The following is a 72,089-nucleotide window of genomic DNA, read 5'->3' as shown; positions in this document are numbered from 1 at the left end:
GTGACAGTGATGATGCCTGCCGTACCGAGGCGGGGTCTCCAGGTTCTTGGGACATAGGCCGAATAATGCCTTATCACGGATAACTACAGATTCTGCATCTCCCTCAGTTTATCATTCTTGTGAGCTTTTTTCAGTTTGTTCGCAGTTTGTCTATTTGTTTCAGCAACCGACTCCTAAGTATGTGCCCCTGCTCAGTCAGGTGATTATCACTCCACTGGCTCTATTACAGTACTGCGTTTAGTCCTGACATTTTGCTAATATTTTTTCTTTTTTTTCTTTTTTCCCTTCTATTTTTGGATGTAGCAGAAGAGCCTTGTCCCTTTCTGGCTAAGCGCCCTAAGACTACAGTTCCAAAATGCATCTTATGTTTCCGAGATGCTGCGGGTGGGGGGTTGCCGACCATAGCTGTTTTCGCATAATGTTGGTATCCTTGTTATTGCATTATGTTTTTTTTTTGTGTTTTGTGGTTGGGTTGGTCTATTATTGTATACGAGTGACCGGGCTGGTGGATGTGTTGGTGGGTGGCTGTACCTCTTGATGGTGTCCGGGTGGTCCCCGTGGACCCTGGAGGTGCGAGTTGGCCTCCCTCGGTGTGTTGGGACCGCATGCTGCTGCCTCTACACGTCCGTCATTATATTGACGTGACTACCTATTGCTCTAAAGGGGTCAGGGTATCCAGGGGGGTGGTTAATATGGCTAACTTTACAGTTATGTCCTGGAACGTCAGGGGCCTTAACTCAGCCATAAAATGGTCCCTAGTGCTTAAATATATACAGCAGCATGGCCCCAAGGTATGCATTCTGCAAGAAACCCACTTGGTGGGTGCAAGGATTCTGGGTTTGAAGAGAGCCTGGATTGGTGCCCATTACCATGCCTCTTACTCTAGTTATGCCTTTTACCTCTTACTCTAGTCTAGTTATGCCAGAGGGGTCAGTGTTCTGGTGCATAGGTCCCTGGTGTTCCAATTAATAGCAGATCCTGTTCTAGTACATGCGCTTATAGCAGGTTCTCCATTACTAATAGTCGGAATATATCTGCCTACCCCTGCTGATGTTACATTACTTCATACGCTGATGCAAATCGTTGTACAGTATGATGTGAGTAGGGTGCTGATTGTGGAGGATTTCAATTTAGTCATGTCTAATTAGATTGATAGATTAAGGCCCTCACCTGGTGCTGCCACCGGCCTCTCCCATTGGGCATCTTCCTTCCACCTGACGGATCTCTGGCTCCATTTCCACCCCTCGGATGCTCAGTTCACTTGCCTCTCCATCACCTATCAGACGATGTCCCGCATAGACATGGCATTTGCCTCCCCTGACCTGCTGCGAGAGACGGTCTCCATTGAGATTGTCTCCCGTGGTATATCAGCTCAAGCCCCATTATTGGTCACGGTTCAGGGGGTATTGCCTGGAGGGTTAAGGCTGTGGAGGTTAGCCAAATACTGGATTATGGATACAGAGATTCAGGGGGAGATGCCGGAGGCCTTGTGCAACTTTTGGGTGTGTAATGCGGATTCCTCTGGTCCATTGGTAACATGGGACACGTTCAAGGCCTGCTTGAGGGGCGAGTACATTAAGAAGATAGAACATAGGAAGAGGACATCTGAGGCAATTAGAGGAGCAGGCGTAGGAAAAAAGGAGGGGTTTTATGTCCACGACCCGAATAGGGAAAATTATGTCTTTTGGCAACACACCCTGAGGGAACTTTCACTGTTACGGGTAGATTTAACCAAGAAATCCATGTTAGCTAGCGCCCAAAGGGTATTCGAGTATGGGGATAAAAATGGAAAGCTCTTGGCATGGCTGGCCAAAGGACAATACCCAACGACTCATGTGGGCAGGTTGAGGGACGTGGATGGCATACTCCTGACCACTCCAGGGACAATCAGTAATAGATTTTTGCTATATTATACTGCCCAACCCTTATCTGCCTATTTAGATTCGATCTCGTTACCCAAACTAGATCCAGATCAGAGCAGGACACTGGAAGAGGACATATCCTTGGAGGAGATCCAGAAGGCTATGGGGTGTATGCAGACAGGAAAAGCACCTGGCCCAGACGGGATACCCATAGAATTTTACTCAGTGCATCAGGAGTTGATAGCCCCCAGGTTGACTTTGCTTCTCTCACAATTTGCCTCGCAAGATTCGCTCCCAGAATCTATGTCTGAAGAGGTGGTGGTATTGGTGCCCAAGCCCGGTAAGGACCTGAAAGAATGTGCCTCGTATATAAGCCCATATCACTGATAAATGCTGATGCTAAATTAATGGCCAAGATCCTGGCTATCAGACTGGCCACTGTGATTGAAGGCTTGGTACATCAAGATCAGATGGGGCTCATGCTGGGGAAGGGCACCGATATTAACATCCGTAGACTCTTTCTTAATCTAGACACCACCCATGACAACGGAGGCACTAGAGTCATAACTTCCCTTGATGCGGAGAAAGCTATTGACTCCATGGAGTGGGAGTACCTCTGGGAAATCCTGAAGCGCTTTGGGTTTGGTCCCAAATTCTTGCACTGGTTGGGGCTGCTTTATAAATCCCAGAAGGCCAGAATCCGACACCATCTCAGATTTTTTTCTCCTCCAGAGGGGCACTAGGCAGGGGTGCCCGTTGTCACCCAGCTTGTTTGCGTTGGCTCTCGAGCCACTGGCTATTCTGATATGGGAGTCGCGTAGAATTCAGGGGCTTAGAGTTGGCCCTCTGGATGAGAAAATTTCCGTTACTTTATTTACATGATGCGGGTCCATCTCTGCAGGCAGCACTGGAGAATTTCAGGGAATTTGGGCGTTTTTCAGGGGTTAGGATCAACTGGTCCAAATCAGTCATATTCCCAATAGACCCTCAGGCCCGAGTGGAGGTGGCATTGACTCCGCTGCTATGGGTGGAGGAATTTAAGTACCTTGGGATTACTGTAACAAGAGACCTCCAGGCTTTCCGTCACCTTAATCTCCAGCCCATTGCACAAAGCTGAGAGAACATTGCTCTAGGTGGCGGGATTTACCACTTAATCTACTAGGCCGAATCAACGTGCTTAAAATGCTAAATCTGCCTAGATTTAATTATGTTTTTAGGAATTGCCCGGTATGGCTTCCAGGTTCCTTTTTTAAGGAGTTGGAAGCGTGTATAGGCTCCTTTCTATGGAAGGGATCCTCCCCTAGATTGGCTAGATCAACGATACAGCTTCCGGTGCACTGCGGGGATATTGCTCTACCCAATCTATTGATATATTTATGGGCAGCGATACTTGTCACGGTGAGATGGTGGTTTGAACAGTCCAGGTCCAATGCAGCCACATGCCTGGAGGCCGCTATTTTGGACTCCTTTACTGAATTAGGAAACCTAGTGTATAGAGGACCCTATGCCTACCCCTCGCTTCCAGGACCCACTAGGGTGACCCTCAAAGTTTGGGCAACGGTCAGGAAAAGATGCCTGCACCAGTACTCTAAAGAATAGGAAAAAATGAACTACCGTCGCACAAGGAACGCACAGCACTCATAGCGCAACCCACGTTTCATACACTGCACCAGTACTCTCCCTTCTCCCCATTATGGGATAATCCTTCCCTGCCACATTTCAGGAGAATACCGGACCCGCAGTTATGGGCTCGATATGGGATTAAAATCCTTCAGGACATTATCCAGTCAGAGACACTTCTTTCATTCCAGGGGTTAGTAGAGAAATTTAGACTTCCAGATAACATGTTATTCAGATATTACCAGCTGAGGCAAGCGGCCAGGGATCAGTTTCCCCAGCCTATAAGTGTTAAAACGGATCCCATTGAAGCAACCTTAGCTCAGGAAACTCTCAAAAAGACTCTATCTACCTTGTATCTTGCCTTACTGGGAGTTGAGTTGCCCATAATAAACGCCCTGTGGGAAAAATGTCAGACAGCCCTAGTTTGGACAGGGAAATCTGGGAGGAGTGCTTTGAAGATGGGGCTAAACTGATGATCTCTTCTCGAGATAAGTTACTGCAAACCAAATTTATGCATCGAATATATTACACGACACAGAGACTGCACCAGATCTGCCAATTATAAATGATAGTGTCGCGCAGTATGAGCCAAGATAAAAATAGAAAAGGAGAAAAAGGGAAGAGAAAAGAAGGGACAGGGTGGGGGAGGGGAAGCGAACAGGGGGGTAGGTAATGGAGCTATAGATGGAAGGTAATGGAAGAGAACTATATAAATGGATATGGACTTAGTATAAAAGTACCTTTTAACTTATATGTTGCATAATGAGCTAGGTAAATAAATAGTAATAGCAATCATAAGCCAATATCTGGACAACAGAAATCTATATACGTTCACTCTAGTGATAGTAAACCCAACTGTGCAAAAATTGCAATATAGCATGCCAAGTGAATAAATAAATAAATAGTAATAGCAATCATAGGCCAATATCTAGACAACAGGAATCTATATACGTTCACTCTGGTGATAGTAAACACAACTGTGCAAAAATGCAATATAACATGCCAAGTGAATGTGCAAAATATAAAACAAATCTGAATAAATCAGATAAATTAACTAAAGAGAAGTAGTGACAAAAAAAAGGTTATATATATATATATATATATATATATATATATATATATATATATATATATATATATATATAAAGCTTGGACTACTAGTTCATACAGTGCTTTACCTTGTGCAAAAACTGCTGACTACTGACTACTTGATCTGGTTACTGGACTCTGGCTATGCTTTGACTATGCTTACTCTATTTACCTTTTTATTTTTTTTTATTAATAAACAAGTGTGATTTAATTGTACTTCTGTCTCGATCTAATTCATGGTTTCTGACAGACTACAACCCTATGCTGCTCTCCAACTTCTGGATAGGCCTTCAGACAGCCTAGCAGACAGATTTCCCCAGGATAGGACTAAGGCTTACGGCCTAGCAGACTGGAGCAACATAACACATGTCCACCCAGACAGCCATCCAGGTATCACAGAACCCCGATCACCTGACTCCACAGAAATAAATAGGCTCTCCCAGCAGGCCAATGGACCCAAGAAAATCCCTGCCTATTGGCTGAGACACCCCATTCATTTATAATCTGTCCTAGCTATGCCCTTGTCTTGTCCAATGTCACCAGCTACCAAGCCACCTCGTGACAGAAGAGAGAAGTGCAGCAATTCCAGCATTAGGGGGGAAATCAATTGATCTCCTAAAAATTGGCCAAGGCAATTAAACTAAATTGCCAACTAAATTTAATAGCAGCCCTGCCTAAACATCAGAGTGCTACAAGTGATTTAAGCTTAAAGGAGAAGTATGGCCAAAGCCTGCTATCAGTTGATGTCACAGAGCCAGTCCAGGCTCTGCAGAGATCCTATCAATTACAATAATGCCTGAATCTGCCCAGATGCCTGACAGGCATGCTGCTGAAAGCTTGAGCCAGCAGCTTCCACCTCTTCCACCGAGAGTGCTGGAGTTACAGAGAAAGGAGCGGTGATTGACAGAGGTCTTTGACATTGCCACTGACATTTACAAAGGAATAAAGTTTTTAAATTGCCAGAAAATTCCATGTTATTGCCGTCTTCTTCTTTGTTAAAAATAAAAGACTGCACACCTTTGGAGGGTGTGCTGGCAATGAAAGTCATTTGTCAGCAATTTAAACTTTATCATTTTTTTTCATTCTAAATGTAATTTTTGCTGTGGCATATCCTACAGCAAGAATGAAAACAATTGCATAGAGTACCCCCAAAATACATACTAGACTCTTTGAGTCTGGTATGGATTTTAAGTAGGTAAGTTACACAAAAAAAAGTGTGAGGTCCCACAGGAAATCCATACCAGACCCTTTATTGTTCAGATAAAGAGTCTGGTATGGATTTCCTGTGGGACCTCACACTTTTTTTTTATGCAGCCTGGCTGGAAGGAAAGCGGTGGGGACAAGTGTTCACCTTTCCCCTCCTGAAGCATACCAGGCCATATCTCCTCAACATGGGAGGGTGCAACGCACCTTAATCGCATTTAGACTAATTAAATTCTTGTTCTATTGCACTTAGAAGCGCCTTCTCTCTGTTCTATTCTACCAGAGTTGATTCTCTCTATTGGAGTGCTGCTGATTTGCACCTCAAGACCTCTGCCTGCCTACATCCAGTTTTCATTGTGCACCACACTTTAAACTTGTGAATTTATGAGGGTCTATTTGCCTAGAACGCCCTATACCCTGCCATATTTTGCCTAAATGTATGAAGAAATTAGATTTTTTTTTAAAACAAATATTGGATATGTTTTATAGCAGAAAAGTAAAAATGTAGCACACCCCCATAGGGACTGCTGAAGAACTTGGATCCCCCATTCCTGCACGGCCAGGCACACAGAATTTTCACAAGCACCTAGAGTCAGAGAACAGTCTGTGACTTTTTTTATTTTTTTATTTGAGGGTTAATAACTTGGATAGGGATAGGTTATGGGATGTACAATTGACTTCAGCAAAACTTCAACAAAACTTCAGGAACATCTTCCTATACACATCTATATACAGCCCCCTTCACTTTCCTCCTGTACCCTTCTTGCTTGCTCCAGTGGAATGATTTATCTGACAGACTCCCAGTTAAAATTACCAATAGCCTATTATAGGCTGGAACTCATAGCCCCCTTTTTGTGTAGCACAGTGTAGTGAAACAGCTTGTAACCTCTCCTCTGTGGTCACTGATCCCATCACCATCTCTTCAGGCGCACAGTGGAGAACCTGGCCAGAAGTGTTGGATAGCGGTGGGGCCTGGATCTCTGCTTGAGAGTGAGGAATGGATGTGACACCCCCAAATAAGTATTCAACATTTCCTTTTACAGATACTAACGCAAATTCTTCATACTAGCACAAATATGAAAGAATTAATGCAATTTAAATGAATGAAAAAGTTTTACTTGAATATCATTCAAGCAGCATGATATCATTCAGAACGACAGTGAAAGAACTTTAATAAAAATATAAAATCCCTTACATCAGGGTCCCCTTTACACGAATTCCTCCATCAGAGTCCCCCTTACATCAAAATCCCCATCAGACTCCCCGTTTACACTAGTGCCTCCATCAGTGACCCCCTTATATTAAGATCCCAGTCAGAGTCCCCCCAAATCAGGGTCCCCAGTACACTTCTTCCTTACATTAGGATCCCCATCAGAGTCCCCCCTTATATCATGGTTCCCATCAGACCTGTATCTGAGGATCTACCACTGACCCTAGCTAGCAGGCTGGACGGTGCCCATGTGCCACAATTTGGAGAGCCCTGTACTAGCAAAAGGGTTATTTTTAAAGCCTGCCATCCAACATTTGTATGCGGAAAATCTGACAACAATTGTCTGATGGAGCATACAAACGGTCAGATTTTCCACCAACAGCCTGTCGTCACACAATTCCCATCGGAAAATCCGATCATGTGTATGAGGCTTTAAAAGGGGTTGTAAAGGCTCATGTTTTTTCACCTTAATGCATCCTATGCATTAAGGTGAAAAAACACCTTGCAGTCACCGGCCTCCTAGCCCCCCCCCCCCCATTTTACTTACCTGAGCCCTGAATTTTCGTTGGCACATCACCGCCGTCCCTCTCTCCATGGGTTCCCGGCTCTTGATTGGATAAATTGATAGCAGTGCAGCCATTGGCTCCCATGCCGTCAATCAAATCCAATGACACGAGCGCCGGGGGATGGGGCCGAGTCCTGCATTCGGCCTCAATGGATGCCAAATGCTGGACTCGGGAGCACACCCGAAAGGAAATTCCCCTCGGGAGAGCGTTTCTCCAAGGAGGTTATCCAATGTGGGGAGGAGCCACAAAAATAAGCTGCACAGTGGAGGTAAGTATGACATGTTTGTTATTTATAAAAAATAAAAAACGATCCTTTAGTATCACTTTAACTTCACCAACTTCCAATCTCTTGTCCAATTGGAGTGCCTCTGTGAGCAGTAAAGGAAAGTTCTTTATATAGGGGAGAACAACTGGCAAGTTCTGAAGGGAAGTCGGGGAAAACTGATTCAATTCTAAACTAGTGTCCTTTAACCCTCATTCACTTTGAATGTGTCTTTGAAATTATGCAGCTTTATCTGAAACCGCATGATTTCAAAGCCGCATGTCAGTGCGACTTCATGTGCGACTTGGAAGACATCTGTGCGGCTTCATGCAAAGATGTCTATCCAAGTCACACCCGATATCGCCAAAATTAGTTCAGGGAATACTTTCTCAAATTGATGCATTGCACCAATTTAAACATTGCCATTGCCGACAAATAGGGTGTGGCTTGTCATGCCATTTGACCTGTCAAATGGCATGACAAGTCTCCAATGTGAACAAGGGCTTATGCCACATACACAGGACCGGACTTTCCAGCAGACTAGGTCCGACGGAATCAGTCTGTCTGACAATCCGATTGTGTGTGGGATAATCCGATCATTTTTCATTTAAAAAAATCAGATCGACCTAGAAGTAGAACATGTTTCAAATCTGTCCAATGGACTAAATTCCTATCGGGAAAACCGTTCGTCTGTATGCTGGTCCAACGGACCAAATATGACACAAGGGAAGCTATTGGCTACTGGCTATTGAACTTCCTTTTTTAGTCCGGTCTTACGTCATCACGTTTAAACTGAATGGACTTTCAAACAGACTTAGTTCATTCGTTCAGAAAGTCCGTCGGAAATTCGCTGAAAGTCCGTCAGGAAGACCGTCAGATCTAGTCTGACGGAAAGTCCGGTCGTGTGTATGCGGCATAAGACATACAGAGAAAGGTTTTCTTTGTTTTAAATATTGTTTATTTCGTTTTCCACATTTACAAAAAAACAGTAAAAAAATATTCCTTATACATACTATTAGAAATCACTTTGTTTAACATTCATGTTATTTCAGTATTTTCAACATTCACATAAAAACAGACAGTAAAAAAAAGTACACATTGGGTGCCCGACCGGATCGATCCTAAATATCCCGGAAAGGGAAGAAAAAAAAAACCCCCATCCTCCTCTCCTCGTGTGTTCAAAATTATCCTTTTGTGATTTTATCTTGCCCTTATTGTTACCCCTCCCACGTGACGCTTTTTCTTAATTCCAATTTGTGATTTGTGTAAGGTGGGGATTCCACCCCTAAAGGACCCTAAAACAAGGGGTCCCCCCATCTCCTCCCCCCACAAAAATAAATAAATAAATAAATAAGTAAATTAAAAAAAAAAATAAAAAAAAAATTTCTTTTTCTTTTCTTTCTTCCCCTCTTTCTTCTTCCTTCCTTTATAAAAAAAAAATATATAAGGGGTTATGAAGTATATGCATCCAACCTCCCTCCCCTAGACGCCCACTCCATCCCCCATAATTCCAAGATATATTGAGGATTTTCTAAATTCCATCCAGTTCCTCCAAGTCGCCTGGAATCTCATTTCGGCTCCCCTTTGAAGGTATATTAATTCTTCCATAATCCTCATTCTGTCTATTTCCCTAAACCAATCTCTTATCCCTGGGGTTTCCTTTACTTTCCAGTATCTCGGGATCAGTACTTTCGCTGCGTTCAGCAAAAATGGAGTTAATGCTCTTCTATATTTTTCCCTGGGGCCCTCGGTCGCGTGAAACAGACATTTCCAGGGATCCAGTTCTATTTCCTTCCCATCGATCTCTTTAATTAAGCCCACCACTTTTTCCCAAAATAACTGGATTGCACTGCATTGCCACCATATATGGGCGTGAGTTCCCTCCCTCCCACATTCTCTCCAGCAAAGGGGTGATAGGTCTTGGTTAATCTTATGCATTTTCGATGGAACATAATACCATCTAACCAATAATTTATAATTCATTTCTTGGATCTTTGTATCTATTGAAGTGGAGTGGGTATAGTCTATAACTTTCCCTTTCAGTTTTTCTGGGATTGATTGATTCAATTCCCCTTCCCATCTCCCAAAAGCAGGCATCGCCTCATCCTCCATTAAAGATATTAAGGTCCTATATATTTTAGAGATCCCCTGTCTGCCCGCTCCTCCTCGGTCAATCAATTTCTCCCAAGGATTTAAATTGTCACCAGAGCGGAGAGGTTTTGGAAGGGACTCAACAAAATGTTGGAGTTGTCTGTATCTCCATCCATCCCATAGTGTTCTACCATATTTCTCTCGTATCTCCACTAATGAGCATAAGCTATTTACTTTTATCACATCCCTTAATCTTAATATGTCCCTATGAGTCCACTTCAGGAACATTTTATTTTCTTTCCCCGGGGGAAAATAGTTATTTCCTGACAGGGGCATTAGAGGGCTATTATTATTTTGTCCTTCTGTACCTTTAAGTACCCCATCCCATGTTCTTAATGTTTCCATTGTAATCGGGGATATTCCTCTAGGGAGACCCCTAAACTTCATTGGGATCCAAATGGTCTGACTCAGGGCAACATTACTCATATTATCTTCCAGTGGTACCCACTTTTTATATGAGGCATTATAAACCCAATCCAGAATCCTCCTCATTACCGCTGCTGAATGGTATTTTTGAAAATCTGGGAGAGATACCCCTCCCTTATCCTGAGGTCTATTCATTATATTATAAGAGACACGACTTCCTCTTTTGTTCCATATAAATTTCTGAATCAGGGATTTAATAATTTTAAAGTAGGCCCCTGGGATATTTATCGGGAGGCTCTGAAAGATATATAGAGCCTTTGGAAGAATCATCATTTTAATTACGCTTATCCTGCCAAACCATGACAGTCTATGTGCAGGGTATCCTTTAAGATCTTGTTTAATTTTATTTAAAAGAGGGAGATAGTTATCTTGATATAAATCTGTAACTGATGTCGATAAGTATACTCCTAAGTATTTCAGGCCCCTCTCTTTCCGCACAAAGGGGAAAAGAGCTCTAAGTTCTCTTCTCTCCTTTGGGGAAGTATAGACATTTAATATCTCAGTTTTCTCTCTATTGATCTTAAAGTTCGAGACATTCCCGTATTCCTCCAGCTCCTGCAGAATCCTAGGAAGGGACTGTTTGGGGTTCGTTATATAGAGCATAATATCATCTGCAAATGCAGATATCTTATGCTCATTCTCCGAGACCTTTATTCCCTCAATGCCATGGTTCGCTCTTATAGATGCCAAAAGAGGTTCTAGAGAGAATACAAAAAGTAAGGGAGATAGTGGACATCCCTGACGTGTACCATTATAAAGCCCAAAAGAGTTTGATAGGGTCCCATTCACCTGAATCTGAGCTGTAGGGTTAGAGTATAAAGCCTCTATCCACCTCAGCATTCTTGGGCCTAAACCAAATTTATATAATGTCTGCAACATATATTCCCATTCTAACCTATCAAAGGCCTTTTCCGCATCGACCGATAGAAAAAGGGAAGACTGCTTCCTCTTCTTAACTTCCTGCATTAAGAGGGTTGTCCTCAGTATATTATCCCTCGCCTCCCTTCCAGGTACAAAACCTGCCTGATCTCCTTCTATACAATCTGGCATATGCTGTTTCAGCCTCTCGGCTAAAATCCTTGCATAAATTTTTACATCCTCATTAATCAGAGAAATAGGTCTAAAGCTAGAGCATAATGTTGGATCTTTCCCTTCCTTTGCTAATATAGTTATAAAGGCCCCCAGAGCTTCCTTCCGTATCTCCCTTCCTTCCCCAATTGAATTCATATACTGATGGAAATAAGGTGTCAATGGTCCCAGAAACTTTTTAAAGTATAATGACGTGTATCCATCGGGCCCTGGGCTCTTCCCATTCTTACTATCCTTAATTGCTCTCTCTATTTCCTCCTTAGAGATATCCCTATCGAGCATACCAGCATCCTCCTCTGCTATCCTCGGTAGATCTACCTTTCGGAGATATTGTTCAATTTTTTCCCTTCTCTTTTGTTTATCCTTGGGGTCCTGGTTGCCATTTACTTTATACAGTAGTTGGTAATATTCTGAGAAGATGTTACTGATGTCTCTTGTTGCATATTTCATTACTCCCTTCTTATCTTAAATTTTTGCAATATAATTAAAATTTCTTCTAGGTTTAATTACCCCTGCCAGGATTCTCCCCGGTTTATTACCAAATTCATATTGTCTTTTAGCGGACTTTAAAAAGGCCTGCCTGGTTTCCTGTTCCAGTATATCTCTCAGTGCCTCCCTTTTTCCCATAAGTTCATCCATTATTTTATGGTCATTTAACCCTTTATGTAACTGTTCCAACTCCTGGATTTCCTGTAAGATCAGTGATTTTCGCATTGACCTTATTTTCCTCCTCTTAGCTGCTTCTGCTATCAATCTCCCTCTCATATATACCTTGTGGGTCTCCCACAACAAAGTTGGTGTAATATTCTCTACATTATTTTCTTAAAAAAATAAGTTCATATCTCTTTCCAAAGCCTCAAGTATTTTATGGTCATGCAAGAGGGATTCATCCAGCCTCCATACTCTTTGCCTGATCGGTATATCCTCCAGGTCCAGAACAGCCATAACGGGGGCATGATCTGAGAGAGTTATTGGTTTTACTTCTACTTCCTTTAACCCCTCCAGAAGCTGATGGTCTAAGAGGATATAATCGATTCTTGAATAAGAGTGATGTACCTGGGAATAATAGGTAAAATCCTTTCCCCCTGGATGCGCAATTCTCCACACCTCCACTAGTTGCTGTCTATGTAATTTTTGTTTAATTATCTTTAGGTATTTACCTTCTGAGCGTAGGGATGGGGGTTGGGCATCCAGGGTTGGATCGAATACAAAGTTAAGGTCCCCTGCCATAATCACCCCTCCTTCCTTAAAACATTCTAATTTATTCAACACTTTCCCAAAGAAAGGGCAGGGGAGATAATTAGGGCAGTAGATACTAACCAACGTATACATTTTATTAAAAATTGAACCTTTGATAAATAGATACCTCCCTTCAGAATCCGATTCCATAGCCTTTAAAATAAAAGGGGTATTTCTGTCAAACCCAATAGCGATTCCTCTTGCCCTTTTACTAGAGGAGTATCCATGAAACCAAGTTGGATAATTTTTAGACTTCAGGCCGCTATTATGGGACCATTTAAGATGAGTTTCCTGTAGGAAAGCAATATTTGATGACCATTTTTTCAGTTCCTGCAGAATCTGATACCTCTTATTGGGACTATTTAACCCTCTAACATTATATGTAACAATCTTCAACGGGGCCATCTTTCATGGAGATCGGTTATAGTCCACCATAGACATTCCATCGTGAAATCAAAAACAGAATTAAACGTATATTTTTTACCTAGATCGATCCAGTCAGTACACCCTTCATTAATAAATGTGAAACAACATATTCTCCCCCCCCCCGATATTTTCCTCCCTCCCTTCCCACCCCCCCACCCTTTACACATTGAATATCAATGTTACCGTCCTCCAGGCTAGTGCCTATTTACCAGACCCCAGCCCTGGTTGGACCTTCCTTGAGGGAGTATAAGTGCCCGAGTGAGCCCCCGAGCCTCACCCCCTCTTGGAGGTGGTCTCGGGGGGCACGCGGGCACCGCCCCGCCCCCGGCGCATACCTCCCCTCCATGCGAGCCTACTCAAAATCATCCTTGCCTAGAACCTTTATTTTTCCCTATTTCTTTCTTTCTTCCTTCTCCTCTTTTCCCTTCTTTTCCCCCGCTCCCTTTCTTCCCTTCCCCTTTCCTTTCTCTTCCCCTATCCTTCCCCTTTACTTCCCCTATTCCTTCCTATCAGCCTGTTAATATTTATTTACCCCAATTTTTGCCTCTTCCCCCCCCTCGCCTCCCCCCTAATCCAGCAAAGGAGAAAGAAAGAGGAAAAAGAGGAGAAGAGGCCCTACACTCTGTTCCAAGGTTGTTCTCTTAATTTCGTCCAGTCTAGGGGTTTTTTCTCCCAGTTTTCTAGATTAACACATGGTATATTCAGTTTATTGCAAAATTCTTTCAAGTCCTCTGGGAATCTTAAGATGGCTGATATCCCTTGGTTTTTAGCTATCAGGCATGCGGGGAAGCCCCATCTATAAGTGATCTTCTTCTCTTGTAGTTGATTTATTAGGGGTTTCAGTGCCCTTCTCCGGCTCAGTGTCTCTTGTGAGAGGTCAGAAAAGAAAAGCAACGTAGCTCCCTCATATTTAATAGTTTCAGAACTTCTTGCATCTTGCTGAATTTGTTGTTTTATTTCGTATTGAGTAAACCTCACAATCACATCTCTCTCCGTCTCAGGTCTTGGCTTCTCTTTTGTTTGAATTCTGTGTATTCTATCAAAAGCTATATTAGATGTTACTTCTTTTTTCATTATTTTATTAAAGACTTCTCGAAGCACAGTCTCCAACTCAGTGTTTTTCACGGATTCTGGTAGACCACAGATTCTTAAATTATTACGCCTGTTCCTGTTTTCCTGGTCTTCTAATTTATATCTAATATTTCTCATTTCTATCCAGTCCATATCCGCCCTTTTTTGTAGTTCCGAAATAGCTTTTTTATGCTCTTCTAGTTGTATTTCCGATTCTTCTACCCTTTTTAATACGTTATGAATATCTGCACGGGTTGCCTTTAATTCTCCCTTAATCATCCCTTCCAAATGTGACATCATTTCTGCCATGTCCTGTTTAGTAGGGAGTGATTGGGGATTGATTCCATCTTTTTCTGGTTCCCACATCTTTCCTAATTCTTTTTGTTGATGTCGTTCTTTCAAGCTTTTCTGTGGAGTTATACCTTCCTCTATATTAGGTTTTTTACTTGTCTGTTCTTCACGGGCAGGTGATGTTCCTTCTCCCCTTTCAGCCTCCCTTTCTTCCCTCTGATCTACTCTGCCCTGGGCCATATAGGTTTTTATAGAGTTCCCTTTCCCACTTTCTGTTTGTCCCGCTTTGGCTCCCCTCCTTACCATTATCCTTTCTTCCCTCCTTCCCCTTCGGTTTAATCTTTCAAATTTACGTAACTAAGCGTTAATATTATTTAGCTCTATTACCAACCTAGTCTCCCCCAGATTATAGCTCCTCCTGGGGAGCAGACACTCTTTCTTTGTTTGTTCCCTTCTTCTTTTCCCCTTCCCTCTCCACTTCCCCCAATATATTTGTATACAAATCCGTTTTCAATTACAATACATCCTCAGTATTATGCAATTTTTATATAATTTTTCCAAAACTATATATTATATATATTGTGTATCCTCACTCTTAAAAGAAAAGGGTAGAGAAGGGTTTTCCTTCTTTTTTTGAGTTAAATGCAAAAAGTGCAAGAAAGATGCACAAAGTGCAAAAAGTGCTAGAGGTAATGAAATTGGCAAAAAGTGCAAAAAGCGCAAAAAGTGCCAAAGGTTAAAAGTGCTAAAAAAAAAAAAAAAAATGTGATGGATAAATAAGTGCAATTAATGCAACAGGTGCAGGGAAAAAAAAAAAAATTTAAAGAACCAATAATTTTATACAAAAAATAAATAAAAAATAAAGGGGGAGGGGGGGAGACTACAAAAAGTGCAGAGAGTGCAAAATTGCCAGAAAGTGCATAGAATGCCAAAATTGCAAAAGTATTCCAAAAAAAAAAAATTTTTTTAGGGGAAGGAAGGGGAGATGGAATGCTCCCAACAGCAGGGATGGGGGGGGGGTGCTTATTATTTCTTAGTTTGTCTAAGTTTTACTTTTTTTTTTTACCAAAACATTTTTTAGTCCGAACCCTGTATCCTTTTTATTTACCCCCACAAAAAAAAGAAGGGGGGGAGGGTGCAGGTGACAATGTGGGGAGGGGGAAAAGAGGCAAGTTGTTGTGTTAGGTATACAGATGTATGCTCTAATCCTAGTCTCTTAATCTCTACACAGGAGGAGAAGCGGTGTCCAATAACTTTTAACTTCAGCTGTATCAAAAAGAAAAAGGGGATTCCAGCACACACATCTTAATATCCATTCAACTCAATATCCGAAGTAAAATATCCGTAGTAAAAAAAAAAGAAAGGGGGGGGGGGAATACAAAAAAACAGTCCAATAACTCCTCCAAGGTCACACTTTCTCTGTTTATAGTGGATTTGATAGCATTATTTTTTATAGTTCATATAGAGTCCATATTTCAGGTACCCCCAAAACTCTATCGTGTTTTCTCAAAATATCATATCATCCAAAACCTTCGTTCAATCTGCTGAGATAAATGTTTTGTTTGGGGCAATCCACTCCGCTTCTACCGTCCGATCGAATTCACCTCTCAGCCGCAGTGCACCAACCACGCCATAGGTCTTTCATCCAGTTTGATATTTAAAGGGGTTAATTATATAAACCTAGGCATGAACTGGTTTCTATATCCACCAAAGACCCCAGGCAATTCCTGAAGGAATAATCCAATACAGCAGTCCTCTCAAAGCAGTTCGCGGGACATGGGGGGCATGGGGAGACAGGAGGGGAGAGTAATTTCAGTTTATCAGTCTATCAGTCTACACAGCCACAATATTACGGCCGTTCTCTCTTCCTTACCCCCTCCAGAACCCTCTCCCTCTGGATGTCTCGGAATCTCCACGCTCCGCTTTCTCACTAGGGGGAGGTCTCAGCAAGCGATCGCCTCCGCAGTCAGTAAACCACGTCCTGGGTCTGGAGCTCCGCAGCGGACCTCCGTCCGCTGATCTCCCTCGCTCCTTCTCCTCCGCTCGTCCGCGTCTAGCAAGCTCCTTAGCGTGAGGGGTAAGTAGGTTTCTATATCTGGTTCCACCGACGGCAGGATACTTGAGCTCCACACGATCGTTGCTTCAGTCACTTCAGTAGCTAAGCATAGGCATAGGCATAGACATAGGCATAGGCAGTGTCAGTAGTTAGCACAGCATGCTTTTCAGCTCGCCGGGGAGGTGCGCCTTTGGCTGCGGCGTTCAGCTGGTGTGTGGCGCCATCTTCTGTAGCTCCACCTCCCCCACCGATCACTGCAGTGATCTGCCCAGGTTTTCTTAATAGAAAAGGTAACAGGTATCTTGTGGTTCCTGCAATTGAGTAGTATTTTTCAAGGCTTTATCTGAATGGCAGATGCAGTTTAAGCTGCTGGGTACAATTCATAGTAACGGTCATAATGTCTATGAAACGTAATTATTTTTTTTAGTTCATGTTTTTTTTTTTTGTGATTTGTCATTTTTTATCCTCTAGAATGTTTTCTTTTTTTGCCCAATCTGATATTACAAATTCTGATTCAGAATGGGTTGCTGAGAAAATTGTCTGTAAATATGGGAGTTAAGAATGTTAACACGCTATAAACACCTAATGATCTCCAGAGATTAAATATAATTGTCTGCATTTTTTTATGAAGAAACTTGAGACTGCACATGATATCACCTATAAAGTTGTAATTCTTAAGTGACACTAAACAATATCCTTATTTTTCAAGAATAAACCATACACATCCACTACTTAAGCTGTATTAAACACAAAACCAAAAATGTATTATATTGCAGCTTACCAATCATTAGATGTGGTGGCTGTATTCGTTTTCTTTTCCTTGGCTTTTTCTTCTCTGTTTTCACCTGGTAATCTGGCCAGTAAAACACCTCCTGTATTAGTGATTCATCACTCTGGATGAAGGAGCACAGGGGGCACGTTTAGACAGCAGCATTGTCAGTTTGGGGGGAGGGGAGAGTTGTATTAACACATTTATTGTAGATAGACTAACAAATTGAAGCCAAACTCCAACTAACACTGCAGTTACACATGCAAATATGGCAACAGTTTTTTTTTTTTTTTTGAGATAAAGGTTCTACTTCAATAAATAAATGCTTATCATTGTACCACTCCTGTTAGTGCTAAATGGTTTGTCTCAACCCTCTATACTGCTGTATTTGCAGTAGAACTTGTTCTGTTGAAAAACAACTGATTTTCTGGCTGGATCACCAGGTAAAAATAAATGAAAGAAAGCCTAAAAAAAGAACTAATGCAGCCACCACATCTAAGAATTGGTAAGATGCAATATAATAAATGTTTGTAATCAGTCCGGAGCAGGTTCATACTCTTTGTTTAAGCGCATTCACATCACCGCTTGTCTTAATCCTATCTTACCACGGTGAAGGTATATGGGGTAATGGCGTTCCCGGACCCTCTTAGATACTTTCATGCAGTTTATCTCTCCAGGGCCAATGCCTGGTATGGGGACATTGGATCTAAGCACTGATATCCCACTGCAATGCTTACCATGGATAGAACCACAATTCTTGGGCTCCCTCAAGAATCACCCCTAAATTAATGCAACCCTTAAAGTGATCGACCAACATAACCCACTCCCTACCTCAAAAGCTGAACTTCCTAGGTAATTTCCTTTGAGTGGTAATCCAGCGTTCCCCCCTGACCTAATGGATGAAAGGTTCAGACAACTACTTGACCAAGGCACCTTTTGACTTCATGACTTCATTACTGGCCCAGGCCAGAAATCACACTCTGATTTGCAATCTGTGTTTGCTCCTCCACTAGATACCTGGCGGCTTCAATAACTCACTCACTGTCTAACCATTCTGTTCTGCTGTGGAATCTCAAAGTGTTTTGATACACCCTTTGAGGACTTTGGCTGTAACCCAGGTAGTGATGGACGAACTTCCGAGGGGAGGTTTCGTGAACGCGAACCGCGAACGCAGCCAAAAGGCGGACCACGTTGACTTTAATGGCAGGCGAACTTTAAAAACCTCTAGGTCATATTTTCAGCCACAAAATACTTACTAGCTGTGCACACAGAGTCCCACTACATGGACCGACAACGACAAGCATTCTTTTTTTATCTGTGAAATTTTGACAATTCAGAAGCGCATGAAGGCCATGGAGGAGAGGCAAGGTCAGGCCAGGCTATGGAGGGAGTGCAGGAGATGATCAGTGCCACAGTCAGAGCAGCGTAGTCCTGTGCCAGTGTCCCAGTGTGCCAACCTGTGCTTGAGCCCCTCCCTCTGCCTGGCCCTTACCCCCACCTATGCAGGGCTCCACTGCAGTGGTCCGGAGGTGCCAGTCCAGTGTTGATCCTCAGCCATGGTGCTGACACTGCCTGCTGATTGGCTTCTCCACTGCTATCTGCCTCACTGTCTGAAACCAGCACCGCAATAGAGACTGAGCACTGACACCAGCACAGTGTTAGAGAGCACTAAAACCAGCACCGAGATAGAGAGCACTGACACCAGCACTGAGATAGAGAGCACTGACACCAGCACCGTCATAGAGAGCACTGACACCAGCACCAAGATAGAGAGCACTGACACCAGCACCGAGATAGAGAGCACTGACACCAACACTGTGATAGAGAGCACTGACCCCAGCACCGTGAGAGCACTGACACCAGCACCATGATAGAGAGCACTGACACCACACCAGCACCGAGATAGAGAGGACTGACACCAGCACCGTGATAGAAAGCACTGACACCAGCACCGAGATAGAGAGCACTGACACCAGCACTGTGAGAGCACTGACACCAGCACCGTGATAGAGAGCATTGAGACCACACCAGCACCGAGATAGAGAGCACTGACACCAGCACCGTGATAGAGAGCACTGACACCAGCATCGAGATAGAGAGCACTGACACCAGCACCGAGATAGAGAGCACTGACACCAGCACCGAGATAGAGAGCACTGACACCAGCACCATGATAAGGAGCACTGACACCAGCACCGTGATGGAGAGCACTGACACCAGCACCAAGATAGAGAGCACTGACACAAGCACCGTGATAGAGAGCACTGACACCAGCACCGAGATAGAGAGCACTGACACCAGCACCGTGATAGAGAGCACTGACACCAGCACCGGGATAGAGAGCACTGACACCAGCACTGAGATAGAGAGAGAGCACTGATACCAGCACCGTGATAGAGAGCACTGACACCAGCACTGAGATAGAGAGAGAGCACTGACACCACACCAGCACCATGATAGAGAGAGCACTGACATCACACCAGCACCGAGATAGAGAGCACTGACACCAGCACTGTGATAGAGAGCACTGACACCAGCATCGAGATAGAGAGAGAGCACTGACACCAGCACCGTGACAGAGAGCACTAACATCACACCAGCACCGTGATAGAGAGAGCACTGACACCACACCAGCACCGAGACAGAGAGCACTGACACCAGCACCGAGATAGAGAGCGCTGACACCAGCACCGTGATAGAGAGCACTGACACCAGCACCATGATAGAGAGCACTGACACCAGCACCGAGATAGAGAGCACTGACAACAGCACCGAGATAGAGAGCACTGACACCAGCACCATGATAGAGAGCACTGACACCAGCACCGAGATAGAGAGCACTGACAACAGCACCGAGATAGAGAGCACTGACACCAGCACCGTGATAGAGAGCCCTGACACCAGCACCGAGATAGAGAGAGAGCACTGACACCACACCAGCACCGTGATAGAGAGAGCACTGACACCAGCACTGTGATAGAGAGCAATGACACCAGCACCGAGATAGAGAGAGAGCACTGACACCAGCACCGAGATAGAGAACACTGACACCAGCACTGATACCAGCAACTCGCTGCGGGACCCAAAAATATGACACCGCTCAACCTCTTCAAACAGGAGGGTACGGGCATATAGTACGGTGTGCTTTTTTTGTACAAGGAAGTGAGCCAAAGGTAGAAAAAAAGGTCCATGTGCTAGATTAAAGTAGATTAAATAGTTTATAGATTTATGCATATACATGGTCTACTGGTCAAATGTTCTTAATTCCTCCGAGATCCATGCCTCATTCATTTTTATAAATGTGAGGTAGTCAACACTGTCGTGAGCTAGGCGAGTGCGCTTATCGCTCATGATCCCCCCTGCTGCGCTGAACGTCCTTTCGGACAGGACACTGGATGAGGGGCAAGCCAACAGTTCCATTGCAAATCGGGCAAGCTCTGGCCAGAGGTCAAGCCTGACCACACAGTAGTCCAGGGGTTCATCACTTCTCAGAGCGTCATTAACCCTATGTAGTCGGACACCTATCGGTCTAGGCGTTCCCTGATGCTGGATCCGGATGAGACCTGTCGATTGGTCGGCTGAAAGAATGACCTCATATCAGAAGTCACCAACACATCTTCAAATCGCCCTCTTCTTGCAGGCGCTGTTGGATTGGTACCCGCAACTCTTTCTCTGGGAGTGGGAATTCCTCCTCTGCCAGCGCACGCAAAAGCAGAATGCAGCATTTCTCGAAGCAAGGCCTGGAAGTGCTCCATTCTGACAGCCCTCTGTGATGGTGGTAACATTTCTGCCATTTTGTGTTTGTACCGGGGGTCTAAGTACGTTGCCACCCAGTACTGGTCCTTGACCCTTATGCTTTTTATACGGGGGTCCCTGTTAAAACACTGGAGCATGAAGGCCCCCATTTGCACTAAACTGGAAGCGGTGTGGTGGCTCATCCAGGATAACGTTGTCCTCCTCGTTCTCCTCTCCCCATCCACGGACAACAACAGGGATCCCAGAAAGGTTTAAAGCATGCTCTTCTTGCTCCTCCTCATCCGCCCCGGAACCATCCTCCTCTGACTTCTCTTCAGACTCCTGTTGTTGACTTGTCTCAGATAGAGTAGCCCCCCTGGGAATTCATCCAGCATTGCGACTTCCTCATCTTCCTGCTCCTGCTCCTCCATGGCTTGATCAATGACACAACGCAATGCACGCTCCATAAAGAAGGCATAAGGTACGATGTCACTGATGGCGCCATGGCTGCGACTGACCAGTTTGGTGATCTCATCAAATTGCCGCAGAAGTCTGCATGCGTCGCGCATGAGCAGCCACTGGCGCAGTGAAAAAAAACCAAGCTCCCCAGAACCTGTTCTGCCACAGAGTTCGTACAGGTAGTCATTAACTGCACGTTTCTGCTGGAGCAGCCTATCAAGCATATAGAAGGTTGAGTTCCATCGCGTCGGACAATCCCAAATAAGACGTCTGAACGGCAGATTGTGTCGCCGCTGAATGTCAGCAAGGCGAGCCATGGCCGTGTAAGATCTTCTGATAGGGCCGAGATTTTCCTTGCCTGCTGCAAGATGTCCTGGACCCCAGGGTATTTGACAACGAATCGCTGCACGACCAAGTTTAAGACGTGTGCCATGCATGGCACGTGTGTAATTTTGCCCTGTTTTAATGCACTAAGCAAACTGGCACCATTGTCACACACCACTTTACCAACTGTTAAATTGAGCGGTGTTAGCCACTAATCTGCCTGTGAACGCAAAGCTGAAAGGAGTGCAGGGCCAGTGTGGCTCTTGGCTTCCAGGCACAACAGACACAGCACAGCATGACAACGTCTCACCTGGCATGTCGAACAGGTTCTGGAGATCTTGGGCGGCGCAGCGGAAGAGACGCTAGCAGCAGAAAAGGAGGAGTCAGCCAAGGAGGAGAGGGAGGATGGAGTAGGAGAAGGAGAAGAAGAGGCAGGCCTGCATGCAATTCGTGGCGGTAAAACCAAATCTACGCGGGTGCCACGGGTTAAATGCTTGACGGCCATCAGAAGGTTCACCCAGTGGGCAGTAAAAGTTATATACCTTCCCTGCACGTGTCTGTGGTCAGATGTATCTTGGCACCGACACTGTGTGCCAGAGATACATTAACTTGCCGCTGAACATGGCCATATAGCTCTGGGATGCCCTTCTCTGAGAAATACTTCCTTCCTGGGACCTTCCATTGTGGTGTTCCAATGGCCACAAATTTTCGAAAGGCCTCCGAGTCCACCAGTTTATATGGCAGTAGTTGGCGGGCTATGAGTTCTGACAAGCCAGCCGTCAACCGTTGGGCAAGAGGGTTATCCGGCGTCATAATTTTTTTACGCTCAAACATTTGGCCCACGGAAGCCTGCCTTTTTCCAGAAAAACGTGAGGACGGCAAGATGGAAGGTGGAGTGGAGGACAATTGTGAGGAGAGAGGAGAAGGAGAAGTAGAAGACGAGGCTGGACGGTGAGAGCCTGGAGTGTGGCTTTGTGAGTTCCGTTGCTCCCACTGGGCTCGGTGATGGCAGCCTTCTTAAGGCAGTCGTTCCCAGGTGAATGTTGGGCTTACCGCGACTTATGCGTTGACTGCAAAGGCTGCAGATGGCAACACTATTGTCAGCAGCGGACACGTTAAAAAAAGCCCACACTGCGGAGCCATGTGCCAGCGTCCTGGGAGCGACAGATGTGACCGTGCATGGTTGATGCCTCGCTCCTGATACATTAGCAGTCTGCTTTGTCCCTCCTGTGCAATTTAAGTTCCGCCTGCTTCACTTCCCTATCTGCTGGTCCATATCTCCCTCTGAACTCCCCTCCTCTTCCTCTCTTGTGGGCGCCCACGTGACATCACTAGACATGTCATTATCGACGTCACCTTCCCCACCGCTATAATTAGAGATCTCGGAGTAGGCAGCAATACCGGGAACCAACCTCCTCCTTGGGCTGATCTGGGTACTGTCGTCAGACTGCTGAGTGGCGGTTGTTGCTACCGCCTCTTCCTGATCCAATGCCAAGAGTGGCTGCGCATCGACAATGTCTTGTGATGGATCGGAAAATAATTCCTGTGACACTAGCGGAGGGTATATGGTGGTGGTGGTGGTGTTGGTGGTAGTGTCTTTGGGGGTGCACACAGCAGAGAGTGAAGAAGAGAGTGCAGATCGAGAGGATGAGGAGGGTGCAGAAGAGTAAGGCTGAGTGAGCCACTCAACCAAGTCTGGTGCTTCCTTTGACATAATCGAATGCACCTTCTGCAATTTGCCACTTTGACTCAAGCCTATTGCTCCTGCCCTACCCCTACCACCCCTGCGGAAGGGCCTGCCTCTTCCTCTGCCTGTGATTTTTTAAATGACACTGTGACAAATGTCTCTAGAGAAGTGCAGTATATGTGGAAGAAGGTATATAACACCCCGCTTCAATCTGTTGTTTTGGGGGGCCACTGGTCTAACACACCAGTTATAATACTTTTTTCTAATTGCGTTCTTTGTAGTATCTACAAAGAGTAGTAATTGCTCTTTGTAGTATCGCTGCAGAACCGCTCAGCAGTCACAATGCTGCACAGTGGAAATGCACTATACTATGCTTTCTATATGTGCAAGTATTTTATACGTGTATTACACCCCTATATACTGCACACCAAATAGTACACCTATACCAGTCCTTAAAAGGACCTTTGTGGACCTAATAGTAGCTAGCTAGTAGCTAGTGAATTGCAGACTGTCCCTGCTCCAAACACCAAACTGTCCCTCCCTACACTGAGAAACGACAGCTGCAGAATCGGTCAGCTGCAGTGCACTATAATATGCTTTCTATATTTGAAAGAAAGTATATTATACGTGTACAACCCTATATACTGTATACCTCTGAAAGGACCTTTGTGGACCTAGTAGCTAGTGATTTGCAGACTGTCCCTGCTCCAAACACCAAACTGTCCCTCAGTCCCTACACTGATAAAAGACAGCTGCAGAATCGTTCAGCACTCAGCAGCACAGCAGTGAAGTATAATAGGCTTTCTATATTTGAAAGAAAGTATATTATACGTGTACAACCCTATATACTGTACACCTATACCAGTCCTTAAAAGGACCTTTGTGAACCTAGTAGCTAGTGATTTGCAGACTGTCCCTGCTCCAAACACCAAATTGTCCCTCCCTACACTGATAAAAGACAGCTGCAGAATCGGTCAGCACTCAGCAGCACAGCAGTGCACCATAATATACTTTCTATATTTGAAAGAAAGTATATTATAAGTGTATTACAACCCTATATACTGTACACCTATACCAGTCCTTAAAAGGACTTTTGTGGACCTAATAGTAATAGCTAATTAGCTAGTTAGTGATTAGACTGACTATCCCTGCTCCACACAGCGTCCTTTCCCTACACTGACAAAAGACAGAATGTAAAATGCCCGCCAGATCAGGTCTATTTATAAGGTAGGGGGTATGTCCATGTGCTGAAATGTCTCAATTGGCCGCCGGTTTGGCGTATCACAAACGAGCAAAGTTCACCGTGAACCGACCGCCGGGCGAACCGCAAGGCCATTTTTAAACCCAGGACTTCCTCTCATATGGTTTCAGATGCCAACAAACTGCTTATCCAGCCTCCTGAAGCCTTTGTGCCCCCCTTCTTACTGAAGTGGGAAAGAGACTTAGGGTGTAGATTCTATCTTAAACAGAGGGAACAAGTTCTGTACTTTGCACATTACTCAAACATAGCAAGTAGGTACTAGGAATTTGGGTACAAGATTCTCACTCGTTAGTCCCTACATTTGTTTGAAAAAATCTTTCCTGAGTACTCGTTGGAGACTAAGGAGACGGAGGGCTCCATTTTCCATATTTTCTGTACCTGGAAGAAATTAGAAAGCTTCTGGTCACAAATCAGGGAGACTATAAAACAGCTCAATAATTTTGACTAATGCCCCGTACACACGATCGGAAATTCGGCCAGCAAAAGTCAGATGAGAGCTTTTGGTCGGAAAATGCTACCGTGTGTATGCTCCATCAGACTTTTGCTGGCGGAATTCCCGCCAGCAAAAGATTGAGAGCAGGTTCTCTATTTTTCGGTCAGAAAAAGTTCAGATCGGAAATTGCGATCGTCTGTAGCAATTCCGATGCGCAAAATTCCTACGCATGCTTGGAAACAATTCTACGCATGCTCGGAAGCATTGAACTTCACTTTCTGGGCTCATCGTACTGTTGCACGTCAACGCGTTCTTGACGATCGAATGTTCAGAGAACTTTTGTGTGAACGTGTGTATGCAAGCCAAGCTTGAGCGGAATTCCGTCGGAAAAAACATCCAAGATTTTTCAGACGGAAATTCCACTCATGTGTACGGGGCATGTGATTCAGCCAGGTATCTGCTGCATCTCTTCAATCTCACAGGTGCAAACACTCAATGCTAAAAAATGTTTTAAACGCTGCCAAGGCCTGTATAGTAGCATTGTGGAAACAGGAATCCTCCCCTCACTATGATTTACCAAAATAGCCGATATTCACTCTATAGAGAACATTACAGCCACTTTGAAAGGTAAGGGTGTTCCACTGGTCTCTCTTCACATGTTCAAAAGAATATGGCGAGGTTCTTGTGGCCGAGGAGTATGGTATATTCTTTTTTTTATTCCCCTTCCTCCTCTTCTGCTCTTTTCTCTTTCCAGTTCTGTGCCCAATTTGTTCTCTGCTATTTCATGCAATATCTTTCTAGAAGGGCGCCAGTCTGTACATGGCTAGATCTAGGGGGTGCTGGGGAGGGCTGTGCCTCCCCAGATTTCAGTTGTGCCCCCCCCCAGGCGGGCACCCCTATGAACATTGTATCCATGCCCACTGCAAGTCTGAGCAGGAGAATTGTCAGAAAGAAGATAGCTGGGAGGAGTGGGCTTTTCTGTGCTCTCCCTGCTCCTATCAGTGGAGTGTTCCTCCATACAGTGGTATACACAATAATCAAGCCATGTACTATCCAATCTAAGAGGAACCTGTGTTCCCATTGCAGATCTGATGGTCTTCACCAGCACATAGGAGCTCGTTAATTGTATCCATATAGGTGTAATAGCAGTGTTCAGGATAGATTCAGTAAAGTATTTCCCAGATAAAGATGTCTGTGCAAAGTGTCCCAGTGAAACCGTAAGAAAGGATTTGTAAAAGTGGGCAACCAGGCCCACGCCTTTCGGAAATGGACACACGTGCAGAGGATCCGTCGTTCCAACCTTCCGATGCGAATCGTAGGACACAGGTTGTCAGGTGACTGAAGTGGTGCTGGATGGATGTCTGATGAAGACAGCAAGCAGTGCCAGTCATAATGCAATAAATAGTGCTGCTATTTTCAATAATAAGGTGCCAAGTGTCTAATATATCAAAAAACAATAAATTAAATCAAGGAATATTAAATTATATTATATTATATTATATTAAATTATCCCATATGTTGTGCTTTCCGCAATCTGGCCACAACAACCAAAGGTGCAGAGTGCTAATTGAAAAGTGCTAAATAAAAGTGGCAAGTGCTAAAAAAGGACTGAAGATCCTTAGTATTAATCTTATTAAGGAGTGACTGAACAAAACCTTCTCAAAGTAATTCACTGCTATTATCCCTGTGATCACAATGGGATACAAGGTACAGGTAAATAAATTAATTAATTGTGAATTAGATCACTCCACAACCTAGCACCAACATAAATGAATAAATAATGATATCCCAAAATATTACGGGCAATAAGTGAATAAAATAAATCGTGATAAGGATCATACACACACAAGGAATTAAAAAAGGAAAAATATTAGGATTAATAAATTATATAAATAAATATTGCCGAGCAACACAACCAGTGTGCCCAATAGGTGATCAGATATATAAAATATATATATATTTTAAATTCATTATAATAATAAAGTAATAATTATAATAATTAATCATCCAAGAAAACAGCCATGAATTCCAGCTTATTATTAGTAATGACACATATCCTCAATAGTAATATATATGTAGAAAATACAAGACCATAATACTATATATAAATACCAAGTACAAAGTAGCAATTTATATCTAATCATTAAAAAATAAAAATTACAAATTTATAAAAAATATATAATGAATATAAAAATATATATATATTATAATCTGCAAAAAAACGACAGAGTAGGGGGGAGAAACGAAAAACAGGAAGAAAAAAGAGAGGGAGGGGCTGAATAGAGATCAGCAAATCCTAAATTGATCATATGACCATCAAAAAGCCCAAACTCATAAATATTATTATTATTATTAGCACAAAGAAATACTAATAAATAAGATAAAAAATAAAATAAAAAATGGAAGATTAAAAATATATATAGACGAATATAAAAATATTATATATATATATATATATATATATATATATATATATATATATATATATATATATATATATATATATATATATATATATATATATGTAAAGACCTATAGCGAAAAAGATCCAGCAAAGTGAACATATAATCTGATATGTATGTATGCCTCATATTTAAAAATCTGAAATAAAACCGTTCAAGTCAAACTCAATGTTCAAGCCCCTGGGTGCCAAAGTGCCCATTTCAAAAATCCACCGAGATTCACTCTTACTCAGGTCTCGGATTTTATTACTTCCTCTCCAGTGGGGGTCAAACCTATCAATAGCCCAAAACCTAAGTTGGGAGGGGTCTTTGTTGTGAACCTCTGAGAAATGGCGTGAATGTTTTGGGAAGCCGCTACGGATATTTTGTACGTGTTCACGTAAGCACTTCCATAAGGATCTTTTGGTCCTGCCCACATATTGCAGTGAGCATGGACACTGTAAAACTTAGACCACTCCTTCGGTTTTACACAAGATAATCTTTCTATCTCATATTCCCTGTGTGTGGCTGTAGTATGTATACAGGCGTAGCATCTACGGCATGGAAAAAAACCTTTTTCATTAAAAGATGAGAAAAAACTTGATTTCTTAGGAGGATCCGGTATATTCTTAGCAACCAAGTCTCTCAATGTAGGGACTGTTCTGTATGTAAATCGAGGTTTGGCTGGTAAAATCTTCTGTAATTGAGCATCTGCTAGCAGTAATGACCAGTGTTTATTTATAATTCGGTCCACTTGTTTATGTTGAATACTATAATTCATAAAAAGGGGTATCTGTTCCGATTGGTTAGAGGTTTTCACTTTATCCTTTATAAGATCAGTTCTTGAGATGTTGTAGACTTCCTGTATTTTGTCCTGTATAAAATGTTCATTATAGCCTTTTTTGACAAATTTCTTACCTATCCATTCTGCTTGTTCCAAAAAGGTTTCAATGGTAGTACAATTAAGTTCAAATTAACTGTCCCTTAGGGATGTTAATCAGCCAAGGATCATGATGACAGCTGTTGGTGGGAATATAACTATTCCGTTCAAATGGTTTGAAATATGTTTTGGTTATTAGTTTTCCATTTTCTTGTTGGATTGTAAGATCCACAAAGTGGGCCTCAGTATCTCCAATTTCATAAGTAAATTTAATGTTCTGTTGATTCGTATTCAGTTTGTCCAAAAACTGTATTAGACTACTTTCCTCTCCCCTCCAAACTATGATACAGTCATCAATGTATCATTTGTAGAGCATAAGCTCATCAGGAGTATTTTCATATATTGCTTGTTCTTCCCATTTGCAACGCTCGGTGCATATTTGGCCCCCATAGAGATGCCATTAAGCTGTCTAAAATATTCATTGTTGAACCAGAAATAATTATGTTGTAAACCGAATGCCAAACATCTAAGGACAAATCTTCTTTGTTTTGATATCAAATTAGAGAACTTCTCAAGTGCCCACTCCGTGGATTCAATTGCTCCATCATGACTAATATTTGTGTAGAGTGATGCTACATCAGCTGTTGCAATCAAATATCTATGTTGTGGGTCCAGTTTCAAGGAATTAAATATCTGGATCAGATGTTTCGTATCTCGTAGAAATGATGGTGTGCGTGGGACTAATGGCTGTATAAATTTGTCTACATATTCACCAAGTCTTGAGTTGAGAGACTGGATCCCATTTACTATGGGTCTCCATGGAGGTCTTATAGAATTTTTATGTATTTTAGGGAGTGTATATATAATGGGCAGTGCCAGTCCCCTCTCAACCAGGTTGGAATGCTTACACCATGTGGTAGGCCGAGACCTCTCTCTCTCCATGCACGGAGAGGTCCGTCTCACGTCAGGCCCATGAGGAAGAGAGTGCAGGGCAGGGCTTTGGCTTCTTATATAGTTCCTCTCAGCGATCTCTCAGATGGCAGCAAAGATCCCTGGAATGTGTAGTCCAGGCACAGGGTCATGCAAAGCAATTATCAGTCTGTAGAACTATTCATCCCACAATCCCTTTAGCTTGGCTCACTAATATGATGTCAATTGAAAACACTGAGCGCTAGAGGGACTTGCAATGCATAGAAATACTGGAGGAACACTGTACTTCATAACTGTAGTCCACATTGATACAGCAATATAGTATAAAGTTCAAATCAGTATATAAGGGCACTTAGGTTGAACACAACTATAAAGACGACATGTCCATGCACTATTCTTATATTGTTATGTAAAGAGATCGAAGGTGTTAAATAATTGGAATGGTTTAATTATTACATGACCCATTAAAATCCCTCATAATTCTCCCACTATATTATATTTTACACACTATCACCTTTATTGTGATGGGCTAGATGTCACTTTGGTGGTTCATCTAGCTCTTCCAGTTTTTATTGCTGAAGCTTGTCAAGCCTTCTGCTCCTCATCTTGAGTTTTTACATCCTCTATAAAAAAAAAAAAAAAAAAAAAAAAACGAAAAACAACCATGGTGACATTAATGGTTGTTCGCATGTACTTAGATGTCTGCAGGTTCCATGGAAGGAGAGTAATCAGCTGTGACTACCCATCATAATGATTATGATTAATACCTAGTCCATAAACCAAATAGAGACCTGTAATTTTTAGGTGTGGATCTTTTAGTTAATGCCTGTAAGTGTCCTTTTTCTTCAAGGAAAATGATGGAAGGAGAGGGTGGGGACACTGACACAAGGGCTGCCTCTGTGTAATACTAAACCTATAAAGACACAGAGGATTGCAATTTGGAGGGAACTGTATAGTGTAGAGGTGGACTGTCAATTGGCAATATCCGGAGTGACTTTCTTGGATGAGGATGGTGGACCCTAAAACATTGGTGGCTTTTTTCCTGGTGGCTTGCCTTCACCTTCAGCTCAGCAGTGAGTATATGCAAATAGGAACCCAACACATGTTGTAAGATGATGTCTATTGAAATGACAGCAACCTTGTCTTCTCCTGGGGTAAACAGTTTCATTTTTTTTTTTAGGATTTTTTAGGATTTATATAGTAGGGCTGGTTCAAACTAGCCATAACATAGCATTCAAATTAGAAAAAGCATAAACATTATTTCCAGCATAAGTAGTTCATAGCAAAGTAAATTATAATATAGAACCTAGTCTGTCTAGTACTAACTACATTTTGTAGGGAAATAGACCTTTTGTCAGCATCCCAAAAATCAATTGGTTTTACTTGTCAAAGCTGCCATCACAGGCTCCGGCTTTCCAAAGTTTTGAAAAACGTTCAAAATTGTCAGGCTTCATGCACACGAGCATAAAAAACACAGTTCTTACTGGTGTCCAGCATAAATGCAGTTTAATTTTAGCCTATGTCGCCATGCACATTAGGCATTTAGGCATTCCGTATTTTAAGAGCAGAATTTGGAGCATGGGTGCTCAACCTGTGGCCCTCCAGCTATTTGTGAACTACAAGTCCCATCATACCTCTGCCTTTGGGAGTCAGCCTTGTAACTGTCAGCATTGCAATGCCTCATGGGATTTGTAGTTCCGAAACTGGAGCTGGAGGGCCACAGGTTGAACACCCATAATAGTGGCCTAAAAAAATGTTCCAAAGGTGGGTTTAGAGAGGAGTTTATGAGCATAATCTAAGCACGGACATGCCTAAACGCGTATAAGCGCACGCATTTTCACCTAAATGTATTCTAATGGCTGGAGTAAACATATATTTTGGCCAGTAGAATGATTTTACACTCTTTTGCCCTGTACACGTAGTCGGACATTCCGGCGACAAAATGCAGATTTTTTCCGACAGATTTTGTCCGAAACTTGTCTTGCATACACACGGCCGAACAAAGTTGTCGGAAAATCCGATCGCTCAGAACGAGGTGACGTAAACCACGTATGACGGGACTATTAAGAGGCCAGTAGCCAATAGCTTTCATCTCGTAATTTATTCTGAGCATGCGTGGCACTTTGTCCGTCGGAATTGTCTACACACGATCGGAATTGAAATGATTGGATTTTGTTGTCGGAAAATTTTATATTCAGCTCTCAAACTTTGTTTGTCAGAAATTCCGACGGAAAAAGTCAGAAGGAGCCCACACACGATTGGATTTTCCGACAACATGATCCGATCGCACATTTTCCGTCGGAAAGTCAGATTGTGTGTACACAGCATTACTCTTAAGGCCCGTACAATCAAATTGTTTTGAGGCAACATCCGACCACATGTACGCTCCATACTTTTTCAGTTTTCATCAGACTTTTGTTGGCTGTGCGAACTTTTTTACAACATAAGTCTGATGGAGCAAAGTCCGATCATGTGTACACAAAACCATCAGACTTTTGTACAAAGTACAAACACGCATGCTCACAACCAATGCAAAAGATCAGACAACAATACAGAAGTTGACCAAAGGTGGCGCTGGAGTAATTGAACGTCCTCTTTTGAAGTGTCGTTAGTACCTTGAAATGTCACTGCGTTCGTGTTTGTTGCCTAAAAAGTCTGATCGTGTGTATGCAATACAAACTTACGGCCAACGCCCTTTGTACAAAAGTCCACAGGAAAGTTTGTACAAAGTCCGATCGTGTGTATGGGGCTTTACAGGGATAGCCCTGTAAATGTGAAAAATGACACACCAAAGTAAAAAAAAAATCTGAATAGTAGAAAGATCCAGCACACATAGGAGTATGTTATTATGCTCCTGTGCATGAAGCCTAATGCCCCATACACACGATCAGACTTTCCGACAACAAAACCGTGGAATTTTGTTTGAAGGTTGTTGGCTCCAACTTGTCTTGCATACAAACAGTCACACAAATGTTGGACAACAATTACGAACGTGGGAACGTGGTGACGTTCAAGACGTACGACGAGCCAATAAAAAGGAAGTTCAATAGCCAGTGCAGCTCCTTCAGCTTGATTCTGAGTATGCGTGAACCTTTGTGCATCGGACTTGTGTACACACAATCATAAATTCCGACAACAACGTTTTGTTGGCAGAAAATTTGAGAACCTGCTAGCCAACATTTGTTGGCGGAAAGTCCGACAACATATTTTCGATGGAGCATACACATGATTGGACTTTAAGCCAACAAGCTCACATCCAACATTTGTTGGGGGAAAATGCGATCGTGTGTACGGGCCATAAGAGGGGCAGCCTTGTAAAAGCAGTTGCCATCTGTAAAAATTGTTACCAATTTTTGGGTAACAATCAGTACCCTTGAGTTCTCCAATGGAACTGAACTGAAGTGAAGATGTGCTAGGTTATCAGGAACACCTAGAAATGTTAATTGTGACTCATGCTGGCCATATATGTTTTGATAAAAGATCAAGTTCCTTTCTGATCGAGCTGTTCCGATAGGAATAATTGATCTATAGTCAACAACTTATTTGATTGCTATGACACACACAAGGAATTGAATTTCAAATGATAGTTACAATCATAACTTTCGATCATAAGTTATTGATCACATCTCTGTTGCCATCATGTATCTCATAATCTGATCGATCAAACTACAATCATATTCATGAACAAAGTATCTCAGTGCCTCAGATTGCAGCAAAATGCTGGGCAATATTTTGCCCTGCTCATTAATTAGGTTTGACTGAATTTGATTGAAAAAAATCTATTGAAGGGAAGTCATGGCTATTTGATTGTTTGTGGATTTGATCATTTTAATTGAATCACACATTGATCACATAAGAAAAATGAAAGCATGTGTAGCCGTCATAAGTATTTTTTCTTAAAGAGGAATTGCAGTCTGCTCACATAATTTGTAATAAAATCATCGTTGCCATTCTGAAGCTTCCCTCCAACCACTTTGCATAATTTTTTATATATACTGTGATTCTGTACTTGCCAAATATGCTGCAGAAATCTCCCTCTACTGAGTCTGGCTGCAACCATTTTAAGTGTGGTCAGCTGAAGTTGCTGCCTGTTCACTTCCTGGATATACACATACACAGAGTCACACCTCCAGCTCTGCAGCTCTCATTGGCCCTCTTATGACTCCACCCCCCCCCCCCCCCTCACGAGAGTGAGAGCTGTGCATGATGTCATAAGCCTAGGCTAATGACCAGACAAGAAAGAGGAAGTGGGCTGTATAAGGCATTTACTGTCAGAAAAATAATGTTTTACTATGCAAAGTTAAAACAACAAGGGCAGAAGATTTAATAGATGGAAAGTTGAAAAACAAAGTTCCACTTTAAATTCCTTCTGAAAAATAGCAGTGCACTTCCTGGTATGTGAGGGTGCCTAGGCACTCCTGTGCCCAGATCCTCATAGCTGTATATTTGTAGTTTGAGATCTAAGGCTCTGCTCCCTTTGATTGCTTGTCTTGTGAGATTTGGAGATGTTAATAATATGCTGCTCACAGTCCTCCTTGCTGGAGGCTATGTCACAAGGAAGCAAAGCCCTGCCTCTTCCAAGACCTCCACACAGAGACACAGTGCAGGACAAAGCATAATAAGTCAGTAATGGGGGAAAGATCAGCTGCAAATTTCCCAGAGGGAAAACTGGTGAGTGGTCCATTGTCCTCTTTATAAATGTAAAAATTTACAAGGAAAAAGGGGAATTGGGGAGAAAAATAAAAAAATTTAAAGAACCTTCACATAAAAGACCTCGAAAAAAGGTGGGTTCAGTTGGACTTTTTAGGCATAAAAGAAGTTGTAAACACAACCAATATATTCAAAAAGAGTTATTTCTATTTATTAAAACAGAAGTAAAAACAGAAAATAAATAAAAGATTCAATTTCCTTTTTACAAAAAAGAGAAATGTTTTCTCCTTATAACTACACATTTAAGACCTAATTGACATCCTATCAAAGGTAGTAAAGTCCATTTCAAATTTCCAAAAGGGAAAAAAAAACAAAGTACATATCTATATAAATATAGGATCAAGGATATCAACCATACAATCAACAATTACATATATTTTTGGTGCTCTACATGTTTCGCGTCTGTAATGACGCTTCTTCCGGAGCTGATAACAGTGTTCTAAATTGTAAGGAGAAAAAAATGAATGAAAAAAGGGAAAAAAACATATATATATATATATATATATATATATATATATATATATATATATATATATATATATGAAATACTAAAAAACACATATATAAGCATACATATAAAATACATATATCCAAATATACATAACATATTTCATTATATCACCTATCAAAATGCTGAGGTGTTCACAAAAACATGTAGAGCACCAAAAATATATGTAATTGTTGACTGTTTTTTTTTCCTTTTTGGAAATTTGAAATGGACTTTACTACCTTTGATAGGATGTCAATTAGGTCTTAAATGTGTAGTTATAAGGAGAAAACATTTCTCTTTTTTGTAAAAAGGAAATTGAATCTTTTATTTATTTTCTGTTTTTACTTCTGTTTTAATAAATAGAAATAACTCTTTTTGAATATATTGGTTGTGTTTACAACTTCTTTTATGCCTAAAAAGTCCAACTGAACCCACATTTTTTCGAGGTCTTTTATGTGAAGGTTCTTTTAATTTTTTTATTTTTCTCCCCAATTCCCCTTTTTCCTTATCAATGTTTACATTTATAAAGTGATAACCAGGACGTGGCATTTTGTTTATCAGTGTATCCACAGACACCACCCTGTGACAGATACACACTTTTCTTATTCAAATGTCCATTGTCCTCTATCCACTGATGTCGGCATCTACACTAAAACCTGATGTGTAGGAATGAAAGTTTCATGTATCAAGAGAAATGAAAAAAAGGTCATCACAGCTACTTTAAATAATGTTTATCTGCATAGAAATGACATAAACATAAATAAATATAAAAATACACTGCAGTTTTCCTTGAACAAATTTAATACTAATTAAATCTAATTTTATTTGACACAATTATAATTGTCATCATCATCTGAAACAACTATACACCTTTAATTGGTTTGATGGGTGGAGGACAGAAGCAGTTTACGATAATTATGTTAAATGGATGACCTTTCCTGAGAATGACTTTGGTAGCCATTGTGAATCATAATAATCTTCCTTAAAATATATCCAAAGCAAACCTTTATTTAGCTTTGGAAATAGTAGTAAAGTGTTTAAACATCTGTCAGGTTTTTATTGCTTTCTGTTGCCCACTGAGGTGATTCACCCCCCTCTGTTTTTCCTGGTAACCAAGCTCAAAACAGACAGAAACTCCAAAGTTTGACACCTATGCGCAAATTCTCCATGCACATGGACAATATACAGTAAATAGGCAAACCTGCCTTTCAGTGCACCACCGCTTGCCTAGGTGTGTGCACTGAGTATTGTGAGGTGTTTTAGCCATACAATGCAGGTACTTCATGGATTGCAGCAACACTTCCTGCATTGCTTCAGGGTGCTCTGGACAAGGGTCCCCGAGTTCTAGCTGGAGCTAGAACCCCAAAAACAATGTCTTCTGCCCTGAAGCTGACAGCCCAGGGCACCTCACACCCCAGGCTAGGTCTTCTATCCCCAGGAACAAGAGACATACAGTATGTTCTAGGCCCCAGGCAATTTATACACCCCTCAGCCTCCTGTTGGTCACCCTCCTGACCAGGAATTGACTGTGGCTGTATGAATATTCAAGTCAGGGACTGGCTCTCCCACCCACTCTATTCCATAACTCAGTGGAATGCAGGGGGAAGTAGTAGAGCCTGTACCAGCAGAACCCAGAACAGCCTAAAGCAATTGAGTACTGCTCCCCTGCTATAGGGAAGCCCAAAACTAAATTTACCTCAACTATAGCAGCCTAACTAGGAGGGTGCTACACATTAAAAGTATATACATACCTAGAATTTACTTTTCAATATGTTTATCAGCATGTTAGTTTTCTAAATAAAATCATTTTTGTGAATTTCTTGCATGGAGATCCTGATCGTAGCAGCACTTCCTGTTACAGGCTGACAACAACTGCTTTGTAATTAGTAAAGAGCTCTGGTGTGTCCCGGTGTCTTGTCAAATAGCGTCCTCCATCAGATAGTGTCCCCTGCGTACTGTGCATGCGCAGTACACAGGAACACAGATTCCGAAAATTGCCGAGGATGAACGGCGCCTGCGCCGTGAGTCCAGGTTCTATCCCCACTATCCAAGTGGACATAGAGTTAGAATAAAAAAGAGCCGAGCGCAGCGAGGCCGAGCCCGAAGCGTGGCGATGTCCGCTTGGATGGTGGGGCTACCACCTCCACTCCCGTTCAGCTTCGGAGATTTTCCGAAGCTTCGTCTGCTCCGTACTGCGCATGCGCAGTACGGAGTGCACACTATGTGATGCCCGGACTCTATACGCCAGAACACCGGCTAGGATCTGAACCCAGTGTACAAAAGTTCCAAAGAGTAAAGTCTATGCTGCTCACTGCTACACTAGAGTTCATTGATTCAAAAAAACACAAAGCAACTTTAACATATTTTGCACATAAAGTGCTTAGTCATAAGCACATTCCAGACTTTCCTACACACAGGAGTTTTGAAATCTGTAACAATTAGTACATATTGTATTTTATTTGCATCTCATTTACAAATGATTCCATTTATAGACACAAAACATGACAGCCTTTCACCACTACCGGCCTATGGCCCTCAGGAGGCCAGCTCTAGTTAAGATTTAATGCCCACCTCCACCAAAAAATAACATTTCAGTTGTGGTTAAAGGGTAACTCCACTTTCATGGGGGGGAAAAAATAGCAAACAAAGAAAAAATATAGCACATATAATTGTGACGCTAATCATATAGTAAAATTACCTTTCTTTTTCAATCTGCAGCCACTGCAATGTTCTGAGAATTCATTGCAATATAGCTACCTGGAGCTGTTCTGTACACAGAATGTGTACTGACTACTCCCCAGAAACATTATTTCCTGCTTGTGTGATTCGCAGCGCTCACCATTTTTTTCAGAAGTCTGCCTAAAGCCCCATACACACTATTAGATTGTCTGCTATTTTTTGTCTTCAGATTCACCAAAACCATATAGTGCAAGGGCCTGCCTGATTGTATACAAATTGAAACTCCTAAGTTTGACCTCATATTATATGGTTTTGGTAAATCTGAAGGAAAAAATAAGCAGAAAATCTGATAGTGTGTATGGGGCTTAAGATACAAGTCAGATTTCAGGCATCCCCTGGAACAAAAATGTAATTTTTGGAGAGATACAATGAGAGCATGTCTAAAGGGATGCAGGCCCAGCGGATTTCCTCATTAGTGCCCTGCATCTGCACACCTGACAGTTAATTATGAAACCACTCCCATTAGACCCACTCACCACAGAGGCACAGACAAACACACATGGATTACTTCACAATAACAAAAGGTAGGAATCTGCAACAAAGGTTGCTATAATCCTTGCAATGTACACAGATCACCTAGACGGGAATGTTTTTTCCCACAAAAGTGGACACCTGTGGCTCAGGATCTCTAGTGGAAAGATTTCCTTGGTTTTATCTTGCAAACAAATGTTAGGAATGTGTAACACTCCTGTTCCATGGCAGCTGCTAATCTCATTCCAGCATCCTGGTTTTAGTCAAGCTACACTCTCCTTGTCCACCTGCAAGGTGATTGGTGTAGACACAGCCTCTGGGTGTAGTCCAAACCTGCTTTAAGCCTGCCAATCCCTTAGTGCCGTGCTTGTGATAGTGTTTGTAACACATGATTCAAGCTTACAGTTTAACTGCCTTGTTCCCGTGCCTTAACCTTTACCTTTGCCCGATCCATGCCACGCCATATAGTTTGGATTTCCTTGTTAACAACCTCGGTTTGGACCACTCTTTGAACTCTGCCTGCCTTTGGACCACGGATTTGACCCTCACTACTATCTGAATGCTACCTGCTTTGAACCCCAACTTCCCTTAGACCACCCTGCCTGTCTGCCAACTGCAAGTACCTGTTTGCTGTACTCAGCTCGTGCCTGCCCTGGAGTAGTGGCTAGACACTATGGCATTGTGTATAAGACCTAGGGGCATCCGAGTACCAATAGTACCTGCTTACTTTATGGGAAAGGGGGCTGCTATAGGTGTAGATCACAGAGCCAGTTATAGTGCCTGACCACCTACACTATGGGTAAGCGTGACAGCAAACACCCATAACCCATAACCCTTCTCCATAGAAGTCAGGTTATTGTATTGAGACAGTGGGAAAATATTTTTGTGCCTAATTCTGTTAAAACACCAACCTTTTACCGATGATGGTGGGTTGCTGTTAATTGAAATAAGGGGCAGAGAGGGGGGGTGTTACACATTCACTGGCCACCTTGGTCTTTTCCACCCACCTCTCCAAAAGATATCAATTGCATGGGCTAATATTTTCCCAGAGAGGTGGGGCCATTTGTTTGTACAGTTGGGGCAAACCATTCGCAATCACCATACTGACTGATGGCATTTGGCAGATTTGTCGGGTACATCAACTGATATTTTTACATATCCAGTATCCTATGTTATCCTATATACCTTACCCCTGTAATCTACACTATAATGATGTGTTTTCATGTTTGCCCTGTTTTTGCAGAATTATGACTTTGATTACAACCTTATTCATTTTTTCATTTTTAACAGATGCTGCTCCACTTGATGTAAACTCTTCTCCGCTGCCGCCTTTTAATGTAAATGCCAGCAAGATAGATGGTTAGTAACTTATGTCTTCATTCTTTGAAGGGTTCAATTATAGCTTCATATTGAATATACAAACTGATGGTGCTAAAATAATAAATGCACATGGCAGGTAAAAAAAAGTGCATTTCCCTTCCCACCCTGACGCACGATCAATTAGATATCCTCAACTCTCCTATCACCGAACCTGAGATCCGACGGGTCACTAAGACCCTTCCAAATGGAAAATCCCCGGGCCCTGATGGCCTACCTAATTGTTATTACAAAGCTTTCTCTCAAATCTTATCCCCAGCCTTGAAGGAGGTTTATTCTGCAGCAGTGTCCTCTGCCTCGTTTCCTTCGGAGATGCTCAAGGCATATATAGTGACTATTCCGAAACCTGGAAAGGAACCCTCTACCCCGGCCAATTTCCGGCCTATTTCATTACTAAATACCGATGTGAAATTATATGCCAAGATTCTGTCCTCTAGGCTTCTCCCTATCCTCCCGTCCCTGATTGGACCGGAACAGACGGGCTTTACGAAGGGACGACAAGCGTCCGATGCCACCAGGAGGGTTGTGAATGTTTTACAGTTTGCCGGATCCTGTCGGATGCCTTCTCTGCTGTTATCTTTGGATGCGGAGAAGGCATTCGACAGGATACACTGGGGTTATATGTCCCACACACTTGGTAGATTTGGGTTTTCGGGACCTATTTTGTCTTCGGTTTTAGCCCTATATTCCTCCCCCTGTGCCCAGGTATACACATCCAATATGCTTTCTTCCTCTTTCCATATTTCCAATGGGACTAGACAGGGGTGCCCCCTTTCTCCCTCCATTTTCAACCTTCTTATAGAACCCCTCGCAGAAAAAATCAGAACCCACCCTGACATACCGGGCTTCCTATTTGCAGGCAAATCCCATAACATAAGCCTTTTTGCAGATGACATCATCCTTTTCCTGTCCTCCCCTCAATCCTCCCTCCCACAGGCCCACTCTATACTCAATCATTTTAGTCACATATCTTACTATAAGGTTAATTTTACAAAATCCCTTATTTTAGGCTTAAACCTTACCCCTCAACTTAAGCTTAGCTTACAAGATAATTTTCCCTACTCATGGGCGAAGTCTAGTCTCCCCTACTTAGGGCTACAAATTACGGATGATCCACTCAAATTAGCGGATGCTAATTATGCACCTTTAATTGCTAAATTAGAAAAAGAAATACATAGACTTGCTAAAACGGAGCTTACCTGGTCGGGAAGACTTGCATCTTTCAAAATGTTGCTCCTCCCTCAGATACTATATATATTCCGCACGCTACCCATTCCACTCAAAAATGCCCACTTAAAAGCGCTAGATGCCATACTTAGACAATATATCTGGGGGGCCAAACGTCCCAGATGCTCCAGACATTTATTGATTAAACATAGATCAGCGGGAGGAATGGGACTGATTGACCTCAAGGACTACCACAGAGCGGCCATACTTACCTCACTTAAACACTGGCTCTCCCCTTCGCCAGATATTCTCTGGTGCGGCATAGAGCAAGCCCTTAGCCCGACAAAAGATTTACGATTGTTCCTACTATCAGACATATGGAGACCTTTCTCTTTACACCATCTTCCACTTACCCTACAGGCCTCGCTGCTAGCATGGAGGGACTTGCACAAACTGTCGGATACATCCTCTGGCACTACTAAGGTCCCTGTACCCATAGAAATTCTATCCCAACTGATTCCCAATACAAACTATACGAAGTGGAAAGCTAGGGGTATTTCCTACATCTCTGATCTATACCAGGATGATCATCTTAAAACTTTCGCAGTATTGCGAGATGAATATGCGTTGCTTTCTAAGGATCACTATGGTCATTTGCAGGCAACTCATTTTCTCAAATCACTAGAACCTTCAAGTGTTCATATTTGTATCCCTGACAAATTATGGAAATATTATGCTCTACCCTCCCCTAATACTAAAGGGATCTCCCTTTTTTACTCAGCATTTCAAGATAAACTTACGTTTGTTAACTCCCGCCCTTATGTTAAATGGGCATCTGATTTTAACAAAGTTTTTGCCCCCTCTGAGTGGCACAATGCATTTCAGGCTATTTACAGATCCACGAGGTGCGTAAACCACTGGGAGCTCTCCCAGAAAATAGCTTTACGTTGGTATTTGACGCCATACCTTATGGCGAAAATTTCTCCATCTAACTCTCCCCTGTGTTGGCGAGGATGTGGCGAGATTGCCAACATCTCACATATGTTTTGGTTTTGCAAACATCTCTCCAGTTTCTGGGGGAGCATATTCCGGTATATATCGCGCATCTCGGGTATCTTAACACCAATGAGTCCTGAACTAGCGGTTTTGAACTTGGGTATTGGCAACTTCCCCCCTCAGTGTCGCACAGTGATCACACACCTGCTACTAGCGGCCAGGTTGGTGATCACCAGACACTGGAAGTCTAACCGCTCTCCCAACACCTCAGAAGCTCTCGATATCATCAGACAAAACTACAAACTAGAATCTTTATTAGCTGCTAAAAATGGGTCTAGAATAAGTTTTGACAACCAATGGAAGACGTGGGTGGATTGGTCTAACCTGAACTGATTAAAAGACAGATCCTTTTCCTCTCTTTGCTGTTCCTCTTCCTGATTGCGAATATTTTCAATCTTATTAGTTTCTACTACAACGAATATAGGTATGGTATTATCCATGGGTCCTTTTCTTGCCTATCCAATTCTAGCTTATTAACTCTACACTATTGTTCTCCTCCATCTCCTACCCCTCCACTACCACCTACCCCCTCTTATCTCCTCTCTCCTCTTTTCCACCTTCTTTTCCTTTTACCCTTTCCCCCTGCCCTCGCTGATCTCATGGAATTACACACTGCAAGCTCATTTTTCTTACTCTTACAGTACACGATCGGTACTTTGCTGTTGTTCTTCTTGTGTACAATGTGTTGAATTACTTACTATTAGACTCCTCCCAATATATGATCATTGTATACTCTGTATTCATGCGTTTGTTGTAATCATATTTCTGTTAAAATTATAATAAAAATTATTTGAAAAAAAAAAAAAAAAAAGTGCATTGATCAGCAGATCCTGGGTGTAATGCAGGGCTCTTGCAGTCTGTCTGTGTAATGTGTCTGCTCGTATCTAGTACAATCAGGCAGTTAGACACTGACAGGAAGCATCAGCAGTGGCGGCCCGTAAGTTGAGTTTTTGTTTTACCTCCCTCCAACTTCCCACCTAAAAAAGAACATACAGCCCTGAGTACACACTGCGGCTGTGGCAAAATATTCTTCTGTTGCATTCGGTGGGCAATACCACCACGCAACACAACCACCCTGCAACAGCATGTAGTGCAGACTTTTGAGGATTAAAACAGCTAGCAAGAAGGCAACATATTCCTTACCAGCCAACTGTCAAACACCTTCTAAAAAAAATCTGCCCACCGTCAGTGGAAAGAGGAAGCCCTATGTGAGCAACTTGGCCATTACACAGGGTTGAAGACTCTCTTCCCACTTCCATATGATAGTTTTGGGTGCCTGAGGAGCCTATTGCTAAGCACCAACACAGGAGGTTCCCATACCTGGAAGTACCACATATTTTTCTTCACTGCCAGTGATCATTTAATTAGATCATTGGAAGGGTGAGCATGTGAAAATACTGGAGGTGGGGGCACACAGGGCAGGACTTAGAGTGGTGGGGGCCCCTGGGCTTGAGTCACTTTCAGGCCCTACCGTCTATACATTACCGTATTTATCAGCGTATAACATGCCCCAGCGTATAACACGCACACAAAGTTTAGGAGGGAATTTTAAGGAAAAAAACTTTTAGGAGGGACGTTTAAGGGGAAAAAAAACTTACATTTAAATGCCCATCAATGCAGCCTTATCAGTGTCCATATGCAGCCTTGCCCATCCATCTGCAGCCTTGTCCAGTGTCATTGCAGCCTTGTCAGTGTCATTTACAGCCTTGTCAGTGTAGCCTTGTCATTTGCAGCCTTGTCATTGCAGTCTTGAAGTTTAAAAATGAGTCCTGTGTATCTTGGCGGTTCTCTGGTCCTCTCGGCGGCTCTCGGCGGCTCTCAGGTCCTCACGGCGGCTCTCGGGTCCTCTCGGCGGCACTCGGGTCCTCTCGCAGTCCCGAGCAGAGCAGAGAGTAGCCGAGAGTACTCGGCTCGGCTCTCCATCACGCCCAGTCCCTGTGTTATGTCCATCATAGAGCGGGACTGTGAGAGGAGCCGAGCCAAGTACACTTGGCTATGTATCTTAGCGGGGCCTGCTGGGCCCCCTATTGGGTGGGGCCCATGGGCTTGAGCCCAGTCAAGCCCAATGGTAAGTCCTGCCCTGGGGGCACAGGTTTCCTTTAAACTGGATCTGGCAACAAGATATCTTATATCTTGTTGCCTATGCTACTTAAAAGTTAGAAATTGAAAATACCTTTGTTAAAGAAAGGGCTGCTCTGGCTTCCAATGAAGAACAGTTATGTGATCTCTGCTGCAGGTAAAAATCTGAGCTCAGCCTGCTTGATCCTTTCATAAAAGAAAGACTTGAGGCTGCCATTGCTGATCTTGCCTTCTGAAAATGTCAGTTGCCTGGCTCTAATGCTGGGCTTTAAACTTCAGTAATTTCAGTCACTGAACCAGAACGAGTTTGCAGTTGCAGATTGCTGACTTTGTTCTGACCAGAATATAGAAATATTAAATCCAGTGGATCAAAACGAAATCCAAGCATGAGGTCAGCAATTGCACTCTCCAAGTTTCTCTCATGATATGCATAATTAAGCAGAGATCATGGGATTTAATACACAGGGACTCCAATCCAAAGCTGTGATTTTTAAAGCAAAGGTATTTCAGAACGTTTATACTTACTTTTCTGGAGGCACCTTGTCTTCTATCTTGCCTCCGTTCCTGCACTACATCCTGCCTGACTCTGGCATTCAATGCTTTTAAGAGTGTCGGATGCCTTTGGCACCCGTAACACACCATGGTTTCATCCTCCAATCTCTTTATCACAATAGGACCCAACAGTGGTGTAGTGGTTAAAGGATGGAATCAGGAAGCATGGCAGGGTATATAGGTATTTGACACTTCCAAAACTGTTGAATGCCAAAGCATCTCAGAGAGGCTGCAGCCCTGAAATGGAGAGAAGGTAGGAGATGTGGGCTTCCAGATAATACATGTTCTTCTATTGCTTTGGATATTTTTGTTTTTTAACCTGGCAGGGTCTCTTTAAAATAAACTTGTGAGGTCAACAGTATGGGGCAGCTATTGTTGTCTCATCTTTTAGAGGTGCCGGTTCTAGTATTTATGTTGAGTCGCACATTCCTGAAAAAAAGAGATCCTGGACAGATTTTAGATTTCACTAACCGAATGCTTGTTCTCCGTCACTGACTCACTAAGGTCTCATGCACACTAGGCGTTTAGCCCCAGTGCACAAGGCTCTGACATTTAGGTGTGGGAGGAATATACAGGAGCACTGTCCAGTCCCACTGATGGCAGCCTATAAAATTCTATGATAGGCTAACAGTTGTTGTTGCTGGATGGGGTGAATGGTGCACCAAGCGGTTCTAACATTTAGAGCAGTATGCACCCAGGGCCAAATGCCCAGAATGCAAGCAGTCTGTGTTCTGAGCATTTGTCCCTGGGCACATACCATCCTAAATGTTAATAATGCTCTGGGTACTGTCCAGCCCCAGCCAGCCACAGCAGCTGTTAGCCTATTGTAAAGTTGTGTGCCTTTTCTCTGTACCTAAACACCGGAGTCCCATGCTCCTGGGCTAAAAGCTATGATTAAGACCCTTTTTTTAGGGTTGAAACATGTTGCAGGCTTTTAGCTGTATGCTTTTGTATGGATAAGTAAAATATTTTGGAACCTTGGAGTGTGTGCCGGATCATCCATACACTGTAATTCTGCAGCTTAGGTCATGGAAACCTTCCCCAACACCAGTGTTCTCCTCAGAACAGAACAGGGTTCTCCTCAGAACAGAGGACAATGGAGGTGGAGCAGGTATACATTTTGTAGCTAAAAGCCAATGAGTCCTTCTTTAATAGTGAAGCCAAGATCTGGGTGACAGAGTCAGAGTCTCCATCTTTAAAAACCCAAGTTGAGATTGGCAGTTCCTGTATTTTTTTTTCTCATTCATCACATGGCCCTCTCAAATAAGTTCATGTATGTCAGCATTTGTCAGATATTCTGCAAACCTTCCACAATTTTATATCTTGCAACACTATAATTAAAGACTATAGAGCTATTAGCTAATTTGCAGCGTTGGTTTGGTGGCTTGTGCTTGTGGCTTTGCAGTACTGGAGTCCTAGGCTCAGTTCCCAGAGAAATTGCATGAGGTATGATGTTCCTTAATCCAGTTAGTTAACTGACCTAATAAATAAACCTGGAGCATGAATATTGGTGTGGGTGCTCACATGAGAGCAGGGCAGAGGATGTTGTTAGTGGTTTTGTGCATCTGTTTCCACTGACGTTTCTTTTTTATTTATCTCCAGTACATTTATCTATTCCTACAACAAAACAGCCATCCTCAGTTGCTGCAGGTATGTTTCCATTATATATGGTATTACTATGCTGTATTAATGCTATCAATCTCTGAGTTCCAGAGGCATTCCCAGACTTTAATGGACTGTCAATGAATTCCTATACCCATCATCCCCAGAAATGTGTGTCAGCTAATCAACGTAACCATAAATTCTTAAAACTTTTAAAAGTACCCCTACCCACAAAGCAGATATCCAGCCACAGATAAGATACAAATGTCTAGCCCATGAAAAGATAAAATAACAAACCAGCATGCAGCAAAAGTCATCTTTAATTCTGATAATTTCCCCTAAGTACTTTTTCTTCCACTAGATATCCTCAGTCTGATGGCCGGCATCATTCAATCTTCTTTCTCTGAGCCCAGGTCATCCTGAAACACCCCCTCCCTTAGCCTGATACTTGACAGGAAACTTAGCAGTACCGTAATTAACAAATTTCTCTGTCAATCTGCTTTCTCTTCCTATCAGCGTGCTGCTTGTTAGCACATGAACTGATTGGCTATTTGTTCTGTTTCTTCCTCTAATGCCCTGTGCACACGGTCAGACTTTCCGACAGAAAATGTGCGATCGGATCGTGTTGTTGGAAAATCCGATGGGCTCCATCGGACTTTTTCCGTCGGAAATTCCAACACATAAAGTTTGAGAGCTGGATCTAAAATAGAGGCAGGCAAAACTCTCTCTGATAGCTACAGCTGCGGCAGCTCTGTGATGTGTCTTTTCTCCCATGCAGACAATTTGTCTGGGCAGGGCCCTCCCCCTTTTATTAACAGCAGAGGAGAGAGTCAGAACTCAGTAGAAATTGTGGGAAAGAGTAGAACTGTTTCCCTCCCAACTCGGGCAGCAGCTGTCTCACTAACCAGAAAAGAAGAAAAATATAATTCTGATATAGCTAGAAAATATTAAGTCACATGGCAAATTTGTAATGTGAATTAAATGTCAATCTGTTTCCAGGATCAGTTAATGGCAACAATATCACTGCAACTGATGGAAATCCATCTGTTACTCCTTCAAATGCAGTTATCGGAACAAACTGTGAGTTTTACAACATTTAATAGTACATTCCGTTTTTTTATTGTATTTTTTATTTCCTTCATTGTACCATTGAGGATAGTTGTAGCCAAATCAAGCATACTTGTTGAACATTGAATTTAGATTTTATAAAGTATGTTGGGCGGTTCAGGGAGTGTGGGCTTCTCCCTTTTCTCTACAGAAATAATGACAGCAGTGATAAAGCTGTGTGGCATTCTGATACCTGGTGACCAATGCTATACTATCTACCATGTTCCTTTACTTCTAGATGGATAAATCCAGTGGTTACGTGTTTCTTGTTTAAACTTTTTTATCGATTTGATAAAAAATAACACAGATAATTCTCCAATATAAGGTGTACATAATTCTCCAATATAATGTACACATTTGTTAAGTGGTACAAAGAAGAATCATTAGTACAAAGCGTTCACAATGAGTATATAACATAAATCGTGAAACTGGAGGCACAAGGCCTCTGGGGTATATAGAAAACACAATACCAAACTTTTGCTGGTGACGTTGTGGCAGATTTTAGATTTCACTGACCGAATGCTTGTTTTCAGACACTGACTCACTAAGGTCTCATACACATGGGCGTTTATCCTCTGTGCATGAGACTCTAGCATTTAGGTGTGGGTAAAAGACACAGGAGCATTGCCCAGCCCCATTGCTGGCACCCTATGAAATTCTATGATAGGCTCACAGTGATGGGGTGAACGGTGCAACAAATGGTACTAACATTTAGGGCAGTATGCACCCAGGGACAAAAGCCCAGAACGTAAGCAGTCGGTGCTCCAAGCATTTGTCCCTGGGGGCATATAATCCCAAATGCTAGTACTGCTCTGTGCACCATCCAATCCAATCCAGCTGCAGCAGCTTTAAGCCTATGATAAAGTTTCATAGGCTGCCAGCAGTAGGGCTGAACATTGTGCCTGTGCCTTCTGCCCCATTTACCCGAGCTAAAAGTATAATTAAAACCCTTTTTTAGGGTTGAAACATGTTAGCAGATGCAGGCTCTTAGCTGTATGCCTTTGTATGGATAAACAACTTTTTTTGGAACCTTGGTCTGTTCCGGATCCATACAGTATACTGTGCACTCTGCCACTTAGGTCACGGAAACTATTCCCAGCACCTTTGTTCCCTCAGAACAGAGGACAATGGAGGTGGGACAGGTATACTTTTTGTATATCCACAGGAGCTAATAGCCTGTTAATGAGTCCTTAGTAGTGAAGCCAAGATCTGGGTGACAGAGTCAGAGCCTCCATCTTTAAACCTCAAGTTGAGACAGGCAGTTCCTCTATTTATAACTTTTTTTTTTTTAAAGGGTGCCTTCAAATGAGTTCATGCATGTCAGCATTTTTTAGATATTTGACAGACATTCCATAATACTATTCTGTGCATAACTATAATACAACACTATAGAGCTATCATCCAATGGGTAGCATTGTGGTTTGGTGGCTGGTGTGTGTGGCCTTGTAGTACTGGAGTCCTAGGCTCAGTTCCTAGAGAGATTGCATGAGGTATGATGTAGGCACTCTCCAAGTGCTCAAGATTCCTTAATCCAGTTGATTGACCTAAAAAATAGAGCCACGTGAGTGTCTATTACTATGACCAGGATATTGGCATGTGACCTCACATGAGGATTTGGGATGCTGTTTTCACTGATATTTATTTTCTTGTTTATCTCCAGTGCTTTTATCTGTTCATACAACACAACAGCCGTCCTCGGGTACTGCAGGTATGTTTTCATTAATATATGGTATTACTATACTTTATAATTACTATCAATCTCTCAGTTTCAGAGGCATTCCCAGACTTTGATGGAATGACAATGAAGCTGAAATGTGTGTCAGATGATCAGCTTTGCCATTAAGACCTAAAACATTTAAACTTACCCCTACCCCTAAAGCAGATCTCCAGTTAAAGATAGGATAACCTTGCCCATTAAAAGATAAAATAACAAACAAGCTTGCAGCAATAGTCATCTTTAATTCTGAGAATTTCCCACTAGATATCCTCAGTCTGATGGCTGCCATCATTCAACGCTCTTCCTCTGAGCCCAGGTCATCCTAAACCCACCCCCAGCCTGACACATAACAGTGAAAGGAGAAGCAGTGATCAGCTTATGTCTCTGCATTCTCTTGCTATCAGAATGCTTCTTCTTAGCACATGAACTGAGTGGCTCTTTGTTCTGTTTCTTCTTACACTCCAGTCTTGCTGTATAGGGAATGCAAATAGCTGATATCCGATTTCAATTTGGGGATGTATTAACTACTACAGAGCTGCATTAATTAGCATATTTTGTACCTGCTTAGAACTCAGCTTTTACCTATAAAAATCAGGGCTTACTTTACCTGTGTGCTGAATCCTCCTAGCCCTACCCCAGACGCAACATTGTAGAAAATATAGGCATTGTGGAGGAACTCATCTTCACAGCTCAAAACAGATGCACAGAAATCTAAACTTTATTCTATTGACAGAAAAATCTTGACACCTGGCTGCCTTCTAAACACACAGCAGATGTTTGTAAGATATTAGAATCCAACAGAAAATGACTTTAGTCTCTTTGTTGTGATCTTTGAGGATCTTTGAGAGTGAATTACTTTACAGTGCATCCAGCTAGAGAGGTCAGGGATGGTTTATTGTTAAAGCTCCTTTACTGCTCATTAAAAATATGTAAATGTCTATAGTCTGGACACAGGTGCACCTTAAGACAAATAATTGGCCAGGCAATATAAGGGTTTGTATTTTTCAGTACATAAGCTGGGAGTTTTGAAGGTTTGAAAGCTTTGCTGGGAATTAATAGCAAACCATCTCCATTGTTATCCAAAAACAGGTGTCGCCTCCAATGCCACTGTAGCTTCTGGAATTACTGCAAGCAATGTGTCTGGGAGCCCCATACCAGGTATTTCACCTAACTGATCTGTTTGCAGATTTGCTGGTCTGTAAGAAAGTTTGCTATTCCCCACCACCATGACGTGACTTATAGACCATGCATTCTACAATGTAAATCTGTGGCATCAAGATGGTGTCAATACTATTATCTGATAAGCATCTCGACAGGGTGGTGGCTTTAGTGTACAAAATTCAAGAATGTATTTGAGCTGTAGCATTAGTTTTTATTCTTTTATTGCTGTAATGTTTTTGGCATGAGAAGTTAATGAGCAGTTAGCAGCTTGATGACGGGTGAGGGACAGAAGACCACCTGAGGAGGCAGGATAAGATACAATTCTGTAATAATTGTTTTGAAGCATGCGTTACATACTTGACTGATTGCATGCTGTTCTTGCAGGGTCTGTGCCCACTGTAAAGAATATGATTGTACCAGCACTGGTCAATATGTCCAGCCAGCCATCCAACTCCAGCAGTGGTGAGTCTATAATAGCAGAGAGTGTGTTTATCATAGTAAGAGGTATGCACAGACATTGTATGAGTAATGAAGCAATACATTTTTTTTTTTTGTAGAAACATGTTTCATACTTAATAGACTTTAGGTAAATTCAAGCCAAGTTTTTGGACCTGTTCATTTGCCAAGTTACCCAGAACACCAGAGAATGTCTTTCATCTCACCAGTTAGCTCTTGCTTTATTATCGTGTTCTGTCACGACAAGTTTACCATTAAAGCAATCATTTGTCGAGTAAAATTAAATATTCAAACTAACAAAATGCTTTATTGTGAATTATATAATAACCACCTTGTTTTTCATTTCTTTTTATTACTCTACAGGGGCAGCAAGCTCTGTCACAGCACCCAACAACAGCTCTGGTAAGCTATAATACAGTAACTGGTTGGGATAAATTAAGCCCGTAGATTAGGCAAATGTTCCAAATTGGACTTTACAATTGCTTTACATTACAATGTACATTCCTACATACATTTCTTTTTGTAATCTTGTAGGTTCTTCTACAGTATCAGGAGCATCTTCCAACCACTCCAGCAACTCCAACAACACTTCAGGTAAAATATATTTAGTGATATGATGACAGGCCTACTCATGCTACAAGCAATTTTGGTAAACCCAATCCAGAGTCAAGATGGTATGCATACAACACAATGTAATATGATGCTAAAATTAAACATATAATTATTTACGCCCAGTCTTCCTGAACAGCAATCATAATTTAAACCCTAATGCCGCGTACACACGATCAAACAAGCGGGTGGAAAAGTCCGGCGAACTCAAGTCCGCCAAACAATCCCCCCGTGTGTACCTCCGGCATACTTTTTTGACCCGAAAGTACGGCGGACTTAGAATGCCGTGTTATACTTCATAATTGGACTCATAATGAAAAATAGGACATGTGATACCTTCTCCACAGTCTCAGTACTTAGTATTGCCATGTTTAGACAGACCACATAGCATAGAAAATTGGACACATGAAGCCCCGTCCCTGGACCAAGTCTGTCCCCTGTTTTGTCCCCGGATTGTATTTGAACAGGGGCTGGGGCAATTTCAAAGACAGTCAGTGAAGTGAATTAAATAATAAAATCTGAATTACACACCCCCCCTCTCTGCCACTCCTACTAGCTTAGGACGTGTATTTTTTTCCATTATTCGTGCCCCTTTCTGATGATCATGTGGTGGTTGGAGCGGAGGGAATATTTCTTCAGTTTCAGGTGCATGCCCATCTAGCTACACTCACATGTTCTTCTGCCTTGGCTCAAGTCCCAGCCAGCTGCCTGCCTGCTTATATCCTTGCCTTCCCTGGTGGAGTGATCTTCCTCCACTCTCCACCCAGTAGTACCTGGGGCCTGAAGAGTAAGCCTTGACAGGCTGTGAGGCAGGCAGCAAGCGGCGATGGGCAGAAAGTCACCGATTGCCGCCATTGTTAGTAAAAAAAAAAAATATGTGCCCGGATTTCATTTTAAAAATCTGGTCATGTTAACCTAAAGGCACTAGAGTGGTAGGAGGTATTTTCTCAAAATGAAAGTGCTCCACATTATAGCAGTTGGGCTCCCCAATGTTGCAGCTCAAAGTTTTCATTTGGTTTGGCTAAAGTTATAGTTTTACAGTTCCTTGAAATTTTCCACATTTTGTCATGTTACAACCAAAAAAGTAAATGTATTTTATTGGGATTTTATGTGATAAACCAACACAAAGTGCACTCCACAAATCTGGCCTTTACGGAAGAGTGGCAAGAAGCCATTGTAGAAAGAAAGCCATAAGAAGTCTTGTTTGCAGTTTGCAAGAAGCGGTGGGGGACACAGCAAACATGTGGAAGAAAATGCTCTGGTCAGATGAGATCAAAACTGAACTTTTTGGCCTAAATGTAAATCACTATGTGTGGTGGAAAATGAACACTGCACATCACCATGAACACACCATTCCCACCGTGAAACATGGTGGTGGCAACATCATGTTGTGGGGGTGCCTTTCTTCAGCAGGGACAGGGAAGCTGGTCAGAGTTAATGGGAAGATGGATGGAGCCAAATAAAGAGCAATCTTAGAAGAAAACCTGTTATGCCGCGTACACAAGGTTAGAATTTCCGACAACAAACGTTCGATGTGAGCTTGTTGTCGGAAAATCTGACCGTGTGTATGCTCCATCGGACATTTGCTGTTGGAATTTCCGACAACAAATGTTTGAGAGCTGGTTCTCAAATTTTTACGACAGCAAGTTTTGTTTCTGAGCATGTGTACACAATTCCGATGCACCAAATTCCACGCATGCTTGGAATCAAGCAGAAGAATCGCACTGGCTATTAAACTTAATTTTTCTCGGCTCGTCGTAAGTCTTGTATATCACCGCATTCTTGACGTTCGGAAATTCCGACAACATTTGTGTGATCGTGTGTATGCAAGACAAGTTTGAGCCAACATCCGTCGTTAAAAAAATCCACGGTTTTGTTGTCAAAATGTCCGATTATCTGTACGCGGCATTAGAGTCTGCAAAAGACTTGAGACTGGGGTGGAGGTTCACCTTCCAGGAGGACAACGACCCTAAACATACAGCCAGAGCTACAATGGAATGGTTTAGATCAAAGCATATTCATGTGTTAGAATGGCCCAGTCAAAGTCCAGACCTAAATCCAATTGAGAATCTGTGGAAAGACAAGAAAATTTCTGTTCAGAGACGCTCTCCATCCAATCTGACAGAGCATGAGCTAATTTGCAAAGAAGAATGGGCAAAAATGTCACTCTCTAGATGTGCAAAGCTGGTAGAGACATCCCCAAAAAGACTTGCAGTTGTAATTGCAGTGGAAGGTGTTTCTACAAAGTATTGACTCAGGGGGGCTGAATACAAATGCACGCCACACTTTTCACATATTTATTTGTAAAAAGATTTGGAAAACTATTTATAATTTTCCTTCAACTTCACAAATATGTTCCACTTTGTGTTGGTCTATTACATAAAATCCCAATAAAATACATTCATGTTTTTGGTTTTAACATGACAAAATGTGGAAAATTTCAAGGGGTATGAATACTTTTTCAAGGCACTGTAAGCACAGATATCAAGATTTTTCTTTTACCGTTTCTCAATGTAAAAAGGGTCAAACATGTGGGGGAGTTCATTTAGATCATAGGTCCACCGTGAGATATAAGTGGCATAGAACAGTGGGTATCTTGTCCTCTTTGGATTATTAATAGGGTGCAGACAATAAAAAGTGATGTAGGCATATGACAATTAAAGGGGTGGCCCACTAAAAAGTGAAATAAGTTTTGGGCAAGATTATTTGTACACCATTATATATTTTTCAGGCATGTTATTCATTCCACTTCGATTCCTAGGTCCACATATCAGCTGTGATCATTGCTTACTGTGATGCGTACTCTCCATGTTGAACAGTCATGAATTTTACATTGAAGAACATGCAATAGAAGAAGTAAGAAGGAACAGAGCCCAGAATTCCAGCAAGAACTCAATAGAGTCCTGAAATAATATAGTCAAGAGTCTACTGTAACTGTAATATCTGCTTTGTCTGGACTGACTCTTTTTTGTTTACCCCATAAAAATAATTTAACAAAAATATGATTCTGATAAAACTTGAAAATATTAAGTTGCATGGCAAATCTGTAATGTGAATTAAATGTCGATCTGTCTTCCAGGATCCGGTAATGGCAACAACATTACTGCAAATGGTGGAATTCCATCTGCTACTCCTTCAAACGCAGTTAACGGAACCAACTGTGAGTTTTACAGCATTTACTAATGCATTTGATTTTTTTAAATTGCCTTTATTATACCATTGGGTCTATTTGTAGCCAAATTAAGGATGCTTGTGGAACATTGAACTCAGTTTTGATAAAGTATGTTGGGCAGTACAGTGCATGTGGGCTTCTTCCTTTACTGTACAGAAATGATGACAGCAATGATAAACCAGAAGCAGGGCCAAGTTTATCCTCCCACGCTGTGCAGCATTCTGATACCTGGTGAGCAGTGACATAATCACATAATGAGGTTGATTTACTAGAACTGGAGAGTGCAAAATCTGGTGCAGCTGTGCATGGTAGCCAATCAGCTTCTAATTTCAGCTTGTTCATTTAAAGGGATTGTAAAGCTTTGCTGTTTAAAAAAAAAAAAAAAAAACATGTCATACTTACCTCCACTGTGCAGTTCGTTTTGCACAGAGTGGCCCCAAACATCCTCTTCTGGGCAGAGACGTAGCTTGAAGCTTGTGGGCCCCGATGCAAAAGTTGACCTGCCCCCCCCCCCCCCCCACTACTTCCAACGTGCGTGCAGATACATCCACTGCACGCCAAGATACTCAAATGGCTTAAGAGTTTTGAGTTCCCAGAGATCCTCTTTACATCAGAGGACATGGATTGCCGCCGGAGAAACAGAGGACAGGGATCACTGCTGGAGAATCAGAGGACAGGGATCACTGCTGGAGAATCAGAGGACAGGGATCACTGCTGGAGGACCAGAGGACAGGGATCACTGCTGGAGAATCAGAGGACAGGGACCCCTGTTAGGCCAATTGGCAGAGCTCCTTCCCCATCCCAACACTGTATACAGCCCCCCCCCCCATACCCATTAAACAGGGCTGAAATCACATTCCTTTACACATGGTCTGTCAGTCTTCACAGGGTGTATCTGGCTTTTATGTTGCCCTTCTGGCCTGTGAAATTCTCTGGTCAGAACAATTCTCTGGTCGGAACGGCAGTGGAGTTCCAGTAGGCAGATACACCCTGTGCAGATCATGGCTAACTGGCTGTGTTGTAAAGGAATGTGATTTCAGCCCTGCGGAGGAGGAACACTATAGAGTGCTGTAATGGCAAAGGAGCTCAGCAGCCGGGTATAGCATGCAGGGTGGAGGGGGTGGTCTGGGGGATTTGGGGGGCAACTTAGATCTGGGAGAGCAAAGCCATGTGACACAAAATCTGGAGCCTGAAGCCCTTCAGGGGCCCCCAGAGGAGGTGTTAAGGGATTTGTTTTAGAAATTTATGAAGGTTTCTCTGTCAGTGTTGGCAGGTGTTGGGGGAAGGTCACCTTCCGGAGGTGTGTGTCTTTTCCCCAATTGTCAGAGAAGTGGGGTAAGTAGACATCCCCGGGTGGGGGGTACAGAGAATCCCAGCTGGTGACTAGGAGAAACGGAGCAGTTTCATACCTCACCAGTGACATTGGTCCCATCGTGGCTACAGGACGGCACTCTCCTCCTATTGCCTCACTCAGCTCGGTTACCATTCCATGTTGCCAGCACACAGCACAGACACTTCCCCATCCTGGGCTGTTCTCACTCCATGCTCCTCTCCATTCAGGAAATGGCTCACAGCTTCTCCCCAGCCAATGGGAACAGAGGGGTGTCGACTGTGGAAGCAAAGTAGAAGCCCAGTACTGGAGCATGGCTGTGGGGCCCTAGGGCAGATGGAGATGGATTTTGTGGAGGATATGATAATATGACAGGGAGGCTGCAGGGCCCCCTGGAGCTAGGGTCGGGTTGCGATTGTGACCCCTGCAACCCCTTATGCTACACCCATGCTTCTGGGGTCCCTTGGCAATGCTCCTGGCTCCTTCCCGCATTGAGTATCCATGTTGGAGAAGCTCTCCCCTACGGTGGACACCCGTGCGTGTGTGCTCCCGAGTCCTGCATCTGTGTCCATTCACAAAATGCAGGACTCAGCCCCGCCCCCGGTGCCACATCATTGGATTTGATTGACAGCAGAGAGATCCAATAACTGTGCTGCTATCAATCTATCCATTCAAAACACCAGACACCAGCTAGAGCTGGTCCGCTCGTTCCCGGACGGCGAACGATCGAGGTCAGGTAAGTAAAACGGGGGCTCGGGAGACTGCAGCACCACAGGAGGTTTTTTCTTCTTAATGCATAGAATTCATTAAGGTGAAAAACCATGAGGGTTTACAACCCCTTTAAGCTTTGACAAAAAAAAAGATTTTGCACTCCCCAGTTTTAGTAAATCAACCCCAATATATACTATGTTTGTTCACACTTAAATGGATAAAAACAGTGATGCAGTTTTTACACAAAGATACAGTATCTCACAAAACTGAGTACACCCTCACATTTTTGTAAATATTGTAATATATCTTTTCATGTGACAACACTGAAGAAATTGATGATGTACCAGGGAACATTGGCAGTGCGGTCAGCAGGTCCCAATGTGATATCTTAAAATATACAAAATATATATATGGATAAACGGGGCTGACTATATGTACACACCCCTGTACACTAGATAGATTGCCTCAAATACTTACATTAATGGGAAATAGACAGCCTAAAGAGACCAAGGATATTGTATGTGAGCAGCTGTGGAATGAGAAAATGAGAAAACCACCACGGATCAACAGAGGTCATCTAAACTTAGATCCACACTCAGTTTTATTGGGCTGCACAGCCCATATACAATAAACAAAAGGTGTCACGATACAATGAAGCCGCCCTAATAGTCTCATATTTAATAGACACATACATCAAACAAGGGATAAAAACATGCTTACCACACCAAGTCTCCCTGCATGCCTGCCCGCCGCCATTAAAAGCCGTTCACTGAGCACTGGCTTCTGTCGCACCATATCACATTATGTGTACAGAACACCTCCAGGTAACCATGTTGCAATGCATTTTACAGAAAATGACAGAGCTGCAGATTGAAAAATAATGTTTTTTCAATAACGTTTATTAGCATTTTTTAGCATATTTTTGCATTTTTTTTCTTTTCAATGGATCAAAAACGTTTAAAAAAAATGCTGGTGAGCCATGTTTTTGAGGGTTTATCTATGTTTATCAGCGTTTATAAGCGTTTGGCATTTTTGTGGTCAGAAAAAACGACTCCTGAATGCGATTTTATGTCGTTCTGAAAACAACCCATAAACTCCACTGCCGATAAATGTTCAAAAACTTCCATGTTGCATGGACACATAGAATAACATAGAGTGGAGTTTGTGGTCTTTTAAAAAAAAAACTCCCAAACGCCAAAAAACGTCCGTTTATGAGCTCCAGTGTGCATGGAGCCTAATAGTGGTAAAAAAGCACTTGTGGTTGTGGACTGCTGCCTATGGGTGCTCTGCAGGATGCAGCATGTAACTAACTCAGTCCAACTGGTAGTGTAATTAGTGGTGCAGCACAGCACTGGAGCCAGCGCTAAAGGAAGCAAAACCAATGCTTCCTGTATAGTGGCACCTTCTGTCACATGTGCAGGGCAAAGGGGGTGGAGCCAAAGGGGCAGCAAAATGAGGTTGCACCTAGGGTGTTAAAAAACCTTGCACCAGCCCTGCCTACAGTACCTCCTCTCCAATGGTCCAGAATCTGCAAGATGTCCCCCATCTTCTTCCGGACTCTTTCAGGGTGCCGGTCTTTGGGTGTCTTGATTGGCTGGTGCTGGATGGCTTTACTTCTGAGCATGAGATGTGATGTAAACTGAGCTGTACATGCCTAACTCAGTCTACATGCCACAGAAGACCGCAGCCATTTGGGTAGGTTTGTTTTATTGCAGAAGAGGCATTGCATGTTATTTCTGCTATCAACAGCCTACCTGTTTGTAAACTTTTTAATGTTGCCTTTAGATCTGCTTTCTCATTAAAATTGTCTCTATTTATATAACATCTGGGTGCATTTCATAAGAAATTGTCTATAATAGAAGGAACCTGATGTTTGGTGAAAGTAAAGGGTAAAGTAAAGTAAAGCTAAACCAAAATAAATACCAAGTGCAGATATAATCCCCTTTATTAAAAAATTGATGGAAAATAGATACATTGGACTTGGTCAGAGTTAAAATCAGATGAATCCACTCTTGTCCGATGTCAGATACAAAAAACTATCACTTCCAGAAAACAGGCTAAAGAGGGATAGATGGAACACAATTGTATAGGACACACAATCAGCCGAGATGGAAATATTTGTCCAGAATGTATTGTCCTAAATGGTGACTGAACTGCCAACATGGAGCAAAGTACCTCTACTTACTTATTTTAAGGCTTCGCTCCTTCATCAATGCTCCCAAATGCCCCTTCATCTCCTTTTCTTAATTAGCTGTTCCTTGGGATATAAAGGCGTTATGTAAAGATCTGATTACAAAATCTACTGTTAGGGTTCAAACACAAATGTGGCACGCACTCCTGCTCCTCTGAAAAGTTATCCATGCTCAGACTACTTTTCAGAGGTGCTTGACAGGTGGTGAGGAGGCTATATGTTGCCTCCCCACTGCCTCATTTAACCAGATATTTTCTGTACTACTGTGCTGAAATATAGTAAATTGCATGCGGTTGTTGTGCAGTTCCAGCGTGGCCCTATAGAACTGCATCAGTGGGTAGAGACATTGGCATGTGAGCGGCTGTATGTTAGTGGGTGGGCAGTGGGCAGCAAAACTGTGGCTCAACCACCTAGTTTTACCGTAGCCCCCCCCCCCCATCCTCATGTGTGAATAAGCCTTAAAACTGCCAATATGTTTATATTGCTTTAAAAGGCACATTTGAGCCCCATATACACTATCAGTTTTTCTGCTGATTTTTTCCTTCAGATTTACCAAAACCATATAATATGAGGTCAAACCTTAGGAGTTTCAATTTGTATGTAATCAGGCAGGCCCTTGCACTACATGGTTTTGGTAAATCTGAAGGAAAAAAACAGCAGAAGATCTGATCTGTGCGTGTACGGGGCTTTAGAGGTGCTTTTAGATACCATGGATGCCCATTAATGCGTTATGCACCTATAATGCGTTATGCACCTATTGCATTTAAGATGTGTTATTGGCTCACTTTTGCACACATTTTTGCACACATTTTTGCACAGTTTGCTTCAAATTAAATAACACTTTCCACATACCTCCTCTGTGTAGTTTTTCTATTGCATTTGTTCTTTTACTGTCATCTTAGCTAGTAACGCTTTCTAAGCGCTTATCAAACATGTTGTAAATGCATAAAAAATGTTTATATGTTATTAAATGATTTAATTTTGTATGCTTCAGCACATTTCAGCATAAATCCTGGGAACATGAGTTCTAATTCCATTGGTAAGAAATGTTTAAATGTTATATTTTTTTGAATGCTGTTGGATAAATAACGAAATGGTAACTAACTTCTTGCAATATGATTAGCGACCACAAGATGTCAGTATATTAATGTCTAGCAATGTGTTGCATAATGCAGAACGTTTATACATCAGGAGGGTTAGGCTGTGTTGCTCCATCCAGGCTTAAAGTGACACTAAATTCAACTTTGTTTTTACATCAGTCATTCTAAAAAAAAAAAAAAATTTTTATTTTTTTTATAAAGTCTCTTACTATTGTTTCCAGGCTTTTTTTTTATTTATTTTTTATTGCTGCCTATCCTCCACTGATGCATTTTTTCTGGTCACATCCTCTGCTCTGTGTGTACTACAATTCCCATACAGCTGGGTGTACCTGCAGGTAGATGTGCATTCCATCTCGGGGGGTGAGAAGGAATGGGTGGCTACGTTCACATATACAAGGGGGAGGGGGGCATGAAGAACAATTGTAGCCACCCTAGAACAAGAGCAGAAAAAAAGCTTGAGAGATGAAATGAAGGAAAAGAGAGATAGAAGGTACCTTCTACTTATAGTCAAACATATTGCATTTATTTTATTTAGAAAAAATGAGTTCAGTGTCACTATAATACACTGACAAACTAAAATTAATGTTAGTTTAGCCAGTTCAACCAATCAAAAAATAAGAAAAATATATAGAAAATAGAAAGCCTCCATATACAGAACCCAATACCCACAGTTGATTCAGAGGATGGGAAAAAAAAAACACAAAACATACAGCAATTTACATGGCTCAAAGTGCACAAGATTTACATGACTCTGTGATCTCTGAGCTGGCATCTCAGTCTAGAAATTAGATGTTTCCCCTGGGTGATGCCTGAGCAAAAATGGGTCTGTCCTTCTGGAAAGGAAAGCAAATGAAGTTATTGTCGGGGGAAAAAGTGTGATCTCTGTGGGAGGTAATCAATACTAGGAAGTGTTATAGTTACACATAACATAGCATGCACGCTGAACACATGTATCTGATAATAGTTCTACTTTAACATGAAAACATTATGTTTTGTGCTTTACGTTTAGCCTTATCGCTTCCTCCTTTTGTGTCAGTCCCACCTAGAATCGGAGTATTGAACCCCACCGAGGTCAACCCGTGCCCTGAAGACTGCCCCAACGGTGAGATCATCATTCTGATTAAAGGCATTAGGGAGGAATTTTCAAGATATTACTAGAAGCCTGAGAGGTGTCAATCTGTGGTCAGGATATTGTACCCGTGTCTATAAAATTGAATCAAACTATACATGAAATGATTGGCGGCTTTCACCAACCAAAAAAATAGAAAGAGTTGGCTGGACACCACTTAAATGAAGATGCTCAACTTATTCCATGTATCACACAGGGACAGCACAGGTAACTCCGGATCTGCAATTGTTAACATGTTTCACACGTCTCAGTGCTTATTCATGATGAGTTTGTCATGAATAAGCACTGAGACATGTGTGAAATGTGTTAACGATTTCAGTTCCGGTGTCACTTGTGCTGTCCCTGGGTGATACATGGAATATGTTTGAGCATCTTCATAATAAGCGCCATACACACTATCAGACTGTCTGCTAATTTTTTCCTTCAGGTTTACCAAAACCATGTAGTAGAAGGGCCTTCCTGATTGCATACACATTGAAACCCCTAAGGTTTGACCTCATATTATATGGTTTTGGTAAATCTGATGGAAACAATCAGCAGACAATCTGATAGTGTGTATGGGGCTTAAGTGGTGTGCGGCCAACTCTTTCATTATGCAATGTGGCAATCCGGGGGCGAGCACCCACCATGGAGATCAAGGCATATGGACTGCGTTCCCACCTGAAGCGGTGTTACCTTTCATTTGGACATTCACCAGCCAAAACCTGCCCCCATGTAGGACAGCAAATATCCTAAATTCCACCATTCACTCTGATCTGATCTGATCTTTTCTGATTATTTCATGTCAGAATTGCACAATCATTTGCATATGAGTACAAACAAAACCTCTTTTCTAGCCTCAGGCTACACTGACCACCAAGAACTAGATACATTATTCCACTATTCTCTGTTCTGGATTACTAGAGTGTCAGTTTATGATTAATCTTCCAGAATTACTGTGATGACTCTATAGGTGCCCCGTACAATGACTGTGCCAGTGTAATTGTCGCTTCCCACTACAACCTTCTTCTTCTGTCTTGTTCTTCCTTTTTTTGTCATTCTCTCTCTCTTTTGTATTTATCTCTCCAGCCCCCCCCCCCCCCCCCCTTACTATTTATCCAACTTTTTTTTAGTTCGCTCTCACCACTCATTCTCCCGCTTTCTCTCTCCTTCATTCTCCATTCTTTTCTTTCTCATTCTATAGTCTCTTATTTCCTCACTAATATTTAATTTCCCTTTATATTTTCCCCCTTTCTCTATCTCTCTTCCTTGGACAAGTCACATCCTTTTTTTACTTCCTTCTTTCACTCTGTCTCTTTCTCTTTTAGTCTTTCCCTCTTTTTCTTTATTTTACTCTTTTCCTCCATTTCATTTTCTTTTCTTTTTTTTCTTTCTTTCTCCTTCCCCTATCCTCTTTTTCCTTTCTGTCTTCTGCTTTTCTCTCCTTCTGTGGTCCCTTTTTCTCTCTTTTTTCATTTCTCTAATCCTTTTTTTATATTTCATTTTCTTCAGCCCTTCTCTCTATTTTATTCTCTCTACTTCCGTGTGCCTTTCTCCTTTCTCTCTGCATCGTATTTTCTGTTAGAAATTCTACAGGAAAGAGAGTGCACAGTCCACATGTATTTATCAGCTGCTTAAATGCAGGCAGGAAACAGGAACTTTATTATACAGAGAAAAGGGTTTACCATAGAGCAGCTGCTTACTTAGAAAACCCTGCCATCTACTGGCTGAAGAAATATATCTGTACTAAACACTGATGCACAGTAGTTGTTGCACAAAATACTATTCGGTATTCCAACATTTACTCTATTATTACTTGAAGTAGAACTATAGGCAAAACCTTTTTTTTTTTCATTTTAGATTAAGAGTAAGGGTGTATTATTGCCTGTTGGGTATTTTTTGCCATCCGTGTCTCATTGGGGAGATTTGGGATTTTGTTTTACTTTAATTTTCAATGATGATGTAAACAGAACAAATTATTATTATTATTATTAATAATGATTTATATAGCACCAACAGTTTACACAGCGCTTTACAATGTAGAGGGGAGACAGCACAATTAGAGACAAATAGATTAGACAAATTAGACAAATAGAGAGGGCCCTTTTAACAGGGGGAACAGACAGCAATAAAAACGTGCAGGGGGACTAATCCCTTTCCCCTCTAACTAAAACTAAAAAAAAGATTTCATCTCCAAATGCGGAAAGGTTTCTTTACAGTAAGAGCTGTGAAAATGTGGAATAGACTCTCTGCAGAGGTGGTTCTGGCCAGCTCAGTAGATTGCTTTAAAAAACGCCTCTGGATTCTTTCCTAAATGTACATAATATAACTGGATACCAACATTTATAGGTAAAGTTGATCCAGGAAGGATTTGATTGCCTCTCGGGGGATCAGGAAGGAATGTTTTCCCTTGCCGTAGAGAATTGGATCATGCTTTGCTGGGGTTTTTCTCCTTCCTCTGGATCAACTGTGGGTATAGGATTGGGTATATGGGATTGTATGATTTTATTTATGTATTTTTTTTGTATTGGTTGAACTGGATGGATTTGTGTATTTTTTTCAAACTGACTAACTATGTAATTAAGTAAATAAAATGTCAATGTACTTTGCAGGTGTTGGTGCAAACCCTCCGTGTGTCTGTTCTGTTCCAGTTTTGAAAGGTGAGTGGCACCCAGTGACATACCTGCAGGGGAGGATTATCTATTAGAATGAGGAGGGGTGGATACAGGCTTTTAGTTACAACTGTGGCTCCACATTATATCTATTATACATAAACATTACACAGCAACTAATTTATGTCACTTACAAAGGTTGTTTTAAAGTTAACCTGGGACTTAAAGGAGAAGTACAGCCAAAGCTTGTTTCGTAGTACTTGTCCAATCGATCACAGCAGTGTAGTTCCTTTTGCACTCCTGCGACCCATTTTCAGCAGACAGCTGAAACCCGGTGTTGGCTGATGTCACAGAGCCAGTCCAGGGGCAAGATCACTGCAATGGAGTCATGATCCGCTCACATGCCTGGACCGGAACCTGGCTCAGCCTCTGAGCAAGCCGCTCAAAACCTGAGCCAGCCGCTCCCACCCTCTCCACAGCCCAGTGAGCGTGGAGGGGGGGCAGAGCCAAGAACCAGTGACTGACAGTGAACAGCTCTCTGCTCATGGAGCCCTGAGAACCAAACGAGTGATCTGGGCACCGAGGGACAGATGCAGAGTCCAATATTGTAAATATGATCCTTAAAAAAAAAAATACATACATCTCTTTTAAAGCAGATATATAGCAAAAAAAGTATTTTTTTCGTATTGCAGAGCATTTAAAGCAAGCGGTATTTAACCCAAAACCAAAAATGTACTATATACCAATCATTAGATGTGGTGGCTGCATCAGTTTTCTTTTCTTTGCCTTTTTTCCCTATGTTTTCCTCTGGTAATCTGGCCAGTAACACACCTCCTGTAGAGACACAACTCTGGAGGAATGAGAACAGTAAGCACAGCAGACAGCAGTCTTCGTGGAGGGAAGTGTTTAATGTATTAGCAGATTTAAGTACACTTTCAAATTGAAGCCAAACTCCAGCTCACACTTTTTAATCGGTTACAGCAAACTGTTTTTTTTTACATTTGGGATGAAGATTTTGCATTATTAAATAAAAACTGATCATTTAGTCATCCCTGTCAATGGTAAATAGTTTGTCCCATCAGTGTAAATTGATTCTGCTGGAGATTTTGTACTGTGAAAAACAAGACTTGCTGGCTGGATCACCAGGTAAAAAAATAGAAGAAATAAAGCCTAAAAAGAAAACAAATGCAGCCATCACATCTAAGCCCTTGTACACACGGTCGGACATTCCGACGGAAAATGTCCGATCGGACCGCGTTGTTGGATAATCCAGCCGTGTGTGGGCTCCATCAGACTTTTTCCATCGGAATGTGTGACCAACAAAATTTGAGAGCTGAATATAAAATTTTCCGACAACATGATCCGATCGGACTTTGTCCAATCGTTTGTAGAGAATTCCGATCGGACAAAGTGCCACGCATGCTCAGATCAAATTACAAGACCAAAGCTATTGGCTACTAGCCGCAATGTAGTCCCATCGCAACGAACGAATGTCATCACGTTCCGAGTAATCGGATTTTCCGACAACTTTTTCCGACCATGTGTATGCAACACCAGTTTCGGACAAAATCCGTTGGAATAAATCCGATGGATTTTGTTGTCGGAATGTCCGACCGTGTGTACAAGGGCTAAGGATTGGTAAACTGCAATATAATAAATGTTTGTTTTGGGGTTTAATGCCACTTTAATATCCTATGTCATGGTTTTGCTACAGTCTGTGTTCCTGCTGGACAAGTCTCAATGATCACAGGGGTTTGTTCAGTAAAGAAGTAGAGCATTTTCACTTTAAAAAATAATGTTTGGCTTAACATAGTGAATAAGGTGAAGCTAAGTGGAAATTCATTTAAAAACAAAAAATTATATTCAAAGAAACTTACAAAGATTTTCGCTTTCACGCGATTGGACGGTTTGGGTCAGCACAGCTCCACCTCATATACCAAGATAAGTGAAAATTCACCTTGCAAAGTGAAGATGCTCTCCTTCTAATCTTCCAATGGGGATGCCATTAATGGTGCCAACGGCCTAAAGAGAAATAACCTGACTTTATATACACTTTAATAGTGTCCTGATTTGGCTTGTTCAACATTTTGTGAGGCATTGATCAGGATGAAGAGTGGGACCGGGGATCCAAGCTTTTAATTACAAATGCAGTTATACATTGAATATATATGAATAATACGCAACACATACTGTATATATGAATAATAAACAACTCATATGTCACAGAGAAGACAGTAAAGTTGAACCTGGGATTTACTAGTGTCCTGACGTTGCTTGTGAACATTGTATGAGGCATGCAGTGATAACAATAATCAGAACTGTGATTGTGGCTTCCTATACTCTGCATTATGAGTAATTATCCTGTTTCTGATTGGTTCTTCAGGGCCATCAGTTTGAAAATATTGCCATGAAAAGATTTCTGTAAAGTGGGTAAGTGGAAAAGTGCAGTCTGTGAAGAACTGCCGAAAAATGTATAAAACGCCATTACATTGTCTATTCATTTATGTCATTGCATTTTATTAAACAAAGTGGATATTGTACCTAATTAACAAAGACTGATTATTAAATAGTTTTTCCACTTTTATAGTCAAATTTTAGAAATCCCCAATATGCTGTATGATTGTAATTTGTTCCTATTAACACAGCATAAACCACCCCGCTATATAAAATGTTATGTAAGGAGGTGAGGGAAAGGGCCAAAGAGCTGGGCCAGCACAGACAGTAATTGCACGCTCCCAGAAGAAGAGAGGGCTATGACACGCAGAGAGTGAGGAGGCTGTGTTACCATGCCTCCCAACTTTTTGATATGGGAATGAGCGACACCTATTTGCAAAAGTATGTAGGCCAGGTGCGGCCCATGCATTGTGGGCACATGGGCACCGCTCCCCCATCCATGCGCCCGGCCCCTTTCAGGACGTTGGACAAATGCATTCCTATGGCCGGGGCGGGAGGGGTTGGTAACACCCGATTATCACATAGATCACATAAGCCAGCACTGCTTAATGATCTTTCAGTATTATAAATGAACAATCAGCACTGCTGGGCTGTGTGATAGAGCTGCCGGCTGATAGTAAACATATAGGGCATTTAACGCATAAACAAATACCAATGACAGCCCTGCTTACTCATTAATTAATTCAAGATCATTTAGCGCTGCATAGCTGCGTGTCTATCTGCAGCTTCTTGTAAAAATACACAGCCCTGGCAGATAGATCACTACTATGAATGAACAATCAATATTGCTGGGGCCAGTGTCATGAATGACAGAGCCCCGCCAGCGCAGCCTGTTCATTAATATAGTTATAGTTTACAAGCAGCCATAGACACACAGCCTGCAGTACTGAATGGTCTGTTGTGAATAGACCCAAAAAATAAAAAAACAACAAAAAAAATGATAATAAACACACTCTAAAGAGTAAAAAGGCGTCCTAAATATCCCCTAATCCCCTACAAATAGACCAAAGGGAAGTCCCGTCAACCAGGGGCTAACTTCCGAATGGTCTATATCCTCAACAAAAAAAACCCCCACAAAAACAGGGTCTATTATCATTGATTCCCCCCCCCCCCCGGAATATATTCGGTGAGCGCTACTTGCTTAACATAGGTGGGATTCCCATATGTTCTCTAGTTTTTGTATACAGGTCTGTTGTGAATGGCAGTGCTGGTTTTCAGAGGACCCCTTTGGCCAGAGACCTGTGCTGTCATTTACAATTCTGTCTCCTTGCCAGCAACATAGTTAGACAGCAATGGGTAAGCCCAATCATAATGCTTAGCAATGGCAGGATGGATCCTAATGGGACCAAATGCTAGATGCACCTGGTCCCCTAGGGAAATAAAGTGACTTTAATCCATTCAAGAATGTATTCATTTGAAAAATGTACCCTTTAATGCTCCCAGCCTCCTCCAAATTCTTCCTTTTTTTTTTGGCTGCTGTAATCCAGCTTACTGTTAGAGGGTGACTACGTTCATTCTCCATGATCACACTGTACTGTATGTAGGAACAGAGCTGCCCTCTCTTGCTCCCTCCAGAAGGACTATAGGCTATGCAATTTGTAGAATGCATGGAGCAGTGCCAATGACCACAACTAACATGCACTGCGCATTCCAAACAAAGTAGATGTTTAGGTCCTCATGGAGGCATAAAAACACTGTAAGAAACTAGTTCATGAAAAAAAGATGACAGGAACATTAAGTGTATGTGTATGGATTCATTTTGGAGAATAAGGATATTGTTTAGTGTCGCTTTAAATTAAAGTTTTGGTGACATACAGTATAACTTGTCAATTATACTGTATGTTAAAAGAGAAGTATGGCCAAAGCTTTTTTGGTCTTCTCTTCTGGGTCACAGGAATTCCCTAACTTATTCACTCAGTGGTCTAAAGCCACTCGGTGGCTGAGAGCTAAAGCCAGTTACGCACACTCCCTCCCCAGTTCAGTGCTCCAGTGAGTGCTGAAGGGGCAAAGCAGAGAGCGGGTGACTGGCAGTCACTGCTCTGCACTCCAAGAAGACCGGGAACTGAGCAATAAGCGGTCATGCCTGTAGAGGACAACTGCAGCATTGGTGAGTATGGCGAGTATGAAGGCTTTTTTCTTTTTTTTTTAACCCCAACTTCTCCTTTAACTTGATTTTCTGTTCAGTAGAACTTTACTGTTTTTCAAAAAAAAGTACGGACATGAAAAAAGTTGTTGTTACATATTGTTTCCCTAGTTAAATTAATTCATGTATAAAAAGGTGATACTATGTCGTATGATGAGCAAGCATTTAAATTCTAATTATGGCTTGTACGTATTCTTTATGTAACTATTTGGCAGGGCTTGTAGATGGCTTGCATGCTATAAACATGATTGATGAGAAGGGAAGGTTGAAAGATTCAGAACAGAGAGAGATGTGTGGATTGGGTTTTGTTGCTAACTGTATGTAATATTTTTACATTGCTTAAATTTCATTAACATTCACTAAACACTAAGCGCCAACATGGATTTCAGATTCCAGATTCTTGTCTACTTCTAAGCTGGCCATTGAAGTCAGATCTACACTATCAGATCAGGGAGCTTACCAGTGACTCTGCAGTGTAAAGGCATAAATGAACACTGCTTTATGTACATGTGAATGCAGCGTCAATGGAGTGAGTGGGCAGGATCGCATTTCAAGGGCTAGACTAAGGGGTCAGAGCCCCTGAAACACGTGCCACCTGCCCAGAGATGGGAAATAACTACTGTAGTTATGGCCTCCTAATAGGGTTTCCACCTCATCCCTTTAAAACCAAACACATATGAATTACACAGGTTCTGTGGCTGATTAAAGTGGTAATTAAACTTACTTGGTGCCTTATCTGCATTAAATTTGCCTCAGAACTTGTGTAATTCATAAGTGTTCGGGTTTAAAGAGATGAGGTGGCAACCCTACCCTCCTAATGAGGCAGCAAAAGAAGGCACATGAAAACAAAGACAGGCCTAATCTCTCTAAATCTTCACGGGGTTTCACTAGAGCTAAAGTAAAAAGTAGGGAAAATGTACCGTATATACTCGAGTATAGGCCGACCCGAATATAAGCCGAGGCCCCCAATTTACCCCCAAAAAACTGGAAAACTTATTGACTCGTGTATAAGCCGAGGGTGAGACATGGCTGTCCATCCCTGTGTGTCCGTCCATCCCTGTGTGTGTGTCCATCCATCCATCCATCCATCCATCCCTGTGTGTGTGTCCGTCCATCCATCCCTGTGTGTGTATCCATCCATCCATCCATCCCTGTGTGTGTGTGTGTGTGTGTGTGTGTGTGTGTGTGTGTGTGTGTGTGTGTGTGTATTCATCCATCCATCCATCCCTGTGTGTGTGTGTGTGTGTGTGTGTATCCATCCATCCATCCATCCCTGTGTGTGTGTGTGTGTGTGTGTATCCATCCATCCATCCCTGTGTGTGTGTGTGTGTGTGTGTGTGTGTGTGTGTGTGTGTGTGTGTGTGTGTCCGTGCAGCCTTGTGTGTGTGTCCAGCCTACCTGTGTCCCAAGCCTCCGTCCCGAGCCGCCGTCGTCCCGAGCCTCCTCTGTCCCGTGCCTCCTCTGTCCCGTGCCTCCTCTGTCCCGTGCCTCCTCTGTCCCGTGCCTCCTCCGTCCCGTGCCTCCTCCGTCCCGTGTCGTGCCGATGGATCGCCGCTCTTCTCGGCGGCCATTCTACAATTCAAAAGCCGCGCCTCCGTCCTCCGCCTGTGATAGGCGGAACACTCAATTTCCCAGCAGCCTGTGTTCCGCCTATCACGGACATCCTCTCATACTCGTCCGTAGTATGAGAATGAACGGATGTCCGTGATAGGCGGAACACTGACTGCTGGGAAATTCAGTGTTCCGCCTATCACAGGCGGAGGCGGAGAAGGAGGCGCGGCTTTTGAATTTTAATGTCCGCCGTCTGTCTGCTCGATACGCTGATCGAGCAGTCAGACAGCGGTGACTCGAGTATAAGCCGAGGGGGCACTTTCAGCCTCAAAAAAGAGGCTGAAAATCTCGGCTTATACTCGAGTATATACGGTATTTAAGAAAAAATGTATATGAAAATAGTTATCAAGAAGAAAGAAAGATACATTGTTTTAACCCTAAAATTGGTAGTTAAAAGTTACATTATTTTACATATTATTTAGTTATTATTTTTTTTTTTTATTACTTCCTATTTACTTCTTATTTACTTCTTATTACTTCTTATTACTTATTAGTTATTATTACTTCTTATTATTCTGATTACTTTTATTTATTTCTTCATTCTTCACTTTTTTTTCCCTGGGAACCTGGGAAGGGTGAGCTTGCACTGGCAGCAGTTGCTAATAGATTTTGGCTGACAGATCAAATCTGAAACAAAATCTGCTAGTGAATTGTGTGTATTTTTATACTTCCTTTATGGCCCCAGACATTGTGGTGCTTTGTATGTGTGTATATATATATATATATATATATAGATAGATAGATAGATAGATAGATAGATAGATAGATAGATAGATAGATAGATAGATAGATAGATAGAGAGAGAGAGATGTAGCAGTGCAAGCAATCAGACCCTTTTACAGGTCAGGTCAGATATAGAAAAAACGATCGGATGGGATTGCTGCACTTAATTTATTTAGAAAAATTCTAAATCAAATTCCATTCAGTGTCAAATGCATATGACACTAAATGGAATTTGATTTAGATTTTTTCTAAATAAATGTTCAATATTATATATATATATATATATATAGATAGATAGAGATAGATAGATTTTATATATATATATATATATATATATATATATATATATATATATATATATATATATATATATGTACCTACTTATACATAAAATGTATAAGCAGATGTAATAAAATGTGTTTTTCCTTTATTATTTTTGATAATTGAAATTTCTGATTGTTGCAGGAATGAGTGGAACTGATTCAGATGGGCCCTCTACCGGAAAAATATACTGCAGATACACAATACTGGACCTCTATCTCCAAAAAAATATATACAAGCACTCTACCACAAATATTTCTATATTAAAATAAGATTATTTCAGCAAGAAACGTGTGTCTGGCATGTCTGTATTTGTTTTCTGTTAGTAATTATTTAAATCTGAATTTCCAAGTAAGGTCAGAAACCCCTACAACTGTTTAGGATCTGTGCCAAGAAAAACAATGCAGAACATGTAGTATCTTTGCCTATTAAAAAGCAGCCTTTCTCAACCTTTTTACCTTGGAGGAACCTTTGCAATAATATTCAGGTCTTGTGAAATCTCTGCTAAAAATTATTAAAACTACAGCTCACGGTAAAATTAGTACGATCAGTAACTTGTAGAAGGTTTTATATAAAATAATAAAACATTTGGCATGCCTTGCATGTTTGACACCCAGGGCAGATCATTATTACTACGTCCCTGCTCTATACAACATTAACATTTTCAGCAATAATCTTGATATGAAAAATTGTGGCGTCACTTAACATTAGCCGTCTCACAGTGGAAGTGACCACTGATGTCGGTGGAAAATGTCCCCCTTGCATTGGTGGTTGTTATACATAGAAGGTCGATTCACCACTGCATCTTGATCAAGGAACTTCCCGTAACCTCAGAAGGAGCCAAAGGCTGCTATACAGTAGCAGAACATATAGCATTAAAGCTTACTATAAAGCAGGGGCGGACTGACCATTCAGCCACTCGGGCAATGCCCGAGGGCCCCAGGCCACTAGGGGGCCCCATCAGGGTTGCCAGCCTCAGTAAAACCAGGGACAGTACAGTAGCAGAACATATAGCATTAAAGCTTACTATAAAGCAGGGGCGGACTGACCATTCAGCCACTCGGGCAATGCCCGAGGGCCCCAGGCCACTAGGGGGCCCCATCAGGGTTGCCAGCCTCAGTAAAACCAGGGACAGTACGTAAAAATCATTTTTTTTTGTCTCTGAAATATCCCTTACTGACATCCTTTTGATCTAAAAATCCTGAGATTATAGCTGCCCCACCTCTCCAGTACTTTCTCAGTCAATAGAAACATGTCTGTGTATACTGTGCGAACACGTATGTGTATAATGTGTGATTGTATACTGTGTGGCCCCATAATTTCTGATTGCCTGGGGGCCCCATAATCTCCTATTGCCCGGGGGCCCCATGAGTTGTCAGTCTGCCCCTGCTATAAAGTACATACTGTATTATCTGAAAGAAATAAAATATTGAGCAACACAGAGAACATGTATTTTCAGGCATCATAATACTGCAATGGTAGTATCCAAAGGGTCCTAAAATATGACTTCTGACATAAAATAGCATATGACCTCAGCTAAACACTGTGTGTAACTAAAACAATAGCACAATAAAAAAAAAAAAAAACAGATGTACAGATACTGGTTCAAACTATGGGTAACATGCTGATTTTGCTTGTTCAAAAGCATAACGGCCAAACTAAATTGATGTTCAGCGTTGAACATCTGGAAGCAGTGGGAAGTAAAACATTTAGGCTGGCCATACATGATCGAATTTCAAAAGAATTTCTCAAAATTCGATGGCCGCATGAAAATCGGCTGTTGCCGCAGCCCACTAAAGGTGCGAAATACGAACGAAAATTCTTAGATAAGATTTGCGAA

At 42.1% G+C, this 72,089-nt stretch overlaps 1 protein-coding gene across 4 annotated transcripts; it reads left to right on the top strand.

The window, feature by feature from the left end:
* The first annotated feature begins 30,395 nt into the window (after positions 1-30,395).
* On the top strand, positions 30,396-70,539 carry LOC143979507 (uncharacterized). 4 transcript variants are annotated; one of them, XM_077478940.1, is made up of 15 exons: positions 30,396-30,553; positions 39,181-39,249; positions 45,724-45,771; positions 46,723-46,803; positions 48,491-48,538; positions 49,637-49,705; positions 50,093-50,170; positions 50,528-50,566; positions 50,699-50,758; positions 53,853-53,933; positions 59,172-59,216; positions 60,314-60,379; positions 62,998-63,045; positions 65,381-65,427; positions 70,394-70,539. In XM_077478940.1, the coding sequence occupies exons 1-14, from the start codon at positions 30,484-30,486 to the stop codon at positions 65,392-65,394; spliced, it is 816 nt and encodes a 271-aa protein (XP_077335066.1). In that variant the 5' UTR covers positions 30,396-30,483; the 3' UTR covers positions 65,395-65,427; positions 70,394-70,539. The 4 variants fall into 4 exon arrangements, with proteins under 4 accessions (XP_077335066.1, XP_077335065.1, XP_077335068.1 ...); XM_077478939.1 differs by having other exon boundaries at positions 60,287-60,379; XM_077478942.1 differs by lacking the exon at positions 59,172-59,216.
* The last annotated feature ends 1,550 nt before the right edge of the window (positions 70,540-72,089 follow it).

Source organism: Lithobates pipiens, unplaced genomic scaffold (assembly GCF_037356315.1).
Source record: "Lithobates pipiens isolate NorthernLeopardFrog02 unplaced genomic scaffold, aLitPip1_a1.2 Scaffold_1, whole genome shotgun sequence".
Classification (NCBI taxonomy): Eukaryota; Metazoa; Chordata; class Amphibia; order Anura; family Ranidae; genus Lithobates; species Lithobates pipiens.
This window is presented reverse-complemented; position numbering and strand designations above follow the sequence as displayed.

Coding starts and splice junctions, on each gene's coding strand:
- LOC143979507 (XM_077478939.1), top strand. CDS start 30,484: ATGAGGATGGTGGACCCTAAAACATTGGTGGCTTTTTTCCTGGTGGCT. Junction 30,554..39,180: donor CCTTCACCTTCAGCTCAGCA/GTGAGTATATGC, acceptor CATTTTTAACAG/ATGCTGCTCCACTTGATGTA. Junction 53,934..59,171: donor CGCAGTTAACGGAACCAACT/GTGAGTTTTACA, acceptor TGTATGCTTCAG/CACATTTCAGCATAAATCCT.